Here is a 72,089-nt window from a genome sequence, read left to right on the forward strand (position 1 = left end):
GCTCCCTGCCCCTTTCCAACTCCCTCCCTCTCTCCTTCCCCCTCTCCCTCCCTCTCTCCTTCCCCCTCTCCATCCCTCTCTCTTTCTCTCTCTCCATTCCTCTCTATCGCTCCACAAAGACCTCTTTATCTCTAATGAGGGGTAAAGTGTGTTACATTGTGTCGGGCCAATCACCCTGTCTATTGAGCAGCGTGATAAATATAACATCCAAAGCTCCAATATTATGGGCTCCAGTAGAAATAAGCATAACCGAGAACAGGGGCTGTCATGACGCAGTTGCCTCATTGATATCCACAACTTGGCTGACTTACATAATAAAGGCCTTTATGCCCAATTCACCAAACTGATCATTAATTGCTCTCCCTCCCTCCCAGTCTCCTCTTCTTATTCTTTTGAATGGCTATGACACTCTGCTGCCTGCGCCACCCACCACGTCCCTCATGTCTCACACTCATTAAACTGGGCTTTTGTGTTGAAAGCTGCTCCTCTTTTGTCCCTTTTGTCCCCGCACGCCCACCGTACACGGAGAGGGCGACCTCATACGTCTCAGAACATGGTGACATGGAGCAGGATGGAGCAGCCAAGGTGAGCGGTCACATGGGTATTCTCTGAGGGCCTTATCACTGAATAATCACCCCTTTCTGCTGCTGGTCAGTAGTGACAGAGAGAACTATAGGGCTCTGACCCATAGGGCTCTGACGCATAGGGCTCTGACCCATAGGGCTCTGACCCATAGGGCTCTGGTCAAAAGCAGTGCACTATATAGGGAACAGCATGCCATTTCAGACACAGCCTGGATGTATTGGTGACCCATAGGGCTCTGGTTAAACAATAAGGTGCCATTTTGGATGTGGAACCACATATAGTAAACGAGACTGTCCATCTGCCAGGACTGTAGCAATATTATTTACACTGAACTAACAATATAATAGCACATTGTTTGAGGCCAAAAACAAGGGTCTGAGAGGTAGAAATCTCGCACCGTTTGAAGTGAGAAGCCAATGCTGCGTCAGAGTGCTGGGCCTGTAAAAGTAGTGTTTTCACGAGTCAGGTGAGTTTACAGACCTGGGGTGACTTTAAAGAGAAGATAGATAATTAGAGAGAGAGAGAAGCTCAATAGCCTGCTCCACCTCTCTACAAGCACTTGCATATGAACACACACACACACACACACACACACTAGCTACAAGCTATCATCTTCCAGCTATCAAACTCAGTTTCCTCAAAGACTTTAGTGTAGGCCCTTTCTGGTGTCCCCATTCCTTAAATATTTCAGGACTTCTCGAGTAACGGGTTGCAAAATTCCAGTAACTTTCCCTAAATTCCCTGATTTTCCAGAAATCCTAATTGAAAGACTCCAGAATGACTGTTTATTCTTTCCCAAATCTGTCAATCTTCAACCAGGATTTCAGGAAAAACAGGGAATTTGGGAAAGTTGCTGAAGTTTTGCAGCCCTAGAAGGCCTTAAGACCAGAGTTCCACTAGTTTATACCTGTGTTGTTACTAGAAGAAAACCAATCAAAATGCTGCAAAATGCATACGTCTTTATTGAACTTGGAGTGACTGAAAAACAGCATCTCCATGTCATCATGTAAAAGCCTCGTTGTTCTGACCTAACACACACAAACACACAAAGATGGCGCCGTACTGGATGGCCACCGTTTTGCGAGCCCTGAACCAACTTTGATATGTTGTGATTCTTTGTACATTTATTTTACTTATTTTCACGAAATGTATCCGCTATCCTTTCTTATAACCGACAATAACTTTTGAACATCAGATCGGCAGTTACTTATCTCAATTTTGGCTTCAACTTCGACTTTACCTGGGCTCTTTCTGTAATTCTGACCCAATGTTTGGTGTATCCAAGACGAAAGGCCGGTGTTACAGAGGCAAGAGATTGGTGAGATTAAGGCGAAGGGAGAACTGATCACCTTTTCCCTCCATTCTATTGGCTTATGACTTGATAAATAGATGGATGACCGCAATATTCTCTGCTTTTCTGAAACATGGCTTTCGGACAAGATACCCACCACGGCTATCCAACTCGATGGATTCTCCATTTACCGAGCAGACAGGACAGTGGAGTCAGGGAAATCAAGAGGGGAAGGGTTTGCCTATTTATCAACAACAAATGGTGTGCTGACTTGAGTGCAGTGGAAGTCTCGACTCATTGTTCACCAGTCTTGGAATACCCGATGGTCAAATGCTGACCCTTCTACCTCCCGAGGGAGTTTTCAGCTGTTACCGTGACTGTTGTATACATTCCACCTCAGGAAAATACTTTTTTTTTTTTTTAATGTGTTTTTTTACTTTAATTTATTCGGGGTTGTCACGCCCTGACCATAGAGAGCCCTTGTTTCTCTATGGTCTAGTAGGTCAAGGCGTGACTAGGGGGTATTCTAGTTTATAATTTCTATGTTGTGTTCTAGTTTATATTTTCTATGTTGGTGTTTTGTATGATTCCCAATTAGAAGCAGCTGGTAATCGTTTCTACTTGGAGATCATATTTAAGTAGCTATTTTTCCCACCTGTGTTGGTGGGATATTGTTTTGTGTTTGTGCATGTGCACCACGTAGTCACGTTTAGTTGTTCGTTTATTGATATATTTTGTTTTATTTAAGTTTCTCTTTGTATTAAATATGTGGAACTCAACATCCGCTGCCCCTTGGTCCCGTTCTTACGACAGCCGTGACAGCGGTAGCCAAATTGAGACCAGGGTCTCATTCCCAATGGTGCCCTGAGGACAAACATTTTCTCACATAAAACAAGAAGAATACAAAGAACCACAACACCACAACCTCAACACCACAACCACAACACCACAACCTCAAAAGCCACAACCTCAAAAGCCACAACCTCAACACAACAATTGTAACAAATATACCACTACAATCAATCGAAACAACTGCAATCCTCAATGAATTCATTCAACACCAGAGTCCTAAATTGCTCTAACGGTACAGGGGAATCAAGATGCAAGGAATTGTTCAGGTTTTTCCAACAATGGGGGGCACTAAAACTAAAGGAGGATTGCCTAAATTGGTCAAGACTAGAGGGACCTCAAGAGTTAACCAATCCTGCGAGCGGGTTTGGTTGCTCATTCTTTTACACACTAGCAACAAAGTTGTGTAAGTTGGAAGCTTGAGTAGTAGAGGTTTGTAAACAAAAAGGGGATAGTGAAGTGATATACAGGGCCTTAATGAGGACCAGCCAACCTTTTGATACAGGATGCAGTGGTGAGTATTAAAACTGTCACCTGTGATAAAGCGAAGGCCATCCGAAGGTTTAAGAGTAATGGCTGCCGCAATCTGGTGTCCAGGTCTAAAACCAGACTGGTGCACATGAAGAAAAGAGTGCGTAGTTAAATCAGTTCTTAGCTGACAGTTGGCCAGGTGTTCTAAAACGTTGGAATCTTAGTCATCTAAGTCAGAAGGATCTCCTCCTTTATGAAGGGGAGGACATGTGCCGCTTTCCAGAGCTTAGGGAGAACACCAGAAACAATTGTCAAGTTAAAAATATAGGTCAATCGTTCTGAGGTTAGTGGTGCAGAGAGCTGCAGTGAGAAGGGATCAATTGAATCAGCCCCTGTGGATTTTTCAACATCAGTCTTTAGCAAAGCAAAGACATCTGATGCCCAACATCCATTAACACGTTTCCTTGGCCACTAGGTGTGATAAAGTCCTAGACCACTGTTACTCTACCCACAAGCAAGCATACAACGCCTTCCCTCGTCCCCCATTCGGCAAATCAGATTATGGCTCCGTATTCATGCATTCTGTTTACATCGACAGAGCTGCTGTGGAGCGGGTCGAGAGCTTCAAGTTCGTTGGTGTCCAAATCACTAAGGACTTAAAATGGTCTACACACGAAAGCACAGTCATGAAGAAGACGCGACATCGCCGCTTTACCCTCAGGAGGTTGAAAAGGTTTGGAATGGGCCCTCAAATCCTCTAAAAGTTCTACAGCTGCACCATTGTACATTGGTATGACAACAGCACCGCACTCGATCGCATGGTGCTACAGAGGGTGGTGCGGACAGCCCAGTATATCACTGGGGCCGAGCTCCCTACCATCCAGGACCTTTATATCAGGCGGTGTGAAAGGAAAGCCCGGGAAGTCGTTAAAGACTACAGCCACCCAAGCCATAGACCGTTCTCTCTGCTTCCGCACAGCAAGCGGTACCGATACATCTAATCTGACACCAACAGGCTCCTGAACAGCTTCTATCCACCAGCCATAAGACTACTAAATAGCTAACAAAATGGCTACACGGACTATCTGAGTTGACTTTGTATTCTATTTCTGTACTGTCTCTAATGCACACTCACAGGATTCTACACACTCATGCACACTGACATTCCAACACACAAACACACACACACACACACACGCACACACACACACACACACACACACACACACACACACACACACACACACACACACACACACACACACACACACACACACACACACACACACACACACACACACAAACTCACTTAATTTGCTCACACACACATAACATGCACACACATTTACACTGACTCTACACACAGGCAAACACACTCACATGCAGTGCATTCGGAAAAAACTCAGAGCCCTTGACTTTTTCCACATTTTGTTATGTTACAGCCGTATTCTAAAATGGATTAATAAAATAAAAATCCCCATCAATCTACACACAATACCCCATAATGACAAAGTGAAAACAGGTTTTTATCAATTTTAGCACATTTCTAAAGAAAATAAATAAATAAATACCTTATTTATGTAAGTATTCAGACCCTTTACTATGAGACTCAAAATTGAGCTCAGGTGCATCCTGTTTCCATTGACCATCCTTTATATGTTTCTACAACGTGATTGAATTCCATTGATTGGACATGATTTGGAAAGGCACACACACACCTGTCTATTTAAGGTTCCATAGTTGACAGTGCATGTCAGAGCAAAAACTAAGGAATTGTCCGTAGAACTCAGAGACAGGATTGTGTCGAAGCACAGATCTGGGGAAGTGTACAAAAACATTTCTGCACCATTGAAGGTCCCCAAGAACACAGTGGCCTCCATCATTCTTAAATGGAAGAAGTTTGGAAACACAAAGACTCTTCCAAGAGCTGGCCGCCCGGCCAAACTGAGCAATCGGGGGAGAAGTGCCTTGGTCTGGGAGGTGACCAAGAACCCTATGGTCACTCTGAAAGAGCTACAGAGTTCCGCTGTGGAGATGGGAGAACCATCTCTGCAGCACTCCACCAATCAGGCCTTTATGGTAGAGTAACCAGACGGATGCCACTCCTCAGAAAAAGGCACATGACAACCCGCTTAGAGTTGACAAAAAGCACCTAAAGGACTCTCAGACCATGAGAAACAAGATTCTCTGGTCTGATGAAACCAAGATTGAAATCTTTGGCCTGAATGCCAAACGTCATGACTGGAGGAAACCTGGCTTGATCCCTACAGTGAAGCATGGTGGTGGCAGCATCATGCTGTGGGGATGTTTTTCAGCGGCAGGGACTGGGAGATAATTCAGGATCGAGGGAAAGATGAACGGAGCAAAGTACATTGACATCCTTGATGAAAACCTGCTCCAGAGCGCTCACAACCTAAGACTGGGGCAAAGGTTCACCTTCCAACAGGACAACGACCCTAAGCACACAGCCAAGACAACGCAGTCGTGGCTTTGGGACAAGTCTCTGAATGTACTTGAGGGGCCTAGCCAAAGTCTGGACTTGAACCCGATCTAACATCTCTAGAGAGACCTGAAAATAGCTGTGCAGAGATGCTCCCCATCCAACCTGACAGAGCTTGAGAGGATCTGCAGAGAAGAATGGGAGAAACTCCCCAAATATACGAGTACCAAGCTTGTAGCGTCATACACAAGAAGACTCGGGGCTGTAATCACTGCCAAAGGTGCTTCAACAAAGTACTGAGTAAAGGGTCTGAATACTTATGTAAATGTAATTTCAATTTCTTAACACCTTTGCATTGTCATTATGGTGTATTGTGTGTAGATTGATGAGGGGAAAAAACTATTTAATCCATTTTAGAATAAGGCTGTAACGTAACAAAATGTGGAAAACGTCAAGGGGTGTGAATACTTTTTGTTCTACCTTGTTATTTTTAGTGCTACATCGATATTGGGTTCAGAGTTCGCAAGAAAGGCATTTCTCTGTACTTGTGCATGTGACATTAAAACTTGAAACTCACACACACACACACACACACACACACACACACACACACACACACACACACACACACACACACACACACACACTGCTCCTCATGGTGTGGTTTCATGAAGGGGTTTGACCCATACTGCATGATTTTATCTGTCTCCAGACAGACAACACATTACACATTACACACCCACACAAACACACACCATCAGTCACAGCTCATCAATGTCACTGTACTCAAAGCATTCTTCCCCACTTTCTGGACTGTGTCACTGCAAAGGGGCTACGTCAAAATGAGCGACATACACACGATAAATGAGATTTGTGTGTTATTGAAATAGTACAGAGACAGACAGACCACTCTCAGTGACACGAAACCAACCGCTAAACCGTGAGAGGCTTCTGCTCTGCATGTGAGAACATTTAACGGTAATGCAAATGTGTTTGGAATTAAAGGCGACGATAACGGTCTTAAGATCTTTAAGTAGCTGTCACAGATCTGAACCTAGTGCACGATGCATCTGCTGGCTGCCGGCATGGCTAGCCACTCAACAAGATCTTACGGATAAACGTCAAATTTTGACGGTTAAGTTTGGGCATTCATTCCGAATGGTTAAAGTAAGGTTTGAGAAAGGTTAAAAAATATAAATAAATAAAAGAGTACCTGGCACTGGGATTGAACACGTAACCCTTGGAGCTACTTTTTGAGCCTATGGGAAAATGAATGGAGTTTTTGTAAGGTTTTTGGAAAAACGCTGAAAATATAGAGCTCTTATACCTTTTGTTCTATGAAATAATCTTCATCAGCTAACGTCACTTTTTGTGAATTTTGAAGCCGTTATGGAATAAAAAAGCAAATAAAGAACACAAAAGGCTTCATAATTCATCAAGGTCATGTTAACTGACTGATATTATCTCATAGAACAAAACGTATAAGATCTCCTAAGCCTGTGTTAACCTCAGACCTTATTTTCGGTGTTTATTCCAAACCCCTATTATTTCCCCATTCGTTTTCCCCATAGAAATGACTGAACGAACCAGAAATAACTCATTCCAGGTTTTAGGACTACAAGCGGGCAAGCTCTATAGCACTCACTGTTGCCCCTAGTGGCCGGTTTTGAGTGCATCTCCTGACGTCCTGGGGACCTGGATGAACGTCGAATATCGCCTTGGATCTTGAGTGACCACACTGATCCACCAGCATTGAGGTTTTCTTGACTTAAGTGTGCATCTTGACATGTTTTAGTTTAGTTAAAGCATATATCCTCTATGTGATTCAACTGTTAAATTGAGTGTTTTATTGAAATGTAGGGTACTCATAATATTTCTGACGGAAATTAAAGGCACTTTGTTCATGGCTTGTGGCAATAGCCTGCATTTCCTGTCTCTCAGGAAGTTATTTTCCTTCTTCAAGAGTTACTTTGAGAGGCATCACTGAAAGTTATTTTAATTGTAAATGGTGATGTATTGTAGTTTATCCAAAGACAATGTTAGTGATTGGATATATCATTAATTCATCATCTGTGGCTATGATGTATTTTCCTCCCTACCTTTATTATTTTTGCTATTAGTGACAACTTCAGTCACATAGTATGTTTCCTACCTCTGAGCTCATTAATTATGGACTGTTCATCCTACACTCTGGAAATGAGGAATTGCCTGGGATGGGCATTCAGAGTTGGAAGTAATTAAATGAAGATGAATTGATTGGAAAGTTTTGTTAGAAACAGACTCCTGAAAGAATCTGTCAACATAGGCATTAAAGTGTATGTATAAAACAGTCCTAACTCCACCACTATGGATTATCAGAAAAACAGAATGCTGACTGCAAGACTAGGCAAGAGAAGGCCACATAAAGTCATGGGTGAAATTCTAAACAGGGAACCAGCATGTGACCGACGTCCAATAACACGGAGCAATGAAAGAGAGATGACCTGAGAATATAATAATTATCCTATTCATACAGCGACCATTTCACAACCGCCAATCTCCTCATCTCAACAATTAACACTGACCATACAGCGACCACTTGACAACCGCCAATCTCCTCATCTCAACAATTAATGTTGAAATATAATCATTCTCCTATTGACACAGAGACCACTTGACACCTTGATGGGTCTAGAAGTGGGCTGAAGGGGGTCAAGGTCTTTGAGAAATCAGGTTGGCTTCTTTCACCACTGAGGTAGTGACTCAGTTGGATAGGCCTATGCTAACTGGCACCATGACATAATTGCTTGTTTCATTCGTCACGCTCACAACCAATGTATCCTCCAACATTATACACTGAACAAAAATATAAATATAACATGTGTAGTGATGGTCCCATGTTTCATGAGCTGAAATAAAAAGATCACAGAAATGTTCCACATGCAAAAATGAATCCCTTTTAGTGAGCATTTCTCCTTTGCACTGATAATTCATCCACCTGACAGGTGTGGCACATCATGAAGATGATTAAACAGCATGATCATTACACAGGTGCACCTTGTGCTGAGGACAATAAAAGGCCACTCTAAAATGTACAATTTTGTCACACAACACAATGCCACAGATGTCTCAAGTTTTGAGGGAGCGTACAATTGGCATGAGAGCTGTTGACAGAGAATTTAATGTTAATTTCTCTACCATAAGACGGCCTCCAACTTTGTTTTAGAGAACTTGGCAGTTCTCCGGCCTCACAACCGCAGACCAAATATATGGCGTCGTGTTGGCGAGCGTTTTGCTGATGTCAACGTTGTGAACAGAATGGCCCATGGTGGTGGTGGGTTATGGTATGGGCAGACATTAGCTATGGACAATGAACACAATTGCTTTTTATCTATGGTAATTTGAATGTACAGAGACACAGTGATGAGATCCTGAGGCCTATTGTTGTGCCATTCATCCGCCGCCATCACCTCATGTTTCAGCATAATGCACGGCCCCATGTCACAAGGATCTGTACACAATTCCTGGAAGCTGAAAAGTCCCAGTTCTTCCATGGCCTGCATACTGTCGTGGAATTTTCCTGTATTACTCAATAAAGAGAGAGAGAGAGCCAACCACACACAAGTCAGAGTTAAATTATATATGCCATCTTTAATATATATACAAGCTTCACCAAAGCCCTTTAATGACTCTCAGATCAATTCAGTGTCTATAAATGAATTCTCTGAGAGTCATTTACAAAACAATTCTTAGTTTCATTTATAGCCAAGATACACCCCTCTCAACTTACAAAGAATCCTTTACCCGAAAGAAGAGTATCCTATCGCTAGACAGCATCAGCTATAAATCATCGTTCAGTTTGATCTCCCAAGACAAGGTTTAAATCTCATGCTTGATACTTCACTGTCTACCAAAACATTACCTCATCCAATGGCATATATCAATTGTCATTTCTAGATACTCCCAAACCTGGACAAACTCAAAATCAGACAGTGAGCCCCTTAGGTCAAATACTAGGTCAAGATAAGGGCAACCTCAGAGGGGACATACAATGGTTCCAAACACGGCCAAACTCCTTCCCCCTATGAGAAAAGTAGGGAGTGACTGGCGTACAGACATTGTATGAGATAACTAACTGGTTCCCCAATTAATAACTCCATCCCGTCACATGGTTTAGGAATAGTTACAAACAACGTTCCCATAAGAAAACAACGTTCCACTCTGTCCTCCTCCCCTTCTAATATTCTACTTAGCACCACATGGTTTAACAGATACATTGACATATGAAGACAAGCCTGACCTCTCCCCTCTCTGGCCCCAAGTTACCAATCCCTAGCTCAGAAGATTCTAATGAAAAGTATCTCACAAGCATATGATGAAAATAACATCTTATCTATCTATGTTACTTAGCTAAATCTGATTCGGCCACGACAATACTCACCAGACATGTCACCCATGGAGCATGTTTGGGATGCTCTGGATCGACGTGTACGACAGCATGTTCAAGTTACCGCCAATATCCAGTAAATTCACACAGCTATTGAAGAGGAGTGGGACAATATTTCACAGGCCACAATCAACAACCTGATCAATTCCATGTGAAGATGTGTTGTGCTGCATGAGGAAAATGGTGGTCACACCACATACTAACTGGTTTTCTGATCCATGCCTATACCTTTTTTTTAAGGTATCTCTTAACAACAGATGCATATCTGTATTCTCAGTCATGTGAAATCCATAGATTAGGGCCAATTTAATTTATTTCAATTGATTGATTTCCTTATATGAACTGTAACTCAGTAAAATCTGTGAAAATGTTGAATGTTCCGTTTATATTTTTGTTCTGTATACATGTAGCTTCCTCGGCTACCCACCGGGCACATACTGGTTGAATCGTTGTTTCCACGTCATTTCAACCAACGTGGAATATACTTTGAATTGATGTCTGTGCCCAGTGGGTATATGGGTCTGAGTCATCCCCATGCATTGGGTTTCAAACTAAAAGCCTTATATCACGGTAAAAGAGAATACAGACACCGTAGGCTACCTATTTGTAGTCATTGTGAATAGCCCTAATGAATGACACAATCTGGACATACACTACCGTTCAAAAGATTGGGGTCACTTAGTAATGTTCTTGTTTTCCATGAAAACATACATGAAATTAGTTGTAAAATGAATAGGAAATATAGTCAAGATGTTGACAGGGTTATTAAAAGCCCAAAAAAAGAAGTGACCCCAAACTTTTAAACGGTAGAGTACCTGCAGTTTGTCTTTCCTGAGACATATTTTGGGATCTAAGAAGTGCTAAATACATGGTTGGTTGTAGCCTACCATCCGCGGGCAAGTCTGCCCCCGGGCCATTACCAGCCTGCGGTGTCCTGCTCTGCGCTGATTGGCCTAGATCGAGGGTGTGTTCGCAGCATGGGTAGGGTTTGGACAGACGTGGATTCAGAAGGAGATTCCAAACCGTGGTAGGTACAGCCAACCTACAGGCAGCGGGCCAGCCGAGTAGGGCAACAAACACTACATACACAACACCTACACTGCTTCCAAAAGTGATCCTTCATGCGCCCAGGGCTCCTTGAGAGGTGGATCGTTTTATGTCACTGTTATGGTGTTTAATAATGTTAGGTTATATCCTATGTAACGTTTCATAGGCTACAGTAGGCTACAGTTTGTTTTCAGAGAGAAAGAATAAGCACACTGTCGTTTAAAGCGGTGATGTAGATTCTTCCGTTCATCTATTTATCATGATAACACTCTCGGATTCCCGTTGCTCATCTCATTCCGTTCCGATTCGTGTGGCTGCCGAGTAAAACCTTACCACTGCTCTCACTGTCTGTGAGTCTCTCCGGGCTATTTTCAGCTTTAGCAGGAACTTCGCCAAAACGACTATTTCTCAGCGGCTCTGAATTCCTCGAGATGGCCAGGCTGCATCTCGTTCTGTTTTTTCCACAGATGTGGTCAATTTAGCACGATTCATCCCGCTCGCTGCACTGCAGGCCAATTTAAAACGATAAATAATCAAACCAGACGGGAATATTTCCGAGTCGTGGCATGACCATCATAACTTTGGTTAACAATTAGAAGACAATGCGGTATAATCTAAATGTGCATGTGATTGCATGGCCAGACTAAAAATAGGAGTTTATTAGGCAAATCCGAACCCGTGCCAAAACCACGCATAAAACGTTGCTTGACACATTTGGCAAAAACAACAGATAGCACGCAGTGCAATATAATTCTTAATTACATGTTTATTATATTTGGGGCTAGTCAAAGTGGTGGGCCGAGTAGCCTATAGGCTAGTGTCTATCACTGCAGCTTACATAAGATCACATCACTGCCTCTGCCAAGTGGTCTGGAGCATATTGGCATATAGCTGGTAGCAACTTTGGACCAACATTCCTCATGGTTAAATCCATTTGAATTCAATCACTTTTTTGACAACATCCCTTTTGGTTTAAACAAAACTTTCCATACATGTTTGTCCATGGAAGAAGGGGTCAGAAAGTGATGTTTTGGACCTGAATAGCAAAACATTCAGAAGATAAAGGTGCTCGAAGTTGACCCATTCTGCATACCCTACCATGAAACATCCATGTCTTCATTACTGGAAAAGATAAACGGTTGACTTTGATATAATTTAAAAGCTTGTCAAACTACTTTATTATGGTTTAAAAAATTAAAAAATAATAATCATCATTTTTAAACTATTAATGTAAATTATCTAAAAATGCATAAACTCCTATGTTGTAGTTTAGACCCTATTTCACCTAATCTGAGCTTTTTTGTGTTGTGCCCATCATTGGTTGAGACAGAACATGCTCTTGAATACAGGGTGGGTGTCATTTCAATCATAGAAATATAATTCATAGAATGAACCTATCCCTTCAGAGTGGGTGTCATTTCAATCATAGAAATATAATTCATAGAATGGACCTATCCCTTCAGGGTGGGTGCCATTTCAATCATATAAATATAATTCATAGAATGGTCCTATCCCTTCAGGGTGGGTGTCATTTCAATCATAGAAATATAATTCATAGAATGGACCTATCCCTTCAGGGTGGGTGCCATTTCAATCATAGAAATATAATTCATAGTATGGTCCTATCTCTTCAGGGTGGGTGTCATTTCAATCATAGAAATATAATTCATAGAATGGACATATCCCTTCAGGGTGGGTGCCATTTCAATCATAGAAATATAATTCATAGTATGGTCCTATCTCTTCAGGGTGGGCGTCATTTCAATCATATAAATATAATTCACAGAATGGGCATATCCCTTCAAGGTGGGTCTCAAAAAAATCATAGAAATATAATTCACAGAATGGACCTATCCATTCAGACCACTGCAATTTAGCTGGCACACCATTGAAATTGACTTTAGTTAAATGTTTAACATCTAATTACTAACGCAAAGATGACCGCCAGTCCAACCACGTCGAATGTCGTGGGTGGAATGGTCATGTCTATTCTGTTATATATATTTCAATGATTTCAATAGGTTTCCTATGGAGGATTGACAGTGTCATTTAAAACCACAGATGTTCCCATTCAAGTCAACATTCTCTGATGTGTGGACCTCCAACCATCTTTGTGATACCATTTGAAAATGAATACTTCAATTGTATTCCCATTTTAGTACATTTATCAGCTAAAACATGACACCCACCCTGTATTCAAGAGCATGTTGTGTCTCAACTGATGGTGTGCACAACACAGAAACCTTCAATGATGTAAAATAGGGTCTAAGCTACAACATATGCTAATAAGAAGAAAATTATCAGAGTTTACACATTTAATTGACGTTAAAAGTTTTTAAAAATATATATTTTTTAAATTAAAAAACAGTATTATTATTTTTTTATCCTAAAATAGTTTGAAAACCCTGTTCGTAAGCTTTTAAATTATATAATTTTTTTTCCAGTGATGAAGACACGGATGTCTCATGGTATGGTGGTGTATGCAAAATGGGTCAACTCTGAACACCTTTATCTCTTGAATGTTTTGTCATTCAGGTCCAAAAAGTCACGTTCTGAGCACTTCTACAATGGGCAAATATGTATGGAAGGTTTCGTTAAATCAAAAGGGGTGCTGTCAAAAAGTCCCTATATCTAACACAATTGATTCCCATTCAAATCATATTTTCCCTAACCCTAACTCGTAACCCTAACCATAAACTACGAACCCTAACTCTAACCCTAACACTAATTCTAACCTAGAAATAACCTTTTTCCTTGTGGGAACTAGCAAAATGCCCCCAGTTGGTCAAATTTTAGTTAGTTAACTATTCTTTTGGGGACTTCTGGTCTTAAACACATCCACACACACACCTACAAGAGGTGGTGGTTAAACACGTCCCCACACACACACACACACACACACACACACACACACACACACACACACACACACACACACACACACACACACACACACACACACACACACACACACACACACACACACACACACACACACACACACACACACACACACACCTGCCATAGGTGGAGGTTAAACACGTCCACACATCATCTCCACCACACACTGTGTTTCTGTATTTGGTTTGCCTGTAGGGGGTGGCTTCCGAATGATGCAATCCCTACCAAACATTACCAGCCTGTCACTTTCCTTCCATCCACGTTTCTCTTATCCTCTCCTCCCGTTCCTCTTATCCTCTCCTCTCGTGCCTCTTATCCTCTCCTCCCGTTCCTCTTGTCCTCTCCTCCCGTTCCTCTTATCCTCTCCTCCCGTTCTCTTATCCTCTCCTCCCGTTCCTCTTATCCTCTCCTCCCGTTCTCTTGTCCTCTCCTCCCGTTCTCTTATCCTCTCCTCCCGTTCCTCTTATCCTCTCCTCCCGTTCTCTTATCCTCTCCTCCCGTTCCTCTTATCCTCTCCTCCCGTTCTCTTATCCTCTCCTCCCGTTCCTCTTATCCTCTCCTCCCGTTCTCTTATCCTCTCCTCCCGTTCCTCTTATCCTCTCCTCCCGTTCTCTTATCCTCTCCTCCCGTTCTCTTATCCTCTCCTCCCGTTCCTCTTATCCTCTCCTCCCGTTCTCTTATCCTCTCCTCCCGTTCCTCTTATCCTCTCCTCCCGTTCTCTTATCCTCTCCTCCCGTTCCTCTTATCCTCTCCTCCCGTTCTCTTATCCTCTCCTCCTGTTCCTTTTCTTATATCCTCTTCTGTTCTCCTCTCCTTTCTTCTCCTCACCTCTCTCTTCTCCTGCTCTTTTCCCCTCTTCTTCTTCTCCACCTCATTTCCTCCTATCTCCACTTCCCTTATTGTCTTGGCCCTGGCATGATGGTGCACCCTACCAGACAGTCTCAGATATGGGTCTCTCAGTGTGTGTGTTTGATGAGAATCCCATCATACCTCTCCAGTTCATGCATGTCTCCAGGACAACACCAACACATGCATGGACCAGGAGTCCACTGATTGACTGTATATAAAAGGAGTGAATTCAGGGAAAGTGGGGCTAGAAGAGTATGCCCTGTACTGTATGCATGTACTATGACAATCTGTTCAGAATCCTTCAGCCTGACTCTTACTAAGCTACAGTTTCTCTTGGAGAGGAAGCACTGACAGCGGGCACATGCACAAGTTAATACTCTACTGATTCATTAGGAAACGTGCATCATATAGGCATAGTGGATAGTGCTACTGCAATTAACAACAAATTCATAAATAGAAACATGTAATAACACAGCAAATATATTATAACCAAAATAGAGCAAGGCTATCAATGGGAACAATATAAGACCAATCAACACACTGTTTCCTCATATGTTGTGGGAAAATATATTTGCCAATGATGTTTTACCTTGTATCCACCAATATGTTATTCAAAGTATTACATAAATCGAACCACAACAGATGTGTCCTGTTAATATCATTCTATGTTATTACATTGTAGGCTAATAGCTGTTGGCATGCCAACATGATTCTGACACGTGTGTTTACAAATGTTTTCTTTCCTCAGATGCAAGCAACAACAAGAGACAGGTTTCTTAGCCAAACACTAGTAAATAACCACCTACTCATACACACTTCTTTTACAAGAGGAGCTTTTATGGCAAGACGGGACTTTCACTGGACACTCCCCTCTCAACCTTAGACGTGGATGTCTGCGTCTCTGATTGGTCGCTGAGCTTGGCTGACAACACCTGCTTGACTCCATCTAAATTGACGACCCGCCCGGGCTCTGGGAAATATAGGCAGCATCCCTGCTGTCCCAGCGCTCACTCTCTCTTTCTGTCTCACTCTCTGCGCTGCCCGCCTGAATACAGTCTACAGCCGTGAGTGCTACTGAGTTACCACAGACAGACAGAGAGCAGACTGGCTGGTTGGACCAGCGCGTTTCCGATACAACACTGCATCATTGTCTCAGAGCAGAGGGAAGGCAGACTTTAGCACAGGTACATACTGGTCTTCACAGATAGAGGCAGAAATGTGGTTTAAATTTGCAACAGTACTGCTGGTTTTGTCAGTTTTGGAGCAAGTGGTGGGATTGGATAATATCGATGTTCATGACAACCCGTCAGAGAAACCGGCAAGCCAGAAAGGACGGATGTCTCTGCAGAACACAGGTAAGAAAGAGCACGCACGCGCAGAGAGAGAGAGAGAGTCAATGCTGACGGATTTGGTATGGGAAGTGGGTCGATGTTGAAATTATGTTATCAGAATACAGATCACTGGGATACATTTGCGCGAGCGGGACCGCAAGCTTGTGTGCACGTGCTCTCCGCGCGGTGTATTTTAGAGCGACGAAGACGTTATTTCTCTCTCTCTCCCTCTGCATTCATCTGTTTCTTGACCGAAATACTGGCTTTATCATGGATGAGATTACCCTTTTCAGATGATCCAGAAAGGGGATATATTGTAAATACAGGGTGACAGAAATGCAATATGTTAGTAAACTATTAATAGACAGGCACAAGGTAGGTCATGATAGATAATGTATATGGCAGCTCCTCTAGGTGTGTTTGTGTGTGCGCGCGTTTGAGTTGTTTTCCCCCCGCGTATGCTCGATACAATGTGCTTGGTTCAAAGTTAGCCAACATCCAGCCGATCCATTGGCAACCAGTATGCGTTTTGCATTTAAATGAAACAAACTTGGCAAAATGACTTAGCCTATGAGCAAGCCACCACAGTTGAGTGATTATCATGTGGCTACAATAGAGCCTAGGCTACAATGTAATGGAAAACTGTAATTTATAAGGTAATTTGAGGTATTATAAACAGTAAAATAAAATACAACTCTGAAATGTTTAACTGCAGAATAATGTAAATTATGGTGCATTATGTGAAAATGTGCTGTATTTCGAATGGTACTGTAATTTCCTCCCATATAATACAGTGCCTTACTGTATCTTTGGAGCATCAAACACCTTTGACCACTAGTGGGAATGGTATTGTTGTTTCTGGCGTATTAACAAAGGCTTTCAAACTGGCAACAACTACAGGGCAAAACAGACCAAAAGGACTTGGCAAAATGCTCAACCATTTCATTTAAGAGTACTGCCACTCTAATATGGCCCCTATACATGTACAATTGGTTTGCCACTATAACCACATAGGAGTTAAATTGGTACAGCATTCTCACTCACAGGTGCAACAAATATAGCATCTTACAAGGCACGACTCAAAATATGTTAATTTAAGGCTTCCAGAAGTGCAATTGATATAAAACACAAAATATTCATTAATATGGTGTAATGTGCAGACACTTTATCAAGTGACCAAACTGCTTGTACAAATCCCTTGTAATTAGAGTAAATACTGTGAAATACAAACCCCTCCCCTCAATGAATTTCATTCATTAATTAATTTAGTCATTCATTCATTCTGATTAAAGTAGCATACCCTGAATGCTGATAGGCTGACAGTCGTGGTATATCAGACTATACCAAGGGTATTACAAAACATGCACTGTTACTGCTCTAATGACGTTGGTAACCAGTTTATAATAGCAATAAGGCACTTCAGGGGTTTGTGGTATATGACCACTTTGTGTTGTGCCTAAGAACAGCCCTTAGCTGTGGTATATTGACCATATACCACATCCCCTCGGGCCTTATTGCTTAAGTATAATGCAGCCAATAGTGTTACAGTAATGTAATATGAGATACAGCATTTTACTCGCCACATAGCTGCCTGTAAGATACTGTGAAATTCATGGTAACCGCTTTAAGGCTCGCACACATCGCACCTAATGTGGTTCTAGCGTTCAACTAACGACCATTCAGCGCGCTGTGTTTTAGGGACTCCCGCTACAAACGTCTGACTGCCGAGATTTTTCACTCGAGTCTACATGTAAAATCGGTTCGCAAATTACGTTCAAAGATGTTAAGTACTCTTGTCCAGCAAACGCTTTTGGTGTCTGAGCCCTTACAGTGGACTCCAGGCGTTAACTGTTGATTGTTAGGCTCCTACAAAGCATGCTGATAGGGAATGATGCAATCGCCTCATGCAGGGCTGTTGTTCTGCATTCTTAACAGGAATCCTAGTCCCTTAGGAAAGGCCTACGGTCTATTCAAAATAACCAATGTTATGAAATAAATACATATATTCATTATTCAATATAAATATCATGAGAATGTAAGGGTTTCTAATCCTTGTAGTTGCAGGGACATCTCTGATGCAGCTCTGCACAGTAGAGTCCCTCAGTCAGTCAGAGTCCCACACCACACCACTGTGTAATTCAATGCACGTTGCCGCCAGCTCGGACGAGCCAGGCACATTCCCGTGTAAACGTCAACACAAGCACTCGCTGCCGACAGCAGCTCATTTTCCTGCAGAGCACCAAAGTTAAACCCAGTGACTACATACCCTTTTTTCTCTCGCGCGCGCGCACACATACACACACAAACCTCCCCCCAACAGAGCAGTCCTTGTTGACAAGCATCATTTCTTCCAGTGATTTGCTCTAGGTATATTTATGCATATCTCCAACTAAGACACATACTGTATGTCCAAGACTCATATATCCTATGATGTCTAAAACATGCTAACCCTTTCTCAATGGCCCATATGGAATACCATAGCAGTATAGTAATTGGTTCTATCCCATGTGAACCGAATGGCTCAGTGGCAGTGACTGGAGGAGATGGGGGTGACTGGAGGAGAGGAGATGGGGGTGACTGGAGGAGAGGAGAGGGGGGTGACTGGAGGAGAGGGGGATGACTGGAGGATAGGGGGATGACTGGAGGAGAGGGGGTGACTGGAGGAGAGGAGGGTGACTGGAGGAGAGGGGCTGACTGGAGGAGAGGAGAGGGGGGTGACTGGAGGAGAGGAGAGGGGGGTGACTGGAGGAGAGGGGGATGACTAGAGGAGAGGGAGATGAAGAACCTTTCATCTCCCAACTGACGGGGACTCACTCTCTCTGTGGGTCTTCAAGACTGATTACAGAAGTTTTGAAAATACATTTTTGTTTGAACCCATATAGTCCAAAATAAACACTTATACTAGGCCCATGTGTAGCCTAACATGCTGACCAGACCGGACACGTCGCGTGCGCAAGCGTTGCAAAATAAATTTAGAAATCCATGTTATTCAATTATTGCACCCACACTGCTCGCGCGCGCCAACGAGCGTCTGCGACGCCAGGGGCTAAAATAGAACTCATTCCTATTTCTGACGCAGATCGCGCTGCAAGTCCTGCCTCTCCCATCTCCTCGTTGGTTTATAGAAGCAGGTACCCACGTGCCATCTCCTCATTGGTTTATAGAAGCAGGTACCCACGTGCCATCTCCTCATTGGTTAAACCCACGTGGGTGATAGAAAGACGAACTGTTTTGCCGGTAGTCGTGGTAATAGAATGAAAGTTTAGATGCAATCACCATATAATTTAAACGATGAAAAGGCCTGGAAGGAGGAGAGATGACTAGAAACGATTCGGTTGGCCGTTTTATGTGTGGAATAATTGTCGGAGTAGAGATCCTTGTGCATTTCAGGTAAAATAACAACTCAATGTTTATATCCCAGGACAAATTAGCTAGCAACAGCAAACTAGCTAAATAGGACAAATTAACGTTAGCTAGCAAGTGCAAGCTAACTAGCTAAATTACCATACATGTTTAATGCTTTTTGACCTGTCCCCAAATTAATGTCATTGGTTCAGAGTTTGTTTTGATATTTTAACCTTGCGTGTCGTGATCGCGTTTGGTGTGGGGGGGCAAAATAAATGTATGCACGATGGCGCACGCGCGCAGCCGGTTTGGGCAAGGTGTAACACCGTGTGCCATGTACACTATACATTATTTAACTAGGCAAGTCAGTTAAGAACAAATTATTGTTTATAATGACGGCCTACCCCTGCCAAACCCTAACCCGGACGACGCTGGGCCAATTGTGCACCGCCCTATGGGACTCCCAATCACGGCCTGGAATCGAACCAGGGTCTGTAGTGACGCCTCTAGCACTGAGATGCAGTGCCTTAGACCGCTGCGCCTCTCGGGAGCCAAAGGGAAGGCCTCTCTAAATATCCTACCATTTAGGAAGGCCTCTAAATATCCTACCATTTAGGAAGGCCTCTAAATATCCTACCATTTAGGAAGGCCTCTAAATATCCTACCATTTGGGGTTAACAGGCAGACTTTTCCCACTCTCCTGGTCATTTCATTTCGGTCCACTATCATTTGTTTTATTCCTGTCCTCCTTGGCTGCCACTGGCCAGGCGTTGTATAAGATTGTATAACATCTACATTTTAGTCATTTAGCAGATGCTCTTATCCAGAGCCACTTACTGGAGTGAGTATATACATTTGTCATACTGATCCCCCGTGGGAATTGAGCCCACAGCCCTGGCGTTCCAAGCGTCATGCTCTACCAACTGAGTTACACGGACAGCGAGAGGCCCAAGGGTGATGCCAACTGCCAACCTACTACAGCCCTGGACTGGACTGGTACACATATCTTCTCCGCTGTATATTTGGATACTCCGGTTTCAATGGTAACATCAACCACTGGTCTTACCAGAGTCATGTCACATTGGGCTGCATTATCAAACATTGTATGTGTCCCACTCTATCTTCTATAGTGCAGTATAGGGACAGGAACACTGTCTAGTCTAGTCCAGTCCAGTCACCTGTCCAGTCACCAGTCCATTCACATCACCTGTCCGCTCCAGTCCAGTCACCTATCCAGTCTAGTCACCAGTCTAGTCCAGTCCAGTCACCTGTCCGCTCCAGTCCAGTCACCTATCCAGTCCAGTCATCTGTCAAGTCCAGTCACCAGTCCAGTCCAGTCACCTATCAAGTCCAGTCATCTGTCAAGTCCAGTCACCAGTCCAGTCCAGTCACCTATCCAGTCCAGTCATCTGTCAAGTCCAGTCACCAGTCCAGTCCATCTCTCCACAGCAGCCCGGCCAGTTAGTCACTTAGAAAGATCCTGTGAAAAGTTGAAGAGGGTCAAATATGTGTACCTGGCAGCACAGACAGGAAAGACTAATTATCTATAAACTAATACACAGTCACTCATCTACATGATTGTTTAATACCAGGAAAACTGACACCGGTTGACTAAAGGCACAACTAAAGGCACAATAGTAATGACTTCTGCGTTTGTATGTTCTCCTCTAGTACACAACGCTGTATCTGTATCTGCAGTGCAGCATCCCCTCCTATCCTCACACCAGGCAATGCAGATGTATTTTGACGCAGAATGACACAGTAATAATCTCTCTGTCACCCTGCATTCATCTGCATACCCCTCTGGTCTGTCTCTCTCTGTGGAGAGAAGAGGAGAGATGTTGTTTTCTTATCTCTGACGCTGAAGCCTGGAGGCTGGTTTAGTATGTATCTACTACACTGACAGTAGAAAGAGGGAGCATCCCAAATGACACCCTGTTTCCTATATGGTGCACTACTATGGACCAGGGTCCACATAGGAGCCAGTCTCTCTGCCATGGGAATTCAAATCTCAGCCTGGATGTCCAGACCTAATCTCCCTAACTGAATGATTAATGTTACTGATTGGCCAGAGAGTCACCTGGTGGGAAATGATGAAAACATGAACATGTTTTGTTTGTTACACATGGACAAAGGAGGGGGGGGGGGGGGGGGGTATTTGAGAAAAGGGGCCTAGAACTCTTAATCTACTAACAGAACCATAGGTTAGAACGTTAAAAAGAAGATTACAAGGAAATAACAGCTTTGAGACCACAAGGAAATAACAGCTTAGGGATAAAAAGGAAATAACAGCTCTGAGACCATGCTGTATCACTACATGTAATGGGGATAGAGGTTGATGCTTGATAGTAGACTGTAAGTGTCAGTGACAACTCTCTCTCCATCTCTCTCTCCCTCCAGCTGAGATCCAGCACTGTCTGGTGAGTGCAGGAGACGTGGGCTGCGGTGTGTTTGAGTGTTTTGAGAACAACTCTTGTGAGATCAGAGGCCTGCAGGAGATCTGTCTGACCTTCCTACACAACGCCGGAAAGTTCGACTCCCAGGTAAGGCACTCTGCGTGTATGTGTGTGTGTGTGTGTGTGTGTTTGTGTTTAAGTCTACATGTGTATGTGTGCACACGTGGATTTATTGAGTGTGTTTGCCAACATGTGCGTTCGTATGTGTTTGTGTGCCCCAGTTCCCTTCCCTCTCCCACGGAGGTCAGGTCTCTGTGTGTCAGGGCAGAGGGCTCCAGGGCCAGGGGTAGCCAGCTGGCACCATGCCGAGCCAGATCCCCTTTCAGACGGGTAGAACAGGCTCTGTCCCGGCCTCTCACTGCGCCATCAGAATGAGTTCTAACCATCCTACAACTAGAACATCTACAGTCTATTCGGGAAAGTATTCAGACCCCTTCCCTTTTACCACATTTTCTTACGTTACATCTTTATTCTAAAATATATTAAATAAATAAAAAATCCTCATCAATCTACACACCATACCCTATAGTGACAAAGTCAAGACAGGTTTTTAGAAATTTCAGCAAATGTATAAAAAATATTTTAAAAATATCTTATTTACATAAGTATTCAGACCCTTTGCTATGAGATTCGAAATTGAGCTCAGGTGAATCCTGTTACCATTGATCATCCTTGAGATGTTTCAACAACTTGATTGGAGAACACCTGTGGCAAGGTCGCAGTTGTAAATGAGAACTTGTTCTCAACTAGCCTACCTGGTTAAATAAAGGGGGGAAAAATAATAATAATATTAATAAAAATGAAATTGATCGGACATGATTTGGAAAGGCACACTCCTTTCTATATAAGTGCCCACAGTTGACAGTGCATGTCAGAGCAAAAACCAAGCGATGATGTCGAAGGAATTGTCCATAGTGCTGAGAGACAGGATTGAGTCGAGGCACAGATCTGGGGAAGGGTACCAAAAAATATCTGCAGCATTGAAGGTCCCCAAGCACAGAGTGGTCTCCATCATTCTTAAACGGAGGAAGTTTGGAACCACCAAGACTCTTCCTAGAGCTGCTAGCCCGGCCAAACTGAGCAATTGGGGGAGAAGGGCCTTGGTCAGGGTGCTGACCAAGAACCCGATGGTCACTCTGACAGAGCTCCAGAACTCCTCTGTGGAGATGAGAGAACCTTCCAGAAGGACAAACATCTCTACAGCACTCTACCAATCAGGCCTCAGACTGGGGCGAAGGTTCACCTTCCAACAGGACAACAACCCTAAGCACACATCCCAAGAGTGAGCAAAGCTGTCATCAAGGCAAAGGGTGGCTACTTTGAAGAATATCAAATATATTTAGATTTGTTTAACATTTTTTGGGTTATTACGTGATTCCATATGTGTTATTTCATAGTTTTGATGTCTTCACTATTATTCTACAATGTAGAAAATAGTAAAAAATAAAGAAAAACCCTTGAATGAGTAGATGTGTCCAAACTTTCACTGGTACTGTATGTAAATGTGATATTTCAGTTTTGTATTTTTAATACATTTGCAAAAATATTTTAAAAACTGTTTTTGCTTTGTCATTATGAGGTATTTTGTGTATATTGATGAGGATTAAAAAAAAATCTATTTTAGAATAAGGCTGTAACGTAACAAAATGTGGAAAACGTCAAGGGGTCTGAATACTTTTCGAATGCACTGTATGTTCAGGGGTTAGCAGGTTTTTGTTGGTTCAGCACAATCAACCAATCCAATAATCCCCAGCTTCCAATTAGTCCATTCAACCCCTCTCCGCTCCCTTGCATCTATTCCCAAGGTCGTTGCTGTAAAAGAGAATGTCTTCTCAGTCAATCTAACTGGTAAAATACATGTTAAATATAATCATTAATGGTTGAGTGTTCTATATGTCTGTTAGGGTTAGGGTTGAGTGTTCTATAGTTCTGTTAGGGTTAGGGTTGAGTGTTCTATATGTCTGTAAGGGTTAGGGTTGAGTGTTCTATAGTTCTGTTTGGATTAGGGTTGAGTGTTATATAGTTCTGTTAGGGTTAGGGTTGAGTGTTCTATATGTCTGTAAGGGTTAGGGTTGAGTGTTCTATATGTCTGTAAGGGTTAGGGTTGAGTGTTCTATAGTTCTGTTAGGGTTAGGGTTGAGTGTTATATAGTTCTGTTAGGGTTAGGGTTGAATGTTCTATATGTCTGTTAGGGTTAGGGTTGAGTGTTCTATATGTCTGTTAGGGTTAGGGTTGAGTGTTCTATATGTCTGTTAGGGTTGAGTGTTCTATATGTCTGTAAGGGTTAGGGTTGAGTGTTCTATATGTCTGTTAGGGTTGAGTGTTCTATATGTCTGTAAGGGTTAGGGTTGAGTGTTCTATATGTCTGTTAGGGTTGAGTGTTCTATATGTCTGTAAGGGTTAGGGTTGAGTGTTCTATATGTCTGTTAGGGTTAGGGTTGAGTGTTCTATAGTTCTGTAAGGGTTAGGGTTGAGTGTTCTATATGTCTGTAAGGGTTAGGGTTGAGTGTTCTATATGTCTGTTAGGGTTAGGGTGAGTGTTCTATCATTTTGTAAGGGTTAGGGTTGAGTGTTCTATAGTTCTGTTAGGGTTAGGGTTGAGTGTTCTATAGTTCTGTTAGTGTTAGGGTTGAGTGTTGTGTAGTTCTGTAAGGGTTAGGCTTGAGAGTTCTATAGTTCTGCAAGGGTTAAGGTTGAGTGTTCTATATGTCTGTTAGGGTTAGGGTTGAGTGTTCTATAGTTCTGTAAGGGTCAGGGTTGAGTGTTCTATATGTCTGTCAGGGTTAGGGTTGAGTGTTCTATATGTCTGTCAGGGTTAGGGTTGAGTGTTCTATATGTCTGTTAGGGTTAGAGTTGAGTGTTCTATAGTTCTGTAAGGGTTAGGGTTGAGTGTTCTATATGTCTGTAAGGGTTAGGGTTGAGTATTCTATGTGTCTGTTAAGGTTAGGGTTGAGTGTTCTATGTGTCTGTTAAGGTTAGGGTTGAGTGTTCTATAGTTCTGTTAGGGTTAGGGTTGAGTGTGCTATATTTCTGTTAGGGTTAGGGTTGAGAGTTCTATAGTTCTGTAAGGGCTAGGGTTGAGTGTTCTATATGTCTGTTAGGGTTGAGTGTTCTATAGTTCTGTAAGGGTTAAGGTTGAGTGTTCTATATGTCTGTCAGGGTTAGGGTTGAGTGTTCTATAGTTCTGTAAGGGTTAAGGTTGAGTGTTCTATAGTTCTGTAAGGGTTAGGGTTGAGTGTTCTATATGTCTGTTAGGGTTAGGGTTGAGTGTTCTATAGTTCTGTTAGGGTTAGGGTTGAGTGTTCTATATGTCTGTTAGGGTTAGGGTTGAGTGTGCTATATTTCTGTTAGGGTTAGGGTTGAGTGTTCTATATGTCTGTTAGGGTTAGGGTTGAGTGTTCTATATGTCTGTTAGGGTTAGGGTTGAGTGTTCTATATTTCTGTTAGGGTTAGGGTTGAGTGTTCTATATGTCTGTTAGGGTTAGGGTTGAGTGTTCTATATGTCTGTAAGGGTTAGGGTTGAGTGTTCTATATGTCTGTAAGGGTTAGGGTTGAGTGTTCTATAGTTCTGTTTGGGTTAGGGTTGAGTGTTATATAGTTCTGTTAGGGTTAGGGTTGAGTGTTCTATATGTCTGTAAGGGTTAGGGTTGAGTGTTCTATATGTCTGTAAGGGTTAGGGTTGAGTGTTCTATAGTTCTGTTAGGGTTAGGGTTGAGTGTTCTATAGTTATGTTAGGGTTAGGATTGAGCGTTCTATGGTTCTGTTTGGGTTGGGTGTTCTATATGTCTGTTAGGGTTAAGGTTGAGTGTTTTATATGTCTGTTAGGGTTAGGGTTGAGTGTTCTATATGTCTGTTAGGGTTGAGTGTTCTATATGTCTGTTTGGGTTAGGGTTGAGTGTTCTATATGTCTGTTAGCATTAGGGTTTAGTGTTCTATATGTCTGTAAGGGTTAGGGTTGAGTGTTCCAAATGTCTGTGTGTGATCAGGGTAAGGGTTAGGGTTGAGTGTTCTATATCTACTGTGTGTGTTTAGGGTAAGTCGTTCATCAAGGATGCTCTGAAGTGCATGGCCCACGGCTTGAGACACAAGTTCAGCTGCATCAGCAGGAAGTGCCTGGCCATTAAAGAGATGGTGTTCCAGCTGCAGAGAGAGTGTTACCTCAGACACAACCTGTGTTCTGCAGCCAAGGAGAACGTTGCTGTCATGGTGGAGATGATCCACTTCCAGGACCTCTTCCCTAAAGGGTGAGGATGTAGGCATTCATCAGTGTGTTTTTTTCTCTCCCTCTCTCCGTATCATCCCTTCTTTGTCTTCCCTAAAGGGTGAGAAGGCCTATGTCTCTCTTTCTCTCTGACCCTTTGTCTGTCTCTTCCTCCCTCTCCCTCACTCTCTCTGCCTTTCTCTTTCTACTCTTCTCTCTGCCTCTTCCCATTTTGACTTGCCTAGAAGGTAAACCACCCATACCAAGCTGTGGATGTCCAGCCCTATATTCATAAAACAGTATAATAATCCAATGATCTCGCTCTCTCTCTGTCTCTCTCCTACCCGCAGGCCGTATGTGGAGCTGGTCAACATCCTACTGAGCTGTGGGGAGGAGGTGAAGGAGGTCTTAACCAGGAGCGTCCGGCTGCAGTGTGAGCAGAACTGGGGGGCTCTCTGTGACAGCCTGAGTGTCTGCTCTTCCCTCACCCCCCCTCCCGGCCAGGCCCCCTCCTCCCCCGACCACCGCCGCCACAGGTCCCCCCACTCCGAGCCAGACCACCCCAGACCCCCCCGACAGGGGGACAAGGACAAGCCCAGTAAAGGCGGCTTCAACGCCCACCCCCGCAGCCGCAGCCAGGGTCCCCGTCGACAGAGCCCCGAGGCTGGGGTGGTGGCGGAGCAGGAAGGCCCTGAGGCCACAGACATCCGGAGGTGAAAGAGACATTGGACCCTAACTATCCAGAGCCCTCCCTGACTGTGTCACCATCATAGCCCCCTCCCCACACACACATACACACACACAGACATACACATAGGCAGATACTGTACATGCAAGAACACACACATCTACACACATACACAGACTCACTCTCTCTTTCTCTCGCTCTCTCCGTCCTCTATCCCTCTCTCCCCCTCTCCTCTCCAGTCATTCCAGAAGTCCCAAATGGTACATTTGCAGGGTAATGTGGTGTAGCTCATTCAGTTACTCCAGATTGTAGTCCACGATGTTGTTTCTGTTTATTATTGAATAATAATAAGTATTATTATCCTGATTTTTATTTGAAGTGTTAGGGCTTTTTGGGCTCTAATATAGCGTTTCTCAAATCATACTCACTGTAACATCTGATTATGTTGTATTATTTATTTTATTCTTTATGCAATGTTTAAATATCCAAATGTACATAGAAATATACGTATCTATATTTATACAGTACGAACATGTATAAATATAGTCACCATATAAGATTATAGTACATGGTGTGTTCTGTTGTATACCACACCAGACTCCATCACCACCCATCTGTAGATATATAACATACAGCATTGTTGTTTCAAAGTGGGAATGTGTTGTTAGTATTATAATTCTAGATACTTGATGATTAAATACAAACTGTACAGGTTTTGAAGTCCAGTTTTGGCACATATAGCTTGTAGTGCATGAGGTTGGGTTACCATGGCAAAGTAAACAAACTGGTACATTCTCTAATGGCCAGCTTCCATCGTTAGGATTCCTACTATTAGGGCGCCCAGGACACAGCGTCTGTCTGTAGCAGCACATCCATAGTGTGTCTCAAATAGCACCCTATTCCCTACAGAGTGCACTGCTTTTGACCAGGGCCGTATGGGCCAATTGGGATGCAGACAAAGCGTAGTTCTCTCAGAAAACCCTCCTCTGATCTCAGCTAATGTGCTAATGCATCCAGGTGCCTCAACATGCTGGTTCCATCTGTAGTGACTCCTCTCTGTGAGGCTGAGGTTTACTAGAGTGCACTCAACTGGGGTGACAATGTCGTACAGTAAGTAGCACTAGAACGATTCAAAGGTGATTTTCAATTGATTCGGTTTAAAGATTAATTATAGAAACTTTTATTGGACTCTTAGGTACAAACGTTTCTGTTGTTGTGGGAACAGACTCGCAGACATTCATACAGACAGCCCTACAGACACACTACAGACAGTCCTACAGACACTCTACAGTCAGTCCTACAGACACGCTACAGACACGCTACAGGCAGTCCTACAGACCGTCCTACAGACACGCTACAGACAGTCCTACAGAAACGCAGTAGACAGTCCTACAGACACGCTACAGACAGTCCCACAGACACGCTACAGACAGTCCTACAGACACGCTACAGGCAGTCCTACAGACACGCTACAGACAGTCCTACAGAAACGCAGTAGACAGTCCTACAGACACACTACAGACAGTCCCACAGACACGCTACAGACAGTCCTACAGACACGCTACAGACAGTCCTACAGAGACGCTACAGAATGTCTTACAGACACGCTACAGACAGTCCTACCGACACGCTACAGACAGTCCTACAGAGACGCTACAGACTGTCCTACAGACATGCTACAGACGCGCTGCAGACAGTCCTACAGACAGTCCTACAGACATGCTACAGACAGTCCTACATACACGCTACAGTCAGTCCTACAGACACGCTACAGACAGTCCTACAGACAGTCCTACAGACACGCTACAGACAGTCCTACAGACACGCTACAGACAGTCCTACATACACGCTACAGACGCGCTGCAGACAGTCCTACAGACAGTCCTACAGACACACTACAGACAGTAGCACCCCTGTAACTGCATCTCAGCAAGCATCACTAGTGTGATTGATTGATTGATTGATTGATTAGTATGATTGATTGATTGATTAGTATGATTGATTGATTGATTAGTATGATTGATTGATTGATTAGTGTGATTGATTAGTATGATTGATTGATTGATTAGTATGATTGATTAGTATGATTGATTAGTATGATTGATTGATTGATTGATTGACAGGTGTGTTTCTGATGATACCACTGAGCGCTGTACAGCTGAAGCCATCTCCAGACTCACCACTCTAACTGAAGACAGTCTGTACACTAACGTGACACCACAAGACTATGAAAGCCCACTGAGCTAAACGCTTAGGCATTAGCCCAGGGAGATAACACAAATATTGAGCTTTCTGCCGTCAATGCGTTGTATGCAATCAAGTAACCGGAAGCAGTCAATCAACAGTGTCTTCCTGTAGAATCACCAGGTCAGACCAGGGGAGGTAGAGGAGGAGGAGGAGGAGGAGGAGGTGGTAGAGGAGGAGGAGGAGGAGGAGGAGGTGGTAGAGGAGGAGGAGGAGGAGGTGGTAGAGGAGGAGGAGGAGGTGGTAGAGGAGGAGGAGGAGGAGGTGGTAGAGGAGGAGGAGGAGGAGGAGGTAGAGGAGGAGGTGGTAGAGGAGGTGGTATGAACGCGTTCTGTTCTTGCCCCCTCTCTCTCTTCCTTTCCAGAGTCCTATGCTAAAATGGCACCCTATTCCCTACATAGTGCAGTACTATGGGCCCTGGTCAAAAGTAGTGCTATGAGCCCTGGTCAAAAGTAGTGCACTATATAGGGAATAGGGTGCCATTGGGACGCATCCCCAGCAAGTCCACACTTTGCGGCTCCGGCTGCAGTCCGCTGTTATTCTAAATTGTATATTTACCAAGGCCACCAGAGAATTCCTCTGGGCTACAGCCAAGAGCTGGCCGGCCGCACGGGGAGAGAGAGAGATGGAGGAGGAAAGGAGGACGACAACTACACTCAACGGTTCCTGAGGAGACACAATTTATAGATTTCTCTCCTCCTCCTCCTCATCCTCCCTGTTCCTTCTTCCACCTCTTCTTATAGTTCTGAGGTGTCTGTTGGCCTGTCATGCTATCCTGCCCCTCTTTCTATTCAGACAACCTATTGCAGTTTATTGACTTATCTTTGGGCACCAGGTGTGTAACTCCATTAAGAATGTAAATGACTGTAACTGACCATCTGTTCCATACTGTCACTATCTTCTCCATTTTGTGTTCCAGGAGAAATAGACTGACAGTGCTTCCTACTTCCTGTTTCTCAGTGTTCCATACAGCGCATCACTTCCTCTACACCCCCAGTTGGGCATCAGAATGACCTTGCAGAATGTAGTCTGGTATGGTTTTACTTCACGTGTCTGATAATGTGTATACAAACAGTACCATGAAACTCTAAGGACTCATGGAATCAAAATCAACAGAAATGTAACCTGTTATCATTAAAAGTGACTTTTTTTGTGGATATTTTGTACACTGTTTAGTCATCAAGGTTTTGTGTGTTCAGTAGGTAGCTCTGATCATGAACTGCATGACAACAATTCAGAGGAATTATTTCCACTTAGATAATATTGACACGAATATCCAGAAAGATACATTGAAAAACATGCATACCACATAGATAAGACAAGGAATTATTTGAATGTACAAGAGACTGAGGGTGGACTTTCTCAGCTACAATTAATGTCTTCTTCAACACCAGGTCAACATTCAGTTGCCAAATGTTGTCAAACATTGCAGATAGTAACACCATGAATAGAGCAGACATGATTCCTTGTTCTACAGGTCGGAGGGGCATGTTTGTTCTACATAACATATTTCTATCTGAACGTTTTAAAACGTGTGTCGTGCTGAAAGTGCCCGATCATTATAGTGTAATATTGTGTGATACCGCCTCCTTCAGGGCAAACCACATACTGCACAATCATACTTTTCAGAATCAGTTGGACACATTGTTGTGAAAAGAGGCATATCACACAGAAATGCGACCATCTGTGATTTCTTTACACCTTTAAATACCCCCTTACACCTTTAAAATGTTATTGTGAAGTTACAATGATCACTATATAACAAGAACAGGCTGTCGTGGCAGATCTTACAGTATCAGAACTACAGAAACAAACAAACTAGCTGTCTTACAATTCAAAATATATTAATGTACACAAGAAAATGAACTTACATTTCACTTTCTAATATTTATTACAAAAACACTGAAAAATGTAAGCCTGTGAAAATATCTTTGTCATGGGCAATACAAACCACCTAACTATTAGCCTACACCTCACTTCACCCTCAAATTCTAATCTGGAACTCAAAGCCAGTTCCACTGCTTTATTTCATTGGCCCCCTCTAACCAGGGGCTGATTTAGACCTGGGACACCAGGTGAATGCAATAAATGATCAGGTAAAAGAGAAAACCAGCAGCTCCGGACATCGTAGGGTAGGGGTGTCAAACTCTCGCTGCATCTCTCCTACAGGCTCGGGAGAGGCGAAGGTCGAGTCACGTGTCCTCCGAAACATGACCCGACAAACCGTGCATCTTAACTCCCGCCCGCTTAACCAGCCGCACCAATGTGTCGGAGGAAACACCGTTCAACTGACGACCGAAGTCATCCTGCAGGCGGCCGGCCCGCCAGAAGGAGTCGCCTGCAGAGCCCCCCCCTGACCAAACCCTCCACTGACCAATTGTGCGCCACCCTATGGGACTCCCCGTCACAGCCAGTTGTGACATAGCCTGGGATCGAACCCGGGTGTGTAGTGACGCCTCAAGCACTGCGATGCATTGCCTTAGACCACTGCGCCCCTCGGGAGGCCCCTTGGTTCATCCTTTCAATTAAGACCTAGACAATCAGGTGTGGGGAGTTCCTTACTAATTAGTGACCTTAGTCCATCAATCAAGTACAAGGTTGGAGAGAAAACCTGCAGACACTTGACCCTCCGTGGAATGAGTTTGGCACGTGCCATATGGTAAGATTTGCATAGCCCTGTACTACACCATCTTGACAATGATTGATTATCTTCTACATTTTAATTGAGAAGAGATCTGAGACCTGAGAGGCCCAACGTCAGCTGGGAAAAGCTGTAGACAAAACAATAACAGCAGGTAATACAGGCCAGAACCCATATCGTCCCAGGCCCCATAGGGACCATCACACTACCTTGAACTCAGTTACACACTCACTGATCCCCGGCCAAGCCTCAGAACATGAGCTGAGAGGGTGGAGAGGTCTGAGGAGAGGAGAGGAGAGGAAGGGAAGGAGAATTGAAGTCAAATGGTGCACAGACAAAAGACACTTCACATGGCTGCTCACACATCACAATACACACTGCCTCAACTACAGTAATGACCACATGGTGGTGTACTAGGACTACTGACAAAGATGTCATGTGACAGCCACCAAAAACAAAACACATTTCTGGGTGACAAAATCCACAGATACATTAAATAAAGGGATATATATATAAATATAGCACATTCAAGTATTCTGAGAGAGAATGGGCCTGTCTGTGTCCTAACCTGATCTGTCCAGAGGGCTGCCAGTGACACAGCAAGGAACAGCCTCTGTCTTGGCCACAGCTATGTCAGGAAAACTAAAGATGATCCAATCTTATCTGGATCCAGCTGTTGCTAATATTATATGGAATTAATCAGGGTGTTAGAGAGATGGAGAGACACCTGGGTGACAGACCCGTCACCACATGTTGTCCGGCCTTGGAATGGAGAGCGAGAGCAAAAGAGAGAAAAAGAAAGAGCGAGAGAGAGGAGACAGAGAGAGAAGGCAGAGACAGCGAGAGAGGAGAGAGAGGGAGAAAGAGAGAGAGAGATTGAGAGAGAGAGAGAGAGAGAGAGAGAGAGAGAGAGAGAGAGAGAGAGAGAGAGAGAGAGAGAGAGAGAGAGAGAGAGAGGAGACAGATAGAGCGAGAGAGGGGAAACAGAGAGAAAGAGAGAGAGCGAGAGAGAGGAGAGTGAGAGAGAAGAGAGCGAGAGAGAAGAGACAGCGAAAGAGAGGAGACAGAGAGAGCGAGAGAGGAGACAGAGAGAGAGCGAGAGAGGAGCCAGAGATGGAGAGAGCGAGTGAGCGAGCGAGAGAGGAGACAGAGAGAGAGCGAGCGAGCAAGCGAGAGCGAGAGAGAGAGAGGAGACAGAGAGAGAGAGCGAGAGAGAGCGAGAGAGAGGAGACAGAGAGCGAGAGAGGAGACAGAGATGGAGAGAGCGAGCGAGAGAGAGGAGACAGAGAGAGAGGAGACAGAGAGAGAGAGCGAGAGAGAGCGAGAGAGGGAAGACAGAGAGCGAGAGAGGGAAGACAGAGAGCGAGCGAGAGGAGACAGAGAGCAAGAGAGAGGAGACAGAGAGCAAGAGAGAGCAAGAAAGAGAGAGTTGTACAGTATTGTGTCTGAGGATGAATTGATACAGGGGGGAATAGAGTTATATGAAGGGGAACAGATGAACTCTTCAACCTCAAACAGGTGTTGGGAGTGAAAAAAAATACTTTAGGGGACTTTGTTCCGACTGTGTTGGGACAATAAAGCCAGACAAGATTAAACCATTTAGGACAATGATTTTTAAATCGTGTTCATATTTGAATCAAATGTATGATTTTTTTTAATGTTACAATTACAAAATGTATATTCATGATAAGGTAATGTGTTAGTTGTTAATTTTTACGTTTTCCCACTTTATTTAGGTCTAGCCTACACATGACTTCCGTTGGCTCTCAGCCTACCAAACAATAACTTGTGTTTGTAATTGACATAACAAATCCATAAGTGTTTGTAAACAACCTAAATAGGTCAACTTCATATGGATGATTTAATACTAAGTATTAACAATTCAAATGTGATAAATGTGTATCTTAGTAGGCGATAAAGGCATATTGGCGACATTCTCAGATGACTGACGAACAAATGTATTGAATCTAGCTAAATTATTTTTTTGCATTGAGTAAATTACATTATGGAAATGTGGTAGGCCTAAATGCTAATTCATAATGATCAAATAATGATATATTAATTTTCTTTTAGAACGAACATTTAACTGCATCACACCTAACAATATTGTCTGATCAAACAGAATTCTATATTTACAAATTACAATTTCAATAATTCTGTAGGCCTAATTTGATTTATGTTAATTTATCTAAATTAAATCCCAAGACAACAAAAAAAAATCTACGTTTGTCACATAATCAGTGACAAAAAAACACTAAAAACAGTTGTTTGTCTAAGTCACGCACTAATACATGTTTTATCTCTAACTGAAACTAACATCCACAGTAGAGTAGACCTAAAGATGGGCTACAATTCAACACTGCATAACAATATCGACTTCCGTTAGGCTAAAAATCAATGATCGACGATGTTTAATCTGATTGTTTATCAGATCAACGATTAAACCTGCTTATCGAGGTAATTAGATAGCGCCATTAGAAAGGTGTCGAGATCACCAATATGATTGACAGGTCTCGAGGACGGAGGAAAGACGCCAGACCCCGGCGCTAATGCGCGTGGCGTCTGCTCGTGCCGCTTTCCCCACAGTCCACACACGGGAACGGTCGCAGACTCATTAGATAAAACACACACACAGCGCCCCAGAATATCCTCAATTATCCCGTCCAGCGGAAGTTTTTAAGCAGCCTTATCTATCGCTTTATCTGACTGGTGCTAAAGAAAGACGGGTCGGGGGAGGGAGAGAAATACATTGTACTTTAAAAAGAAGAAAAAAAAGTAATTTAACAGACGCTCTTATCCAGAGCGACTTACACTAGTGAGTGCATTCATGTTCGTACTTTTTCATCGAGAGAGAGAAAGAGAGAGGGAGAGAAAGAGGGAGAGAGAGAGAGAGAGAGAGAGAGAGAGAGAGAGAGAGGGGGGGGGGGGGGGGATCGAGAGAGAGAAAGAGAGAGAGAAATCGAGAGAACGAGAGAGAATGCATTAGGGATATGAACCATGCGCCTAATAGGCCTGTCATGTTCAATTTGGGCAGTTGACACAGAGAGTGCTTTGCAGTCGGTCTTGCAGAATTGAGGTCAATTTAACTGAAATTCCATGTTATGAAATGAATTACGCTTGAAATGGAATTAACTCAAACTCTGTCAGATAGGCCTGAAGGTCCTAGGACAGGCCTGTCTGTCATCAACTGTGAATAACCTTCAAACTTTTATTGAGATTCGTCACAACAGACTGCAGCCAACTCAATGTTAATTGTTTGCGAACGTTAAGAGGAAAGAATCTGACATGAAGAATGAAACGGTTTCCATGCTCTACACTGAGGCTCGTCTGAGTTCCGTTCGTTTACTTTATTTCACCAATTATTGCTGCGCGAGACACGGCAGTGTTGACGCTCTACTCTTCGCGACCATTCATCAGCTTTCGCGGCGCGCAAATAGTCTTAAAAACTATAAACACCGCGAGCCGGGTCGGAGACAGAGGGACCCATTTAGTTCCCGGGGTCTGTGTTAAACGCTGCTGGAGATAAAACAAACGATAATACTGTCTGTCTCCGCACCGCTGTCTCCACCAGCATTAATAATGGGTGCGATGCCAGCCCTGTGCGAGGTCCCCTCAGTGCGTCTTGGAATCTTTACGCACACCAATTCTCCCCAAAAGCCTTGTCCTACTGATATTTTATTGGATGCATTTTTAGAGAATAACGTGACTTATCGAATAACTAGGCATATGACACTACAAAAGTAGGGCCTAGTGTACATTTTTGGTGTACATAGCCTGTACATAACGGCTGCCAGTAGGTCTAGACGAATGTGTTATAATGCATGACTACAGAAATGTTATGGTATGTGTGACAGTCCTGGCCCGGCTGCGCTGCGTGGGTGGGAGGATGCTGGTTTGTTGTCTGTTATCACTTCCTGAAAGTCAGGCCAGTGTATGAAGAGACATGTTGGTCCCTATGGTCTTGCTGCCAGGGAAGTTCCCTCCACCTAGACGCTTTTCTGCCTTACTGCTCTTATTCCCACCCCTTTGTGCATTATCAGTATACCTGTCCACCCCTATGTATCCCCCAACCAACACACTTACCCTAAACCGGGTTAGTACCCCATTACCAACCTTACCCCCTAAACCTAAATATTGACCTTAAACCAGGTTCGTATCCTCTACCCAACCATCCTGTTACGTCTGGTCCTTTGATTTAAATGTTGCTTTCATTCATGTCATCGATTTTATGATCTTATGTACTGCACTTGTTTTTATGTAGGGCAGCAGGTTGCCTAGCGGTTAAGTGTGTAACCGAAAGGTCACTGGTTCGAATCTCTAAGGTGGAAAAATCTGCAGTTCTGCCCTTGAGCAAGACAGTTAACAAACAACAACTGCTCAACGGGCGCCGATGACGTAGATGTCGATTAAGGCAGCTCCCCGCACCTCTCTGATTCAGAGTTGGGTTAAATGCGGAAGACACATTTTGGGTGAAAGGCATTCAGTTGTGCAACTGACTAAGCATCTCCTTGCATACTTTTAATGTCCGCCCCAAAAAAATGTATCATCATTAAACAATTAAACAGAACCAAACACAGACAGACAGGCTCGTGCACACATAGAAAAAGGTTCCAGTATTTATTCTATTCTCTTTTGCCTTCAACCATATACATTTTACGGGGAAATATGAATAAAAATGGATAATAAATTCCAACCATCTATTATGGACAAAAGGCGTGTTTGTGACGGTGCGTAATGGGGCTTAAGGTGCATTCTGGATTCAGATGCAGCACGGATATGTAGGGTTACATTACTAGCTATTATTTCAACATCACCGGAACTGGCAACACCAATAGGATGCCCCCTAACAACGTCCAATGAGAGACTTAACCTCCCCCCTCATCCCCCTCTCTCTCTCCCGCTGCATAGCAGAAAGGGGCCAAGAAAAGTTAGGGACTCGAGTTGATAGTCAAGATCCCCCTCGGTTAAACAAACGAGTACTTGAGCTCAGTAAATATTACCAAGAAGAGGAGATTTTGGAATCATCGGTTTGTTGCCATTTATATGTCAGATCAACTGTTCCTTGGCAATGTTTTCCAGCCCCAGTACGTCCACACCCTTCTCGGTTAAGGATATATTAAACCTGGAGCAGCACACTAGAGCTGAGGACCTGGTCTCACTGGACATCTCTCCACGGATGGACTGTGCCTTACCGACCTCCTCCTGCATGCTGGGCCGCCTGAAACAGGAGCCGCTCCGGGAGATGTCGTCTGGAGGCTCGCTGTTTGGAGAGGAGCTCCATGAGGCTAAAGCCAACAGAAATACTGCCCTCAACTTCGCCGCTGCCTTCTATGGGAAATCTTTCTTAGAAATGGACATCAAGGATGGCAAGACGGACAGATTTGAGGGGAAATACAGAAAAGGTAATAGTTTGTGATATTAGTATCGAAATAGCCCTAAGTAGGCCTAAGTGAAAATCTGAATAATTATGTAAGTAACTAAACAGATTTGCGTCAGACACAATCTAAAACGTGTAGGCTAAGGATAAGACATTTCACAAGTGATGTAATAGTAATGCTACTCCTAGTGTACACCCTTATTCTGGAATAAGAACAGTCAAAGAGGCCTAATCTATTTTTCAATTAAGGAGAAAATAAAGGAAAGTTGTAATTGAAGTTTAGATTTAATTCTCTCGTCGGGATTCCAAACAGTTCCATGGAAGTTTGATTACAATGTAGAAAATATAGCATTCATAATCGACTGAACCCATTTTACTTTTTGGACTCTAGGATGTAGGGCAGACCTAGAAAGTTTGTCTAAACCAAGTCTTGCGTAAAAGTCTCCGAGCTGAATTCCTATTGTTGGGTCCTTTATACAATTTAACATACTGGAATTAAATTAAATATGTCTTAATTTATTCGTTTATTTTTATTCCACTAGACATGTCCTACATCTCTCAGAGCGAGCCAGTGGAGGACCTGAAGTCAGAGGACCCGGATCTGCCCGCCAAACCCCGGAAGCGCAGGAAGCCGCGCGTGCTGTTCTCACAGGCGCAGGTGTATGAGCTGGAGCGTCGCTTTAAGCAGCAGAAGTACCTGTCGGCTCCGGAGAGAGATCACCTGGCCGGGGTGCTCAAACTGACCCCCACACAGGTCAAGATCTGGTTCCAGAACCGCCGCTACAAGTGCAAGAGACAGCGACAGGACCAGAGCCTGGAGATGGTCGGTATCCCGCCGCCGAGACGCATCTCAGTCCCAGTACTGGTCCGAGATGGGAAGCCCTGCCTTGGAGACTCGACGACCTATAATAGTTCATATAATGTGGGCCTTAACCATTTCACGTATAATAGTTATCCAGCGTTCAGTAATTATCCCAGTCCTGGCTGTAATATGAACCATGCGTGTAACTATCCCACCACTGCGGTTCAGTCTATCCAGCCCTCACCAAACAACGGGAATTACATGAACTTCGGCGTTGGGGAGTTAAATAACGTTCAAAACACGTTTCCGTCCGGCAATGGAGTGTCTTCTTTACATGGAATCAGAGCGTGGTGAACGAAGGATCGAAATATAACATTATCGTCAGACAAATTGTTTTAAATTGCATGCGCTTTTGCAATGGATGCATAGGCTTACTTGAGTGTTATGTCGATATATTCCATGTACTGTACTTCGACTGGCAAACTCTTGATGGATGCTTAAACTACATTTATTTTATTTTCATTAGGTTACTAGTTTCTGAGATGGAATAGGGAGTTAATTGTGAAGTTGTATAGGAGATGTAGGTATCTTCTTCAGTGGGAAGGAAAAAGACGTATACAATTTGTCAGTGGACATCTTTCCCTCACGATCACCGTTTTCTTTGAGGTCACAAATGTACTGTAAGGCAATTATGTTTGTGGGTACTTAATACACGTATTATATGTAAATAAAGCTTTTCTTTTATGTAAATTCTAATTTTCCTGCATGAATTTGATAGGCTATTTCACGGGGGCGGACTACAGGACATATTCTGAGGCAGTGGTGGGAAAAGTACCCAAATGTCATACTGTAGTAAAAGTAAAGATACCCTAATAGAAAAAGTGAAAGTCACCCAGTTAAATACTACTTGAGTAAAATCCTAAAGGTTTTAAATATGCTTAAGTATCAAAAGTAAATGTAATTACTAAAATGTACTTTTTACTTTTGATACTTAAGTATAAATCATTTAAAATTCCTTATATTAAGCAAAGCAGACGGCCACATTTTCTAGTTGTTTTATTTTATTTACAGATAGCCAGGGGCACACTCCAACGCTCAGACATCATTTACAAACAAAGCATGTGTTTAGTGAGTCCACCAGATCAGAGACAGCAGGCATGACCAGGGATGTTCTCTTGATAAGTGTGTGAATTATACCATTTTCCTGTCCTGCTAAGAATTCAAAATGTAACGAGTACTTTTGGAAAAATGTATGGAGTAAAAAGTACATCATTTTCTTTAGGAATGTAGTGAAGTAAAAGTTGTTAAAAATATAAATAGTAAAGTAAAGATACCCCCTTAAGTAGTACTTTAAAGTATTTTTACTTAAGTACACTACACCATTGTCCTGAAGGACATGTTTTAAATTAATAAATATGAACAAACAACTAGAACAGGATACAATTATATCACCTGGTTATTTCTAATCATCTTCGATTGTTTATAAATGATTTCTAAATATGAAATGTAACCTATCGACCAATTATAATTTTAGGCCTAGTGCTTTCATAGAACTATAGCCTATCACTACGAATTCTATCGACCATTAGTTATTTAAAAGGCTAAAGGTAATACTTTATTTCTAATATTCATTACTATTATGCTTAATAAAACATGGATTCGCCTAATTGTATTGTATTATTAATCATATATAATAATAGCCTACATTAAAATCGTTAAAATAGGCCTAGACGACAACAATTGTCAAATCGATGAGGAAATAATGTTCAAGATCACACAATCTATGCATTTAAATAATTTTTTACTTTACAACCATTAAATCTCCAGAGTTTTTTCTTCAGTTTCAAGACTCACTAGGCTACAAATTGAACAAACACCAGGCCAATCCTAGCACATAAAGATACCATATGTCAGTGTGTTTTAATATTAGGAAAATCGTCCATCACGGTAGCCTATAGTAATTGCCATTGTCTATAGCCAGCACACATTACCAGTAATCCATGTCAAACAATCTCACTCGCTACCCGTGCAGCGGTTCACGTATGTTTAACGTCAGGTTAAACCCTTCAAGTGGCTATTAGAGACCTTCAATCTACTATAACTGGAAACTAAAGTTTTTTTTTTTTAACACAACGACTTACCGGCCTCTCCATGAAATATGTTTGGAGCATGTCACGCAATTTTGACTAAATAAGACAAATATGTGGAGGGCTTTAGACGTGTCTTGTATATAGGCTAAGTCTATAGGTCCGGCCTACAAGGTCACGCCCAGTTAGACCTTCTTCTACAGGTGCATGTCAGTCCACATTAGGCGAGGTCGTGAGATAGCATCACTGACATAATTTAAATATTTACAGAAAGGTCTGTGACCGTTCAGAAGGGTTGTGTTTAAAGTCCATCAGACGTGTCGTCAGTAGAAACAGTTCAGGGTTTGGGCAAATGCGTTCATCATCCTCATCATTAATCAGACAGTTACCGCTGATCCACAGTCAAATTCTGAAATCGCCCACAGGCCCCCAGAAATACACTGACAAATGTATTTTGAAACGGTACCGAATAACCTAAAAAAACATCATTGCACATGCAGGCCCTAAATTAAAACAGCCTTGTTTAATGTGCCTGTAGAATAGCCATAATATTTATTGATACCTGTCATTAATATGCCTATATGATAATTACATTTTAGTAATTTAGCAGACACTTGTCCAGTGTCTTACAAAAGATGCTGATGAAACGGATTTATATACAGTGCCTTTAGAAAGTATTCATACCCCTTGACATATTCCACATGTTGCCTTTCAGCCTGAATTCAAAATGGATTAAATATATTCTCACCCATCTACACACAATATCCCATAATGATAAAGTGAAAACATGGTTATTAGAAATATTAGCAAATTTATTTACAATGAAATACAGAAATATAACATTGACATAATTATTCACACGCCTGAACATGGTTTTCCTCTAGGATTTTGCCTGTGCTTAGCTCCATTCTGTAAAAACTCCCCAGTTCTTAATGATTACAATCATACCCATAACATGATGCAGCCACCACTATGCTTGAAAATATGGAGAGTGGTACTCAGTAATGTGTTGAATTGTATTTGCCTCAAATATAACACTTTGTATTGAGGACAAAAGGTGAATTGCTTTGCGACAGTTTTTGCAGTATTACTTTAGTGCCTTGTTGCAAACAGGAAGCATGTTTTGGAATACTTTTATTCTGTACAGGCTTAATTATTTTCACTCAGTCAATTAGATTAGTTTTGTGGAGTAAGTACAATGTTGTTGATCCATCCTCAGTTCTCCCATTACAGCCATTAATCTCTGGAACTGTTTTACAGTCACCATTGGCCTCATGGTGAAATCGCTAAGCGGTTTCCTTGCTCTCCAGCAACTGAGTTAGGAAGGAAGCCTGCATCTTTGTAGTGACTGGGTGTATTAATACACCATCCAAAAGGTAATTAATAACTTTACCATGCTCAAATTCAATGTCTGCATTTTTTCCCCTACTCATTTACCAATACTTTAGGTGCCCTTCTTTTGCGAGGCATTGGAAAAATGCACTGCTCGACTGAGACTTACAGATAATTGTATGTGTGGGGTACAGAGATGAGGTAGTTAATCAAAAAGACAATGCAATTTGTTATGTGACTTAAGCACTATTTCACTCCTGAACGTATTTAGGCTTGCCATAACAAAGGGGTTGAAAACTGAAATTTCAGCTTTTCATTTTTAATGAATAACATTTCTAAAGACATACTTTGATATTATGGAGTAGAGTGTGTAGATCAGTGACACATCCCAATTTAATCAATTTTAAATTCAGGCTGTAACAACAAAATGTGGAAAAAGTTACGGAGTGTGAATACTTTCTGAAGGCCCTGTAGCACATTAAAAGCCCTTTAGGCAGCATTGTGTGGGGGAGCCCACTTCCCCTCACTCTGTGGTACTCAGTGTAGAACACAGTTCAGGGCCTGCCACTAAACAGGACCTATTCACATTTCAAGATCATGCACACCTCTCCTCTTGATTGACACTATCACGGTGCTATGTAAGAATAGCTCCATTTGCTTGACATAGAGCTGCTATAAGTGTGCAGCTAAAGGGACGGGATGAGGATTTGGAGGAGCACAATGGCTGCCACTTTAAAACGAGTAAGAACCGCTTAGCCTTCTCTTAGGTCTATTGACTCTCTCCACATGTACTCACTAATGCGTCACTGTAAAAAAATGTTTTTAAAAATGTTGTAATGTCACATAAAATCTGTGGTTTTATATAGTCAACCGTAGTAGTACAGCGTACCTGGAGCAAATTATGGTTAAGTGCCTTGTTCAAGGGCACATCAGATTTTTCACCTTGTCAGTTCGGGTATTCGAACCAGCAACCTTCCGGTTACTGGCCCAACGCTGTAACCACTAGGCTATCTGCACAGTGTCCCCACTGATTCGGAGTCAGATATGATCCATAACACACGCAACTGAGACAACTCAGGTTGACAAAGTCAGAGGCCTTTATTGGTACACTGAACAGAAACGTCAACATGAAAACAGATTTATATTTCCCAAATGACATGTGAGACCGTCACCATAAAGAGGGTAGAGAGGTCATGCAGCTACCAGCCCCCCTCTACACACATCCCTTCCAAAGTGTTGAAAAGGCAACGTCAGATAACAGGTCCACGCAAACCTAAAAATACCCCCCCACCTTCCACCCCCGGTGGAAAGAAAGGGAGCAGGAGAGGGAAACGGGTCAGAATAATCTGCTTTTCTGGGTCTTATCTGAAGAAAGGCAGAGATGCATGGTTCCTTATCGGTGACTATGTGATTACTGCCACAGCTTTTCAGATTTGTTTCTGCCCTGGTGCCAGGGCTGCTCAGTTCCCCCTGCTGCTAGCTTTTCTGCCCTGGTTGGTCAGCACTGTACCCAGCACTGTTCACCCTGCTGCCAGCTACTGAGAGCAGGCCTCACCACTGCTGAGCCAAGCCAAGCCAGCTAGCTCCGTAAGGAAATACTGACGACCACATGCTAGACCAGAGTCACTGAAACTTGTGTGGGTGATATGTACATCCTACATGTCCAGGCTGCTGCTTGGAGATTCTTTTTTTATTTTTACACTATTTAATAATGTCAACGTTTTGTTCAAAAACTGATTACATTACAGAGAATGTGTTACACATTGACATGAATCCCTATACTTTAAATAATGGTCTGGCGAAAATGGAATCTGCATTAAATAAGGCAACTACTAAAACACATTTATTTCTCTTTCAGAGCAGGATATAAATAACTGGGCAACAGCTTTAACTTCCTGCAATGGAATAATACATTAACATGATAATCATAACAATTGGTTACATTAACCATCAAACTTTCCTCTAAGTATTGCAAAAAGCTGATATTCCTTCCATGACGAACAACTAATGTTTAAAATAGGCTTATCCCCAAAGCCATTACTACTGTGTGTGTGCACACGTCTTTAAAATGTTGATATGGATTTACATTAATAAGCAGTATGTTAATCTTACAATACTTATCTCACACGACTCATGTCATAAATTAGCTTATATGATCATAGTTACTCTTATCAAAGTTGCTCTAAAAGTTACTTAGTTTAAGTTAGTTGTGTCTGGTCTGGAGGAAAAATAATCTCTTCTTGCAGATGTAGAAGACCGCGGTGAGAAAGAGTACGAGAGCGAGGAAGATGAGCAGTTTGTCAGTGAGCTCCCTGCGGTTGTACTTAGTGATGAGCTTTCTCCCCAGCTGGATGGTTCCGGTCATGGCCTTAAACTCATCATTCATCTCCAGGACCGCCTGAGACGAGGTTGCTACGGAGGAGAGAGAACACACTGGGCAAAGACTTTGGGTTTGGACATACAGTTGAAGTCTGAAGTTTACATACACCTTAGCCAAATACATTTAAACTCAGTTTTTCACAATTCCTGACATTTAATCCTAGTAAAAAAATCCCTGTCTTAGGTCAGTTAGGATCACCACTTTATTTTAAGAATGTGAAATGTCAGAATAATAGTAGAGAGAAGGATTTATTTCAGCTATAATTTCTTTCATCACATTCCCAGTGGGTCAGAAGTTTACATACACTCAATTAGTATTTGGTAGCATTGCCTTTAAATTGTTTAACTTTGGTCAAACTTTTCGGGTAGCCTTCCACAAGCTTCCCACAATAATTTGGGTGAATTTTGGCCCATTCCTCCTGACAGAGCTGGTGTAACTGAGTCAGGTTTGTAGGCCTCCTTGCTCGCACATGCTTTTTAAGTTCTGCCCACAAATTTTCTAGGATTGAAGTCAGGGCTTTGTGATGGCCACTCCAATAACTTGACTTTGTTGTCCTTAAGACATTTTGCCACAACTTTGGAAGTATGCTTGGGGTCATTGTCCATTTGAAAGACCCATTTGCGACCAAGCTTTAAATTCTTGACTGATGACTAGAGATGTTGCTTCAATATATCCACATAATTTTCCTCCCTCATGATGTCATCTATTTTGTGAAGTGCACCAGTCCCTCCTGCAGCAAAGCACCCCTTCAACATGATGCTGCCACCCCCGTGCTTCATGGTTGGGATAGTGTTCTTTGGCTTGCAAGCCTCCCCCTTTTTCCTCCAAAACATAACGATGGTCATAATAGCCAAACAGTTCTATTTTTGTTTCTTCAGACCAGAGGACATTTCTCCAAAAAGTACGATATTTGTCCCCATGTGCAGTTGTAAACTGTAGTCTGGCTTTTTATGGCGGTTTTGGAGCAGTATCTTCTTTCTTGCTAAGCGGCCTTTCAGGTTATGTCGATATAGGACTCGTTTTACTGTGGATATCGATAATTTTGTACCTGTTTCCTCCAGCATCTTCACAAGGTCCTTTGCTGTTGTTCTGGGATTGATTTGCTCTTTTCGCACCAAAGTACGTTCATCTCTAGGAGACAGAACGCGTCTCCTTCCTGAGCGGTATGACGGCTACATGGTCCCATGGTGTTTATACTTGCGTACTATTGTTTGTACAGATGAACATGGTTCCTTCAGGCATTTGGAAATTGCTCCCAAGGATGAACCAGACTTGTGGAGGTCTACAACTTTTTTTCTGAGGTCTTGGCCGATTTCTTTTGATTTTCCCATGATGTCAAGCAAAGAGGCACTGGGTTTGAAGGTAGGCCTTGAAATACATCCACAGGTACACCTCCAATTGACTCAAATTATGTCAATTAGCCTATCAGAAGCTTCTAAAGCCATGATGTCATTTTCTGGAATTTTCCAAGCTGTTTAAAGGCACAGTCAACTTAGTGTATGTAAACTTCTGACCCACTGGAATTGTGATACAGTGAATTATAAATCAAATAATCTGTCTGTAAACAATTGTTGGAAAAATTACCTGTGTCATGCACAAAGTAGATGTTCTAACCGACTTGCCCAAACTATAGTTTGTTAACAAGAAATTTGTGGAGTGGTTGAAAAACTAGTTTTAATGACTCCAACCTAAGTTTGTGTAAACTTCCGACTTCAACTGTATAAAATACTGCCAGCTGTTACTGCCAGCTGTTTGCTTTTATTTAAATAAAGCAACTGAGAAAGAAACTGTCCTTGGGTCCTCCAATTTGAGGGCTTTTGGTGGAACCATCTCAATATTGTTCTCACCAGTGGTGTAATGGAAGGTAAACACAACAAATGGCACTTACACACCTTTTTTATGTTGCTCAAACGTTTACCCACCTATTGCAAACAAATGCATTGTAAATATAGGGAGTATTACTTTATTCACTGTGAAAGGCGATCAGTGTTTACCCACTTTTTACCACTACATCACTGCTTCTCATTCATCTAGTTCTTACAGATGTGTAAACACTGAAGGAAAAGGGAGCTGGGGATGGGGTTAGGGGCCGAAATTATAAACACTACTGTCCTCTCAGAGACACAGACTCCGATATGATTCACTCTCTGTACTCTAGGGGGAGCCACTCACCCAGCATGGTTATGGATTCCTCGCTCTGCGTCACCTGCTGTGACATCATCTGGTCGATGCTCATCAGGCTCTCTGTGATGTCACTGGACGTCTGGGCCAGGCCCTCTTTGGTCACCTTTCTGATTGGAGGAAAAAAATAACAAATAGATAAATTCACTATCTCCTCCATAGAGAAGAGATTCCTTCTCCAGGTTGTCTAGCGACAGTTTACTGGCCAGGTTGGCTTTCTTCCATAAGGTCTGGTTAATGTAGGGATAGAAAACACACTGTTTCATTAGGACGCTTGCGTACAGTTTATGCAGTACAGACTGGATTCAGTACTGAAGCAACAGCAGTAATCCACACTCCTACCATGCTAATCCACACTCCTACCGTGCTAATCCACACTCCTACCATGCTCTTTTACCTGAGCATCTGCCTGCGGTGTCTGTCCACCTCACTGAGTAGAGCCAGCTTGTCTGACTCCTTGTCCTGCTCCCTCCCCATCTGATCTAGGTCCAGTCAAACACTGTTCAATTCGTCAACAATAACTATGCCGAAAAATACTCGCCAAGTACCTATTTTTCCTGAATAAAACTATGATAACGTGATGCCCTGTGGAAAAAAACATTACCTTTTCATTTTAGTCGACAAAAATGTGACGAGACGAGAATTCCACAAGAGAATAATGGACATTTAATTTGACATGCAGCATATTTTCATCCATTTTGTACAATCAGAAACATGCAAGCAGAATATTTCATGCAATCCTCTCATTGGCAGAATTGACATCTTTCAGTTGCGCGGTCTGGTTGAGTTGATCTTCCCAGCTCCGCCACACAGCCACCAGGCGGTCACTTCAGTCACTCTTTGATCACATCAGAAGCTCTATTTCCCCATGTGCGCTGTTATTCATTCATCTGTGTTGCCGCTCTCACGCCGCAGTCAGGAAATGCGACATGTGGTTAATTTTTTCATATGGGAAAAACGAATGCTACTTGTTGACTATTAAAAGTACAGTTATACTTCTGGCATTTTTGTAAAGCTCAAATCCCCTTTTCAATGAAACCACTATTATTTAACCCCTTGACAGGTATGATGGGAAGAAAATTAGAGCTGTAAATTGTTTAACCTGTAGCCAAGCCTTTATAGCCTATATGGTTAATTACTATGGCTGGCATTGGTTATAATCTGCCACAATATCAAATGTTGCCAGCTAAGGTTTATGAGGCCTAGTTGGACAAGGCACATGGTGGAAGTTAGAGGTAGCCTAAATATTCATTATTTAATAGACAAAATGCACTCACTAAGTGACTAAAACTAGACTAAAATTTAAAACTAACGAAGGATGAATCGTCCCCAGCTTCCAATAGGCTCATTCATCCCTCCTCCTCTCCTCCGTAACTATTACCCATGTCATTGCTGTAAATAAGAATGTTTTCTCAGTCAATTTACATGGTAAAATAAGGGTAAAATAAAAAAAAATATGAAATGACTAACAGTTTATTTGGATAGTCTATCTGTAGATGCTCTTCAGACTATCAGTAATATTTAAGCTAACTATATACTAACCCTAAAGCATGAAACACGAGAATCTCACTGCTGATAGACTGCCAATATGTACGTAGTACAGTAGGAGACCGTTTCTTGTCTCGCTAGAACAAAAGCAGTACCTGCTGCGTGCCGAACCGGTAGCAACAAACCTACAGCAATGGTTGTCAGTGGCCAACAACTTGACTTTGAGCCAATCAGAGAGCACAAACTTCCATGAGGGGGAGCCTAAAAAAGGGCATTTTCTCTGGATGAGCCAGTCACACTTCATATGCAGTGAAGGCTGTGGGATGGTAGCTAGCAAAGTGACAGACGCAATGCCCACAACATTAAATACTTCCTCCAAGCTAGGTAACCACTGTAGCTAGTATTGACAATATATCAGCTAGTTTCTATGAAACAGCTGCTTGTGTTAGCTGCCGAATTAGTGCAGTGTCCTTAGCCATGTTGTGCTAGCTAATATGCTAACGTTATCTAGCAAGCTAAACATTTGGCTATGGGCTGGCAGTATAGGATTATGGAAAGTGAATTAAATTATTTCTTCGTGATCTTGCTATGTAGTTACAGTGCCTTCAGAAAGTATTCACAACCCTTGACTTTTTCCACATTTTGTTATGTTACAAATGTATTTAATTGTATTTTTTTGTAAACGATCTACACAAAATACTCTGTCAAAGTGGAAGATAAAAAAAAAAAAAATGTTATTAATAGAAAAACAGATATAGTGTTTTGATTAGATAAGTATTCAACCCCTTGAGTTATACATGTTAGAATCACATTTGGAAGCGTTTACAGCTGTGAGTCTTTCTGTGTAAGTCTGTCTCTAAGATCTTTGCAAACCTGGATTGTACAATATTTGCCCCTAATTTAAAAAAAATATATATATTTGGTTAGGTTATTAAAAAATAATGGTTTTCGAAAAAAAAAATAGTTGACATTAAATTCCCTATGCATTGTGGGTTGAAAGCTGTAACACTGAATAAAACAATTAAAATCCCACTCATGATGGTAGTAACTCCTCATTACTGCTTATCACTTATTAACCATAATTTATTCACATGACATTACTTTAATAAAATATAAAATTAGTTGTTCAAAAACAGAAAAATAAACAAAATGTTGGTTATTCACTCAGCACTAATATTTGGCCTTGTGTTTTAGGTTATTGTCCTGTTAAAAGGTGGATTTGTCTCCCAGTGTCTGTTGGAAAGCAAACTGAACCAGGTTTTCCTCTAGGACTTAGCCTGTGCTTAGCTCTACTCCTTTTCTTTTGATCAAAAAATAAACAAACTCTAGACAAGCATACCCATAACATGATGCAGCTATCCCCATGCTTGAAAATATTAAGAGTGGTACTCAGTGATGTGTTGGATTTGCCCCCAAACATAATGCTTTGTATTCAGGACCAACAGTTTTTTAAAAATGCCAAATTTTTTGCAGTATTAGTTTAGTGCCTTATTCTGTACAGGCTTCCTTTTCACGCTGTCATTTAGGTTAGTATTGTGGCGTAACTACAATGTTGTTGACCCATCCTCAGTTCTCCAATCACAGCCATTAAAAACCTGTTTTAAAGTCACCAGTGACCTCATGGTGAAATCCCTCAATGGTTTCCTTCCTCTCCATCAACTGAGCTTGGAAGGACGCCTGTATCTTGGAGTGACAGGGTGTATTGATAGTTTTGATACATCATCCAAAATGTAACTTCAACATACTCAAAGCGATTCTCAATGCCCGTTTTTCTTATTCTACCCCCATCTACCAATAGGTGCCCTTCTTTGCGAGGTACTGAAAACCTCCCTGGTCTTTGTCGTTGAATCTGTGCTTGAAATTCACTGCTTGACTGAGGGACCTTACAGATAATTGTATGTGTGGAGTACGAAGACGGGGTAGTGATTCAAATTCATGGAAAACACCATTATTGCACACAGAGTGAGTCCATGCAACTCATCTGACTTAAGCAAAATTTTACTCCTGAACTTTAGGCTTTCCATAACAAAGGGGTTGAATACTTAAACTCAAGACACTTCAGCTTATAATTTTTTTATCATTTGTAAACATTTCTAAAAACATAATTCCATGTTGAGACACTGTGTGCAGATCAGTGACTAAATCTAAACGTAATCCACTTTAAATTGAGGCTGTAAAACCAAAATGTGGAAAAAGTCAAGGGGTGTGAATACTTTCTGAAGGCATTACCTAGTTGTGGCCGTCTGGGATATGCTAGCATTAACTAGCTAGCTAAACATTTGTCTATGGGCTGGCACTGGCAGTAAGACATTATGAAGAGTGAATTAAAGTGTTTCTTTGTTATCTTTCTAGGTAGTTATCTAGCTGTGGCCATCTGGCTCGTAACAAGGGTTTTCTACTAAATAGCAACATCAGCACCAAATACTTGTATTATTCCATCTGTGTTAGCGCAGATAGCTTGGAATATAGACCATAACCAATATGCACGGATATGCATACAACAACGCTACTGCCACCTTGTGGTGGAGTGTTTCAACAAGGCTGAGTGGCTGACTTCCAAGGTCTTTGTTGTGTGAACTCTAAAGAGATCGAACAGTGTCGGCAGTCAAGAAGTGGTAGGTAAACCCCCTTTGTTTTTACACTGCTGCTACTCGCTGTTTATCACTTTACCCCTACCTACATGTACAAATTACCTTGACTAACCTGTACCCCCACACATTGACTCGGTACTGCCTGTATATAGCCTCGTTATTATTTTATTGTGTTACTTTTAATTTTATACTTTATTTAGTAAATATTTTCTTAACTATTTCTTGAACGGCATTGTTGGTTAAGGGCTTGTAGGTAAGCATTTCATGGTAATGTTGAATTTGGCGCATGTGACAAATAAAATTGGTTTTGATTTAAGTACTGACCGGCAGGCAAATGTTTGCCAATCCTACCGGTTTGTCTGAGCATTTAAAGTTTGATTTATTTGGATAGTCCATCTATAGATATTACTGATGCTCTACAGACTATTTCACCCAACCCTTGAAAATCTAGACTATCTGTTGATAAGCTCTACAGATGGTTCCACTATCCAAATGAAGTGACCGAAATGACTAAAATGTGACTAAGACTAAAATAGCTGCCTGCATCTGGTTTGCTTAATATAAGGACTTTGAAATGATTTATAATTTTCCTTTTGATACTTAAGTATATTTTAAACCACATACTTTTACTCAATTAGTTAATGAGAGATAAAGATCAAATCGGACAAAATGTCTTTTATGTGATATATCCAAAACTTCAAAAAGATAATCAGTCAAAATCTATTCCAACTCCCGGCCATTGTACCAAAATGGGGAGGTGGCCAAAGCTGAATGAAGAGCCCAAACAGCTGCGACAGAAAACAAGGTTATTCTCCACAATGAGAACAATAACATACCTATTATATAGTCAAGAACAAGAACTTACTGAATCGATAGTCATACCTGCACGAGAGCTTTTACTTCCAAGTCATGTTTGATGAATTCTTGCTCGCATATTCAGACGTGGACAAGAGGCCACCATGCTCAACAAGCCGCAAGGAATAACACTTGGTTAAAAAGAGGGTATTTTGGTGTTGAGCAACAAGAACCGGTTTAACAAAATGCAAAAACATGTAAATCAATAGGTGGATTTATTGATGAGTTAATATCTATCATTTCTAAGGACAATGAATGAAAGCCACCACAAACACCCAATGAGGGACACATGGAATCAAAGGAAGGCCACATTACGTGCAACATACATATTAACATATGGGGTAGCTATTGTTCAATAAAAAGGAGCCTAACGTTACTGTTTAGAGGCGAATTGGCTCCGGCAGGCGAACCAGTATGAATCGATTATTCACTGCGGTACGGTTCTAGAAACATAAAGCCCTCTACTTTCATACCACATCAAAATAATTTCACAAATGCTAAATATACACTTAATGCAGTTTTAACCGGTTATTTTACAGTGACACGTTTGTGGCGCCTATCTTCCGTGTACACGCAGGTGTTGCTAGTCGCAGAAAGCGAATTAGCAGGTAGTCGCGTCTGTCTTCCGTAAACAAACGCTGTAAAACGGAAATATGACCGTTTGGGAACCCTTACCCTATTTAAAAAAAAAAGTGTAGTAATTTAACATTTTTTCCTAGCTGATATGAAAGATACGTTCCTATGTTTCCAACACCGTACCGCAAGCGATGCTTGTTTATGTTTAGAGCAAGCATCCGGGCTCCTCTGGCTAGAAGTTAGTATAGTCAATAGGCGCTAAAGTTAGTTAGCGTCTATGAATGGAAAGGGGGATACCTAGTCAGTTGTACAACTGAATGCATTCAACTGAAATGTGTCTTCTGCATTTAACCCAACACCGAATGGGCTAGGGTAACTAGTACCATGCCAAGATCATATATAACTATTAGAGAATCAAAAAGTCACAGCACAATATACAGAACACACCATAAAATACAAATCAAAAGTTGATACTTCCATTCTTAAAGTCGTAAAGAGGATTTTTTTCAGAAAAGTTCTTTGGGGATCAGTTCATACGAAGCACCTTTGCAGGCATCTCTCCACACTCTCTAAGGTCGGGTGTCAAAGGCTGGGTAAGGCTCTAGATTTACAAGAACAGTTCCCTTTGTGAGGAGGCGATCGAGTGCTTCATTGGTGTACAGCAGTGAGTCAGGTCCTCTCCTAAAGAGAAAATGTTTACGGTCAAAGTTAATTATGTATTGCTTTTTCCATCTGGGCATTGCTTTCAGATCAGTGCAGATGATGGAGGAGACATTTTCATAAAAAGTACAGATTAAAATAGATAAGGAGCGGAAGCCACAACTACAGACTACTATTTGTTAATTGATTCATTTAATCTTGTGGCCTACACATTTGCAGCTAAAAAGGCTGAATTGCCGTAGACTTACAGACGACATAAGGAGCCGAGGCATCTGACCGAGTTTACCTGTAGCGGGAGAGGAGCCGAGGCATCTGGCCGAGTTTACCTGTAGCGGGAGAGGAGCCGAGGCATCTGGCCGAGTTTACCTGTAGCGGGAGAGGAGCCGAGGCATCTGACCGAGTTTACCTGTAGCGGGAGAGGAGCCGAGGCATCTGACCGAGTTTACCTGTAGCGGGTGAGGAGCCGAGGCATCTGACCGAGTTTACCTGTAGCGGGTGAGGAGCCGAGGCATCTGACCGAGTTTACCTGTAGCGGGAGAGGAGCCGAGGCATCTGACCGAGTTTACCTGTAGCGGGAGAGGAGCCGAGGCATCTGACCGAGTTTACCTGTAGCGGGTGAGGAGCCGAGGCATCTGACCGAGTTTACCTGTAGCGGGAGAGGAGCCGAGGCATCTGACCGAGTTTACCTGTAGCGGGTGAGGAGCCGAGGCATCTGACCGAGTTTACCTGTAGCGGGTGAGGAGCCGAGGCATCTGACCGAGTTTACCTGTAGCGGGAGAGGAGCCGAGGCATCTGACCGAGTTTACCTGTAGCGGGTGAGGAGCCGAGGCATCTGACCGAGTTTACCTGTAGCGGGAGAGGAGCCGAGGCATCTGACCGAGTTTACCTGTAGCGGGAGAGGAGCCGAGGCATCTGACCGAGTTTACCTGTAGCGGGTGAGGAGCCGAGGCATCTGACCGAGTTTACCTGTAGCGGGTGAGGAGCCGAGGCATCTGACCGAGTTTACCTGTAGCGGGAGAGGAGCCGAGGCATCTGACCGAGTTTACCTGTAGCGGGAGAGGAGCCGAGGCATCTGACCGAGTTTACCTGTAGCGGGAGAGGAGCCGAGGCATCTGACCAAGTTTACCTGTAGCGGGAGAGGAGCCGAGGCATCTGACCGAGTTTACCTGTAGCGGGAGAGGAGCCGAGGCATCTGACCGAGTTTACCTGTAGCGGGTGAGGAGCCGAGGCATCTGACCGAGTTTACCTGTAGCGGGTGAGGAGCCGAGGCATCTGACCGAGTTTACCTGTAGCGGGAGAGGAGCCGAGGCATCTGACCGAGTTTACCTGTAGCGGGAGAGGAGCCGAGGCATCTGACCGAGTTTACCTGTAGCGGGTGAGGAGCCGAGGCATCTGACCGAGTTTACCTGTAGCGGGAGAGGAGCCGAGGCATCTGACCGAGTTTACCTGTAGCGGGTGAGGAGCCGAGGCATCTGACCGAGTTTACCTGTAGCGGGTGAGGAGCCGAGGCATCTGACCGAGTTTACCTGTAGCGGGAGAGGAGCCGAGGCATCTGACCGAGTTTACCTGTAGCGGGAGAGGAGCCGAGGCATCTGACCGAGTTTACCTGTAGCGGGTGAGGAGCCGAGGCATCTGACCGAGTTTACCTGTAGCGGGTGAGGAGCCGAGGCATCTGACCGAGTTTACCTGTAGCGGGAGAGGAGCCGAGGCATCTGACCGAGTTTACCTGTAGCGGGAGAGGAGCCGAGGCATCTGACCGAGTTTACCTGTAGCGGGAGAGGAGCCGAGGCATCTGACCAAGTTTACCTGTAGCGGGAGAGGAGCCGAGGCATCTGACCAAGTTTACCTGTAGCGTGAGAGGAGCCGAGGCATCTGACCAAGTTTACCTGTAGCGGGAGAGGAGACCGAGGCATCTGACTGAGTTTACCTGTAGTGGGAGAGGAGCAAGGGCTGGTAGACTAGGGCCAGTGGGTTTAACTGTAGTAGGAGAGGGGTTGAGGACCGGTAGACTAGGGCCAGTGGGTTTACCTGTAGTAGGAGAGGGGTTGAGGACTGGTTGACTAGGGCCAGTGGGTTTACCTGTAGTAGGAGAGGGGTTGAGGACTGGTTGACTAGGGCCGGTGGGTTTACCTGTAGTAGGAGAGGGGTTGAGGACTGGTTGACTAGGGCCAGTGGGTTTACCTGTAGTAGGAGAGGGGTTGAGGACTGGTTGACTAGGGCCAGTGGGTTTACCTGTAGTAGGAGAGGGGTTGAGGACTGGTTGACTAGGGCCGGTGGGTTTACCTGTAGTAGGAGAGGGGTTGAGGACTGGTTGACTAGGGCCAGTGGGTTTACCTGTAGTAGGAAGGGCCGAGCGCTGGTAGACTGGTTAACTAGGGCCAGTGGTAGTACATGTACCAGATGGTATCGTTCTTTAGAGTTGGTCCAAACAGAGGGTTGAGCTGGGCCAGGATCGCTATCAGCCAGCTGAAAACATACAACACATACTAATGATTACACATCTACATATGTCTGTCATGGCTTCTGTTATGTCTTTCTTTGTGGACACCAGGAAGAATAGCCGTCACTAAGGCATCTGATGGGGATCTAAATGAGGAATAAAGATGCCTTGTTCTACCCTATAGTAATGGATGAACATGACAGCAGGGTCAGCTATAATAGAGGAATCCAACTAAGCGCTCAGCAGACTGAAGGAGACAACATATCACTAGATACTTCCCTCTGCTGCCGTGAACACCATCCCCATTATGTGGCCTGCACTGCACCCTGGTGGACATACGGCAAAGTAACATGACTCGGCTTTATCGGCTAGCTTCACAACTTCAGAAGCTAAATAATTAACTATGAAATTAAATGGCATCTCAGGACTACCAGGTTATATTGAATGGAATGATTACGTACAATACAAGCAATAGGCGTACTCTCGGATCATTGACCCAACGTACTCTAGGGATAGATTTATTTTCTCTATCGGAAAAAACGACCGCGATGAACTTTGAGCGTGTCAACATCTGTTAATGACTGGTAATCATTATGTACTGATGTTGGGACATTGAAATCGAGCTGCAGTTGTCCCAATCAATGTTAATGGAAAATGACCTAAGGGAGAATGGTGTTCCCCCTCTGTGTCTCTATGTGGGACAGATGCTTAACACTTCCCTAGCTCCAAATATAGGCCAATAGTCCAGTTTCACACTTTCACGAAAGCAACATTATGCATGATGCAAGATTCAAAACACTCAACACTGGGCTGTAATCATTACGCCGATTCTGTTTCAAAACGTTTTGCAACATAAAACATTTACACAAAAGAGAGTTTCTGTTGGTCAAATTCAGGTAGGTCCCTCCCAGTTTCATTTGCTCTGTTTGATTCTTAAAACGGTAAAGGGTTTCCGTAATGAATACACCCCTGATGTTGCCCGCCTGCGCTCTGTTCCAACCAACTGAGCCAAATTAATATAAGAAGGGCCCTCATAGTGATACTGTTAAATATTCCGCTACATTCCTAGGAGGACTGTACTTACAACAGGTAGCAGCAGACAGCAGTTAGCACCAACATGGTAACTATCACTCTGTGGAGGGGGGAGAGAGAGAGACATTATTACAAAGCAGTAACAAGACATAAGCCTATAGATTTGTACACCAACAAACCAAATGTTAGTTCTATATCTATGGTTTATTATGGCAAGTGCTCATCTCTCAGACGTACTACTAGGCCTACTTCATGCAGATAGGGCTTCATTATGCCAACTTCAGTCACATGCAAGTGACAGAGCAGACGGGAACTAGAAATGGACTGGGGAAGTTCCAAAATTACACCTTAATTCATCTATATTCCATCAATTTTTATCCAACAAAACCAAATTGGTCAAATCTTAAAGCTTATTAGTACTTTAAAAGTCAACTCAGCTATTGTTGGCCATGATGAGCAATATTGTTGACAAAAGAACCAGCTGCCAAAAAGTATGATAATTTAGCAGCTGACTAAAAAGCAAATAAAAAGTTATTGGACGCATACACATAAAATAGGTTTCACATTTTCCACGAATATGAATACAAGAGACATTTGAGGTCTAGCATGATGTATGTCCTTTGTTTGCAAACTTTTATAGCTAGCAAGATATTGCTTTTTTCTATCATGTTAGCTAACGTTAATTTACTCACCCTCTGTTCGGTCCCTTGGGGACAAACCACGGCACAACTCCACCAATAATCCCCCAAAACAGAGTCATCACCGACATAGGAATTACAAAACTAAGCTCCGCCATGTCTGTCTTTGGTTATAGAGTTTTAAAAGTAGAAAAAGTTAACTTATGCGCTTGACAACGCTACACGACCTCGAAGTAGCGAACTGCTACCAGACTAGGAAGTATGGATCACATGACGTCGCCACAATAAACTGGGCTGGTAGTCAAAGATTTTTTATAACTAAACCAAGATAGACCACAGCCTATCGTTTCCAATGGCAACAGATGAGTCATAGTGGGCAGAACAAGCAAGCGGGTGGGCAGAGCCAAGCACGAGCTAGCGAGATCCTATTGGCCTGTTCTAGCAAACATCTGTATATTTCCGTTAGGGAACGCCTACTCTGTGAAATGCGCGTGTGCAATAACTCGATTCGATTTTGCACTCCTAAACAACGCGATTTTTTACAACTTTAGCAAAGGCGAAGGTCTACAAAACTTTGTCCACTCTGTTCATAACATATTTTATTTTTGGGAACAGCAAACTGTATTGAGATCAAACGTTTAATCGATGAGAAAATGTGCTAAATGTATCCCAAAATCCATCTCGTTCCAGCTTCTCCCACTGCCATATTTGGTAGTGAGTGGAAACGCCAAACGGATGCTTCATACATCCAGTGATATATCTGTCTCATTGTTCTGTGGGGTAGTGGTGCCAAAAGTTGTTCATAAACTGATCCTTGGAAACTTGATCCAATGGGAAAATCAATGGAGTTTTTGGATAAATGGCCAAAATATCTTATACCTTTTTTCTATGAAATAATCTTCATCAACTAATGGCACTTTTTGTGAATTTTGAAGCATTTATGTAATAACAAAAAGCCCTCCAGGACACATACAGCACCCGATGTTACAGGAAGGCCAAAAAAAGATCAAGGACAACAACCACCTGAGCCACTGCCTGTTCACCCTGCTACCATCCAGAAGGTGAGGTCAGTATAGGTGCATCAAAGCTGGTACCGAGAGGCTGAAAAACAGTTTCTATCTCAAGGCCATCACCCTGTTAAACAGCTATCACTAACACAGAGGCTGCTGCCTAGATACAGACTTGAAATCATTTGCCACTTTAATAAATGGATCACTAGTCACTTTAATAATGGCACTTTAATGTTTACATATCTTGCATCACTCATCTCATATGTATATACTGTATTGTATATCATCTATTGCATCTTGCCTACGCCGCTGTCATTGCTCATCCATATGTATATATTCTTATTCCATTCCTTTACTTAGATGTGTGTATTTTTTATTTTTATATATACCTTTATTTCGACAAGGAACACAGACTGAGACCAAGGTCTCTTTTACAGCTGGGCCCTGCGTATACATGTTTACACATACAGTTTAGGTACAATGATTAAGAAACTACACAAGACAAACAAAACGATCACAGATAACACAAAAAAATACAGCAGCAGATTATTACATTTACACATAAGTTATTCCCCTAACAGCACAAGAACTTGCATTACCCAAAACAGTTACAAGCAATACAAAAATAAAAATCCTCCAATAAATATTTTAAATGGGCAAGGAGGACAAGAGTCTCAAGTCTCAAGAGTCTCAAGAAGCCAACATCAGCGTGAGCTGACGTATGACGTAAAGGTAACGTAAGGGTAATGGCGGACTGAAGGGATTTATGTAGAGCACCTCAAGATAAAACATAATATTCGAAATATCTGCTAAATTAGACTAAAATATTAGCACTACTTAATCTGGTGAGTGATAACCTTCAATCTGGACAATAACACAAAACAAATCCTAAAACTAGAGACATTTATCGACAAATATTACGAAAACAGGCAACAACCAAACATGACGGAGAGTAAGACAGGGGAACCGATTACAAAACGAAAACGTGACTCTTCTACAGACACTGATGATTTAATATTCTCACCACCGGGAATGGTAAAGGTCGAAACCGATCTGTTAAAATCAATAAATGACAAACTGGGTATACTTGAATTAGTTAGTAAGGATATAAAAGAGTTGAAGGCAAGCCTAGAGATGAGTGATGAAAAAGCTGCGACATTGGAGAAGCAAACACACGCGCTAAAAGGGACAGTCAATAAGATTGAAACCGAAATGAATGGAATTAAAAAGGAGAACACCGTTCTGAAAGAAACCTTACTGGACATACAAACTAGATCCATGAGAGAGAATTTGGTACTTACAGGTATCCAAGAAAAAGAAGGAGAAGTTCCTGAATCTATAGTTAGAGAGTTCCTCCTTACAGCGCTTCAGATTCCACGCGAAGTTATCGACAAAATCCAACTTGAACGCGTTCACCGCTTCGGACAGAGAGGGCAGAGGTACGAACGCCCAATCGTTGCCAAATTTGCTTCATTTAAAGATAAAATAATGGTTAAAAGCCTGGGTAAAAGACTTGCTGGGACCAAAATTGGCATGAATGATCAGTTTCCGAAGGAAATTGCAGAACGGCGCAAAGTTCTGTATCCAATTTTCAAAGAAAATAGATTAAAAGCGAAACGAGTAGCTCTCGTCGTTGATAAACTATATATTGATAACCAGTTGTTCAGAGACACAAAGACTACTCCATGGTTATTTTAAAAATTACAAAGTTCTCATAGACGAGGGAAATAAACACAATTCAAGCCCGGTTACTGATTGTAACAATACAATAAAAAATATAGCTTTTCTATAAATCTTCACATATAACTAATTGAACACACAAGCACTAATTCAACATAGTGAAGATAAAAACTAAGTAAACAGAAGGCACAGTATGTGTGGATGGTATGGTTTGTGTTTATTTTTTATTTTATTTGTTATGTTTGGAAAGTTGAGTGAGTGAGTAATGAAATGGTTGCATATCCCAGAGCCAATGTATTGCTGTGAGCCGGGTATGAGAGGGCTTTCAATGTTGTTAAGATGATGGATATACTTTTATAATGAATTATACGTCTTATTTATTTATTGTCCTATCATGGAGAACTACATTTTTTATTTATTTTTTTATAAATTATATCTAATTATTTATTATCCTATTTTAATGGTACGGTCCATGGCACTATACCCTAGACACCCACCTGAATGACCCAGATACTAAGGAGAAGTCCCTAACTGTTATATGTGCCCGCTGTAAGCGGTCTGTATGCAGCTAAAATGAGGTCAGAGACCAAGAGCAGCACTGCCCCCTCAAGATTCTGAGCCTGCTTGGCAGGGTTGGTCCTGCAAAGCCAAAGCCCCATAAAGGGAGAGCATAATATACAAGGAAATTCTCAAAGCTGCTAATGAGAACCATGACGACCTTGTACCTAGCCGGTGGGGATTCCGGTGGGGTGCCCCCACCCAGGCAGTGGCAGTGCTGGCAACACTAGCTGCAGTAACCCATGGGGAGGGGGTCACACTCGGACATTCAGAGAGGGGGTATATTATTGTGGCCCTGGCGGCACAAAATCAAAGTCGGACTGCATGGAGATGCGTGGGGACATGGTCATGACGGGTGGCCGTATTGTGGGTGTTTCAGGAATAAGGTGTACATTTGACCTCCATTATCTAGGATATGACAATGGTAAATAAATCTCTCAATTTTTGCTAATTTTTTGTGCGGTCTTGCAGGCCTTCTCATGCAGCTGCAACTGCAAGTGCATTTGTAAATCATGACCCATCTTGAGTTGGGCTCTGGGATGGTGCAATTGTTGAGAAAGTGAGCTTATGGTTGTGTGGGGGTAAGGGCTGAGTGTGTGTGGGTGTATGTGTGTATCCCACAACTGTTGCGAAGGAAGAAGTAAAAGATGTTAGGGACAATAGAGGATGATCCACAGATATATATAATACAAATCGAGGTGAGGGCAATGGAAATGCATATGGTAATTGATCTTCTTCAATTCGGTAAATGGCACTGTATGCTCTTTTCAAAGAATGGATCCCAGTCGGTTCAGGGCTATGGGATACAGGGGGTCGAGGGTGGTCTACCGGGCATTGGGATGACAAGCCATCTCGAGATGAGGCCTTTTAGCGGGTGGAATAGTAGGGACCAATTGGAGGTTTACTTAGTAGAAATGCAAATATCATGGTACAACTATATAGACACTCAATCATTATGTTACTTTTTAATAGTACGTTTACAAAAATATATTCTGATTAAAAGAATGAAAGGTGTGTCTCATTATGGTAAGTGGTGAAATAAGTATAGCCAGTTACAATTGTAATGGCTTAGCAGATAATAAGAAAAGACGATCAGTATTTACCTGGCTAAAAGAGAAGGATTATAATATCTATTGTTTACAGGAAACCCATTCAACAGTTTTAGATGAAGTTTTGTGGAAAAAGAACTGGGGGGGCAAAATATATTTCTCCCATGGGCAAAGAAATTCAAAAGGGGTGATGGTTTTAATTAACAATAATTTTGATCCAAATGTGCAAATTGTCCAAACAGATCCTCAAGGTAGATGGATTATTTTAAATATGTTATTGGACAATAAACAAATATGGCTTGTTAACCTATACGGTCCGAATAATGATGATCCAAGCTTCTTTGAAAATATATATAAGAATTTATCAACTCTACAAGCAACACTAGACTCTATTATTATAGTGGGAGATTTTAATACGGTCTTAAATACCTCTATAGACCGGAAAGGAAATCACACTACAAACTATCACCCTCAGGCACTTAAGGAAATCATGAATGTCATGGATATATTGGAATTAGTGGATATATGGAGACTTAAATACCCTGATTTAGTGAGATATACATGGCGGAGGCTGAATCAAGCTAGTCGTATTGACTACTTTCTTATACCATTCTCTCTGGCACCAAAAGTTAAAAAAGTGTTGATAGGGGACAGAATGCGGTCGGATCATCACATAATTGGCATATATATTTCTCTTACAGAATTTCCACGTGGGCGAGGATATTGGAAATTTAATCAAAGTCTACTAGATGATAAATTGTTTAGAACTAGGACAGAAGATTTTATAACTGACTTTTTCAGACATAACATAGGTACAGCAGATCCCCTTATTGTATGGGACACTTTTAAGTGTGCCTTTAGAGGCCATGCAATTCAGTACTCATCTATAAAACAAAGGGAATTTAGATCAAAAGAGTCCATATTAACAAAGGAAATTGAAGGACTAACAGTACAGTTAGATAGCAATAAAAACAGTACCATAGAGGCACAGAATAAGTTAGAGGAAAAACAAAAAGAAATGGAGGAACTTATTCAAGAAAGATCCAGTGTAATATATTATAAAAATAAAGCGAACTGGATGGAATATGGGGAAAAATGCACCAAATTCTTTTTCAATCTTCAATATAGAAATGCTACCAAAAAAAATGTATTAAAACTTGTTACAAATGATGGAGTCACGCATGATTCACCAAATGATATTTTGAAAGAGGAAGTAAAGTACTTTAGGAATATGTTTTCGTTTCAGGCTCCTCCATCTCCACTAACTGAAACTAATTGTATGGATTTTTTTCCTATTAATAATGTAAAATTAACATCTGTACAGAAAGACTCATGTGAAGGCCAAATTACAGAGGAGGAACTGCTTGATGCAATTGGGGCCTTTAAGGATGGGAAAACTCCAGGGCTGGATGGCATACCAGTGGAAGTATACAAAACTTTTTTTGATATACTCAAAGGACCATTATTAGCTTGTTTTAACCACTCCTATATAAATGGTAGATTATCAGACACGCAACAAGAAGGTCTGATATCGTTATTACTGAAACAGGACCCAAGTGGTATATATAAAGATCCAGTCCAATTAAAAAATTGGAGACCTCTTACACTTCAGTGTTGTGATGCAAAAATCCTAGCAAAATGCTTGGCGCATAGAATAAAAAAAGTTTTGTCAGATATTATTCATCCTAATCAGACAGGTTTTTTACATGGACGATACATTGGAGATAATATAAGGCAAGTACTGGAAACAATAGAACACTATGAAATATCGGGGACACCAGGTCTGGTTTTCATAGCTGATTTTGAAAAGGCTTTTGATAAAGTACGACTGGAGTTTATATATAAATGCCTAGAATATTTCAATTTTGGGGAATCTCTTATAAAATGGGTTAAAATTATGTATAGTAACCCTAGGTGTAAAATAGTAAATAATGGCTACATCTCAGAAAGTTTTAAACTATCTAGAGGAGTAAAACAAGGTTGTCCACTATCGGCATATCTATTTATTATTGCCATCGAAATGTTAGCTGTTAAAATTAGATCAAACATTAATATTAATGGATTAGAAATCCGTGGCTTAAAAACTAAGGTGTCATTGTACGCTGATGATTCATGTTTTCTTTTAAAACCACAACTAGAGTCTCTCCACGGCCTCATAGAGGATCTAGATACCTTTGCTATCCTCTCTGGATTAAAACCAAATTATGATAAATGTACCATATTACGTATTGGATCACTAAAAAATACACATTTTATATTGCCATGTAGTTTACCAATTAAATGGTCTGACGGAGATGTGGACATACTCGGTATAAAAATCCCAAAAGAAAGAAATGATCTCACTCCAATAAATTTTTATAGAAAGCTAGCAAAAATAGATAAGATCTTGCTACCATGGAAAGGAAAATACTTGTCTATTTGTGGAAAAATCACCCTGATTAACTCTTTAGTCATATCACAGTTTACCTATTTGCTTATGGTTTTGCCTACACCTAGTGACCTGCTTTTTAAATTATATGAACAAAAAATATTCCATTTTATTTGGAACGGCAAGCCAGATAAAATTAAAAGGGCCTATTTATATAACGAATATGAATTCGGAGGGCAGAAATTATTAAATATTAAAGCATTAGACCTCTCACTAAAGGCATCAGTCATACAAAAGTTATACTTAAATCCAAACTGGTTCTCTAGTAAATTGGTACGAATGTCTCATCCTATGTTCAAGAAGGGCCTTTTTCCCTTTATTCAGATTACACCTGCTCACTTTCGGTTGTTTGAAAAGGAAATAATCTCCAAAATATCCTTATTTTTTAAACAAGCCTTAGAAAGTTGGTTGCAATTTCAGTTTAATCCACCTGAAAGGACGGAACAAATAGTACAACAAATATTGTGGTTAAATTCAAATATAGTAATTGATAAAAAAACTGTATTTATCGAAGAAATGTTTAAAAAAGGTATAATTTTTGTGAATGATATCATAAATAGGACTGGTGGAGTTATGTCACACATGTAGCTAACACAGACATATGGAAATGTCTGCTCTACCCAAAATTACAACCAATTAATTGCAGCATTACCACAAAAATGGAAGAGGCAAGTAGAAGGGGAAAAAAGTAAGGAACTTGTATGTCGGCCCTGTATTAAAGAACATAAATGGTTAAAGAAAAGTGTGATAAATAAAAACATATACCAATTTCATTTAAGGACCAAAAAACTGACAGCTGTGCCATATAAATTACAAAATAGTTGGGAAGAGATTTTCGATGTACCCATTCCATGGCACATGGTTTATGAATTGATACGCAAAACAACGCCGGATTCAAAACTTCGAATTTTTCAATTTAAATTACTGTACAAAATTCTTGCAACTAATAGAATGTTATATATATGGGGTATACAATCTTCCCAGCTCTGCAGATTCTGTTGTGAGGAGGCAGAGTCATTAGATCATTTATTTTGGTATTGTCCATATGTAGCTCGTTTTTGGTCACAGGTCCAGGAATGGCTGAAGAATTGCAACATTTGCCTAGAACTAACGCTACAGATAGCAATACTGGGGGATTTGAAAAGCCATAGTCAATCAATCAATAATATAATAATTATTTTAGCAAAAATGTTTATTTTTAATTTACAATCTGTAGAAGCTATGAGAATAGGAAGGTTCAAATCTTTTGTGAAGCATCACAGCACAGTTGAAAAATATATGGCAAATAAAAATCCGAAATGGATGATGTTGGAAGATAGATGGGAAGGGTTGAGTGGAACTGAAGGGTGGGACTAATAACAAGATAAACAATGTAGGGCATACGGGATCTGTGAAATGTGTATAGGTGCGGAGCTTTTGTGAAATAGCACAGTTACAAGTGGAAATAAAATTGGATGGACAACAGAAATAGAGGAAGGACTAAGAACAAACAAGAGAGAACTATTATAAAGTAGTCTGTGTCTGTAAAATAGGTATAAGATGTATAAATTGAAGGTAAAAGCAGAAGTGTTTATTAGTTTACTCCAATTGGGGGAGCGGTGGTAGGGTTGCGGGGAATAATAATAAAGGTATATTCTTTAAAAAAGTATGTATGTCTATATAGGTATGTGTATGTATATATGTATATATGTATGCATGCGTGTATGGATATATATATTTACCCAAAAAAATATGGGGGATTGGAAATGATGCAGACAATTACATTGGAAGCAACATTCTTTCCGCAATATTAAGCTGATCCACCCCCTAAAAAAAAAAAAAAAAAAAAAAAAGAGTCTCAAGTTTAAGTTTAGTCTGCAGGCTATTCCATAGGCAAGGAGCGTAACAGGAAAAGGCAGCCATACCCAACTCTGTGGAAATCACATGGGCCTCAAGTGTAATCCATGCTTGAGACCTGGTGTTAGGAATTATAATTATAATATTGATGAGTGATGATAAGTAAGAAGGGAGTTTATTCAGAAGTGCTTTATAGACAAACACGAGAGCCTGTTGCTCTCGTCTCATGGACATCGAAGTCCAACCCACATTTTGATATAAAACACAGTGGTGAGTTCTGTAGCTAGCACCCGTAATAAACCTAAGTGCACAATGATAAGTAGCATCCAGCGATTTAAGTGTTGATGCCGTAACATGCATGTAGATAATATCCCCATAATCTATAACAGACATAAAAGTAGCTTGCACAATTTGTCTTCTATTTGTAGAGGACAAACATGTCCTGTTTCTATAGAGGAAGCCTAGCTTGATTTTTAGCCATTTCCAAAGTTCGTCAATATGCATTTTAAAAGACAGTTTATCATCCAACCATATCCCTAAGTATTTATATGCAGAGACCTGATTAATTCGAGAACCATCTAAACTCGTAAGTGCAAGTGTATTTTCAACCAACTTTTTTAACCTATTAAAAATCCTAAAATGTGTTTTCTTTGCATTTTAAACAAGTTTTAGCTGTATAAAAGACCCTTGTAATATCTTAAAATCTGTCTCCAATAGTGATAATGCTTGGTCAGCCGTTGAAGCGATAGAGTACATGAATGTCATCAGCTGTTATAGGATTTTTATGAATAATGACTAAATTATGTATACATTTAACTTAGAACTATAACTAAACAGAATACTACTATGTTACGGTATGGATGTATGAATATTATTATAATCATAATACTGAATATAATGTGTGTAGTTTTAGTCAAGAATTAGAACAAGGACTTTCTGTTCCTTGTTAGAAACGAATGGAGCTATCGTCAGACCGGCTGGAATACTGTGTTCCTTACAGGACATTCTGTCTCTACCCAGGGAGGGGAGAGACCTTGGGTTTGTAGTAGATTGTTTAACAGGTGGCAGACAATGAGGGAAGGCTTGTGAACTATACTGCCATTGTATCTGAGAGGAGGAGAGACATTTATGACGAAATATGAGGTATATAAACTAATGAACATGATATTTTGGGTAGAGCTCTCCGAAAATAAACGCTACTGATTAATTTTGAGACTGGTCTCTGTCCATTTTATGCAAATAAGTATCTTACAAATTCTTAGAAACGGACAGAGTGTTTTAATTGAATTGGTTAATGAACATATAGGAAATAAATTCCTCTAACATCAGCATATAAATTAATTTGACACTTTCTTATCTCAACACCGATATTGTTTATGTAGAGAGTGAACAGTAATGGACCAAGTATAGAACCTTGTGGGACCCCTTTAACCAACTCCAATGGCTCCGACTGGATGCCGTCGACTCTAACAGCCTGATTTCTATCCTTTAGATAGTCATGAAACCAACGACAGGCATCCAATCCCAGTCCTATTGACGACAGCTTACCCAAAAGTATCGTATGGTCTACAGTGTCAAAAACTTTAGACAAATCTATGAACAAGGCGGCACAGTGCTCTCTAATATCTAGGGCATTAGTAATATAATTTACAACACGAACAGTGGCCTTAATAGTACTGTGTTTAGGTCTGAAGCCAGATTGATTACTAGAAAGAGTATTGTTAACAGTTAAAAAATTCACTACCATCACCTCCCTTGAGGAGTGGTAAAACAAAAGCTGTTTTCCAAGATTTTGGGATCTTTCCTATGACAAATATTTGATTAAAGATATGCGTCACTGCACTAGAAATAATAGGTGCCGCACACTTGAGTAAATATGGATCCAGATTGTCAGCGCCTAATGATTTCCTTGAATCTATAGCAGATAGTGCAGATAAGACCTCATCTTCTGTGACTTTTTGAAAATTAAAAACAGGCTTACTGTTTTCCACATCAGCTGAAGGCCGAGGAACTGAAACAATAGACCGGTCAGGATCACGTTGGCTATTTTTTTATTCAAAAAGAAAACCAGCAGAAATAAAATGCTTATTAAAAACATCACAAATTTCAGTTCAGTCACTGATGATCCCAGATCCCGATGTCAAGGAGTTTCCTCGTTTAAGTGAGTTAACAGTTTTCCAGAATTTAGCGGGATCACCAGCAGACTGTTATAGCATCAAGAAAATACCTAGATTTTGCCTTTTTTATTCCCCCGGTCCATTTATTTCTTAATAGCCCAAAAAGCAGCCAATCCGCTGTTTTCCTGATTGATTCTTTTGCAGAAAAATTATTTTCAAATCACAGGAGAACGAAGGATTAGTTTGATTTTTTACCCTAAGTCGCATTAAAAATAAAAATAAATAAAAAAGAACGCTAAAATTGGGTCCATTATGCAGTTTACGGATAAAAGCTCTGAATAATAAAGATCATGAATAAAGGCTTGCTCTGAGAAGTGTTTATAGTTTCTCTTTAGAATTGTACGGGGGTCAGTTTTTTTTAGACTAGTATCTCTGATACATGCAATAGAGCACTGGTCACTGATGTCATTAGCAAATTACAAATGTCTTTTAATTTAAACGATGCTGGCATCAGCCAGTCCAGATTGAGATCTCCGATAATCAATCATTCATAATTTGCATAATTAGACATTAACTCAAACAATTTGCATAAAGCAGATACCGGAGCAGAGGGTGAGCGATAAACTCCCGCTAGCGTTAATAGTGCATTATGACCAAGGACCACATTTAGAACTAAGCATTCATACTGTTTCGGAACAGAAGTTTAAATGGACAGTGACATCTAGGTTGCATTTAACATATATGGCAATACCTCCACCTCTACTCACTCTGTCTGCTCTGTAGACATTACACCCAGCTAACAGAACATCTGAGTCTGGAACAGAGACACAGAGCCAAGATTCAGATTTAATCATTATGTCAGCATGTGATTGTGTGACAAGTATTTCAATAAAATCTGACTTTTGGATCAAGCTTCTAGCATTCAAATGAATAATTCCCAGGACACCATTTTGAGAGCTCATATCAGATGGAGCATTCAAGGTAATATTAGATGAGCAATGCTTCCTCGTGTAACTACTGACAGGCCTGAGTTGGATGGAGACGAGATTACTTCTAACAATACCCCTCTGCCTGTGCGAGGAAGTGGCAACACGGTTCCTTGACAATAGTGTAACAATAACATAAAGCCCATCAACAGTTGAATCCATGTTAGCAGCACCTGTAGAGCTGTTTAAAGCTATGGGGGGGCAGTGAGTATAGTCTGATGAGGAATTGTTCCAAGTATCAACCCCCATGGCTATAGTTCGTCAATTCTCACATGCCCTGTATGAGGCTATAGTGAGAGCCAGGTTTGAGAGAATGCTTGTACCATACCTATTCAGATGTAATCCATCCCGGAGAAATACAGTTGGTCGATGTACAGTCGTGGCCAAAAGTTTTGAGAATGACACAAATATTAATTTTCACAAAGTCTGCTGCCTCAGTTTGTATGATGGCAATTTGCATATACTCCAGAATGTTATGAAGAGTCATCAGATCAATTGCAATTAATTGCAAAGTCCCTCTTTGCCATGCAAATTAACTGAATCCCCCAAAAACATTTCCACTGCATTTCAGCCCTGCCACAAAAGGACCAGCTGACATCATGTCAGTGATTCTCTCGTTAAAACAGGTATGAGTGTTGACGAGGACAAGGCTGGAGATCATTCTGTCATGCTGATTGAGTTCGAATAACAGACTGGAAGCTTCAAAAGAGGGTGGTGCTTGGAACTATTGTTCTTCCTCTGTCAACTGTGGTTACCTGCAAGGAAACACGTGCCGTCATCATTGCTTTGCACAAAAAGGACTTCACAGGCAAGGATATTGCTGCCAGTAAGATTGCACCTAAATCAACCATTTATCGGATCATCAAGAACTTCAAGGAGAGCGGTTCAATTCTTGTGACGAAGGCTTCAGGGCGCCCAAGAAAGTCCAGCAAGCGCCAGGACCGTCTCCTAAAGTTGATTCAGCTGCGGGATCGGGGCACCATCAGTACAGAGCTTGCTCAGGAATGGCAGCAGGCAGGTGTGAGTGCATCTGCACACACAGTGAGGCGAAGACTTTTAGAGGATGACCTGGTCTCAAGAAGGGCAGCAAAGAAGCCACTTCTCTCCAGGAAAATCATCAGGGACAGACTGATATTCTGCAAAAGGTACAGGGATTGGACTGCTGAGGACTGGGGTAAAGTATTTTTCTCTGATGAATCCCCTTTCCGATTGTTTGGGGCATCCGGAAAAAAGCTTGTCCGGAGAAAACAAGGTGAGCGCTACCATCCGTCCTGTGTCATGCCAACAGTAAAGCATCCTGAGACCATTCATGTGTGGGGTTGCTTCTCAGCCAAGGGAGTGGGCTCACTCACAATTTTGCCTAAGAACACAGCCATGAATACAGAATGGTACCAACACATCCCCCGAGAGCAACTTCTACCAACCATCCAGGAACAGTTTGGTGATGAACAATGCCTTTTCCAGCATGATGGAGCACCTTGCCATAAGGCAAAAGTGATAACTAAGTGGCTCGGGGAACAAAACATCGATATTTTGGGTCCATGGCCAGGAAACTCCATAGACCTTAATCCCATTGAGAACTTGTGGTCAATCCTCAAGAGGCAGGTGGACAAACAAAACCCCACAAATTCTGACAAACTCCAAGCATTGATTATGCAAGAATGGGCTGCCATCAATCAGGATGTGGCCCAGAAGTTAATTGACAGCATGCCAGGGTGGATTGCAGGTCTTGAAAAAGAAGGGTCAACACTGCAAATATTGACTCTTTGCATCAACTTCATGTAATTGTCAATAAAAGCCTTTGACACTTATGACATGCTTGTAAAATATACTTCAGTATTCCATAGTAACACCTGACAAAAATATCTAAAGACACTGAAGCAGCAAACTTTGTGGAAATTAATATTTGTGTCATTCTCAAAACTTTTGGCCACGACTGTAGAATGTGTATTAGGTAGTTGTGGAATTGTTAGATTACTTGTTAGATACTGCTGCACTGTCAGAACTAGAAGCACAAGCATTTCACTACACTCGCAATAACATCTGCTAACCATGTGTATGTGACCAATAAGATTCGTTTTGAACGTGAACCATCATGCGATTAGGCTGGTTCCACCAGGCGAAACCAGAGTATTAGGCAAAACAAAAACATCCCCATACGTGTAGCTTGCCCACTGTGCGGCACTTTACTGTGATAAAACCATTTACGACAGACAATGAAATAGATTTTTTACAACAGTTTATTGTAAACAATACATTTTCACTCTGCCATCTTCTCAATGGTTTCCTCCTTGTATTTGCCCTTCTCCTTTCCGTCAGCGCGGGACTTGGCCTTACGCTCCAGGATCTTCTTGCGATCCTTGTCCAGCTTTAGCCTGGTGATCACAACCTGGGAGGGAAGAGGGAAAAGAGAGATATGATTGGCACAATCATTTAGAGCAGGAGGAGGATTGGTTCTAGGTCAACTTCAATATAAACAGTGTGGTGAAAAAACAGATTCCTGAAACCCAAACTGAATTCCTCTTCACGAAGAAACACTTCTCTGCCACAATACTAGTCTAGCTACGCCATGGAGAAACATCTCAGCCACAATACTAGTCTAGCTACGCCATGGAGAAACATCTCAGCCACAATACTAGTCTAGCTACGCCATGGAGAAACATCTCAGCCACAATACTAGTCTAGCTACACCAGAAATAGGCTAGACTTGACGAGCTAAATTGCAAGTTTCTGCAAAACAGTGGACATTATCTGCAATCCCAATCAGAAATTACAAATCCATGCCTAGACATAACACGGAGAGCCATTCTATTAGACAAATGAAAAGAGCCCTCAAATTCTACACAAGACTGGGGGGGAACTATGTCAAATGTATTACTACTAGAGGTCGACCGATTAATCGGAATGGCCGATTAATTAGGGCCGATTTCAAGTTTTCATAACAATCGTAAATCGGTATTTTTGGGCGCCGATTTGCCGTTTTTTTACACCTTTATTTAACTAGGCAAGTCAGTTAAGAACACATTCTTATTTTCAATGACGGCCTAGGAACGTTCTGCCAGATTTTTAACCGCGTCAGCTCAGGGGATCCAATCTTGCAACCTTACAGTTAACTAGTCCAATGCTCTAACACCTGATTACATTGCACTCCACGAGGAGCATGCCTGTTACGCGAATGCAGTAAGCTAAGGTAAGTTGCTAGCTAGCATTAAACTTATAAAAAACAATCAATCAATGACTGTCATTGCTCCAATGTGTACTTAACCATAAACATCAATGCCTTTCTTAAAATCAATACACAAGTAATATTTTTAAACCTGCATATTTGGCTAAAAGAAATCCAGGTTATCAGGCAATATTAACCAGGTGAAATTGTGTCATTTCTCTTGCGTTCATTGCACGCAGAGTCAGGGTATATGCAACAGTTTGGGCCACCTGGCTCTTTGCAAAGTAATTTGCCAGAATTTTACGTAGTTATGACATAACATTGAAGGTTGTGCAATGTAACAGGAATATTTAGACTCACGGATGCCACCCGTTAGATAAAATACGGAACGGAATAAACGTTTTGTTTTCGAGGTGATAGTTTCCGGATTAGTCAAAGGTATATGGTTTAGAGAGAAATAGTCGACGCGTTATAATTCCTGTAATAACTTGCGGCTGAACTTGAAAGGGGTTCCTTAGTTATTTTACTGTTCATGTCTTCCATAGAGAATGTCTTGATCTACTTCAAATAAGGTCTGTGTTTCGTGGAGGAGCAGACTGACAGGGGACTTTCTGCACTACAACCTAAAACGTATTAACTGGGAATATTGAAGACCCATGAAAGCTGGTGGTTCGTTTTAACATATGTTCTCATGTTATTTGAGACTAAATAGATTTTATTTATGTATTATATTAAGTTAAAATAAGTGTTCATTGTTCATTCAGTATTGTTGCAATTGTCATTATTACAAAAATGTGTATGTGTGTATGATATATATATATAAATACTTTTTTATTTAAAATCGGCATCGGCTTTTTTTGTCCTCCTAATAATCGGTATCGGCGTTGAAAAATCATAATCGGTCGACCTCTAATTACTACTAGTAATATTACTGATGTCCAAGACCGACTGGAGCCAAGTAGGAATGCATTGACCACCAAAAATCAGTAACCTAGGCTAGTCTCACAATTTAACATTGATCCTAGGAAATGGCTACATGTCAGGTAACTGCACTA

The 72,089-nt window shown here is 41.7% G+C and overlaps 5 protein-coding genes across 5 annotated transcripts in view; 2 read left to right on the forward strand and 3 right to left on the reverse strand.

Moving 5' to 3' along the window:
* The first annotated feature begins 15,855 nt into the window (after positions 1 to 15,855).
* LOC120040357 (stanniocalcin-2-like) lies at positions 15,856 to 28,900 on the forward strand. Its single transcript, XM_038985546.1, has 4 exons — positions 15,856 to 16,214; positions 21,936 to 22,078; positions 26,024 to 26,235; positions 26,543 to 28,900. The coding sequence occupies exons 1-4, from the start codon at positions 16,076 to 16,078 to the stop codon at positions 26,907 to 26,909; spliced, it is 861 nt and encodes a 286-aa protein (XP_038841474.1). The 5' UTR covers positions 15,856 to 16,075; the 3' UTR covers positions 26,910 to 28,900.
* A 7,933-nt stretch (positions 28,901 to 36,833) lies between these two features.
* LOC120040353 (homeobox protein Nkx-2.5-like) lies at positions 36,834 to 38,298 on the forward strand. The gene is made up of 2 exons (XM_038985541.1): positions 36,834 to 37,167; positions 37,685 to 38,298. Exons 1-2 carry the CDS (start codon positions 36,834 to 36,836, stop codon positions 38,296 to 38,298), a joined length of 948 nt encoding a protein of 315 aa, XP_038841469.1.
* A 4,739-nt stretch (positions 38,299 to 43,037) lies between these two features.
* LOC120040355 (vesicle transport protein SEC20-like) lies at positions 43,038 to 46,401 on the reverse strand. Its single transcript, XM_038985543.1, has 4 exons — positions 46,322 to 46,401; positions 46,070 to 46,161; positions 45,916 to 46,038; positions 43,038 to 43,775 (listed from the first exon to the last, which is right to left on the reverse strand). Exons 1-4 carry the CDS (start codon positions 46,399 to 46,401, stop codon positions 43,567 to 43,569), a joined length of 504 nt encoding a protein of 167 aa, XP_038841471.1. The 3' UTR covers positions 43,038 to 43,566.
* A 4,655-nt stretch (positions 46,402 to 51,056) lies between these two features.
* On the reverse strand, positions 51,057 to 56,470 carry LOC120040354 (V-type proton ATPase subunit e 1-like). The gene is made up of 4 exons (XM_038985542.1): positions 56,259 to 56,470; positions 55,619 to 55,666; positions 54,429 to 54,560; positions 51,057 to 52,115 (listed from the first exon to the last, which is right to left on the reverse strand). Exons 1-3 carry the CDS (start codon positions 56,360 to 56,362, stop codon positions 54,467 to 54,469), a joined length of 246 nt encoding a protein of 81 aa, XP_038841470.1. The 5' UTR covers positions 56,363 to 56,470; the 3' UTR covers positions 51,057 to 52,115; positions 54,429 to 54,466.
* A 13,620-nt stretch (positions 56,471 to 70,090) lies between these two features.
* The window catches only part of LOC120040356 (60S ribosomal protein L26), a 4,179-nt gene continuing 2,180 nt past the window's right edge, over positions 70,091 to 72,089 (reverse strand). The window contains exon 4 of the mRNA XM_038985545.1: positions 70,091 to 70,257. Coding sequence (XP_038841473.1) covers positions 70,129 to 70,257 — 129 coding nt within the window. The 3' untranslated portion in view covers positions 70,091 to 70,128. The remainder of the gene's footprint in view (positions 70,258 to 72,089) is intronic.

Source organism: Salvelinus namaycush, unplaced genomic scaffold, assembly GCF_016432855.1.
Source record: "Salvelinus namaycush isolate Seneca unplaced genomic scaffold, SaNama_1.0 Scaffold344, whole genome shotgun sequence".
In the NCBI taxonomy this organism is placed as follows: Eukaryota; Metazoa; Chordata; class Actinopteri; order Salmoniformes; family Salmonidae; genus Salvelinus; species Salvelinus namaycush.

What these genes read in the sequence shown, in the direction of transcription:
- LOC120040353 (XM_038985541.1), top strand. Translation starts at nt 36,834, where the DNA reads ATGTTTTCCAGCCCCAGTACGTCCACACCCTTCTCGGTTAAGGATATA. An exon ending in TGAGGGGAAATACAGAAAAG is followed by an intron (nt 37,168 to 37,684) that starts GTAATAGTTTGT and finishes TTATTCCACTAG; the next exon opens with ACATGTCCTACATCTCTCAG.
- LOC120040354 (XM_038985542.1), bottom strand. Translation starts at nt 56,362, where the DNA reads ATGGCGGAGCTTAGTTTTGTAATTCCTATGTCGGTGATGACTCTGTTT. An exon ending in CCCAAGGGACCGAACAGAGG is followed by an intron (nt 55,667 to 56,258) that starts GTGAGTAAATTA and finishes CCCCCTCCACAG; the next exon opens with AGTGATAGTTACCATGTTGG. An exon ending in GCTGTCTGCTGCTACCTGTT is followed by an intron (nt 54,561 to 55,618) that starts GTAAGTACAGTC and finishes GTATGTTTTCAG; the next exon opens with CTGGCTGATAGCGATCCTGG.
- LOC120040355 (XM_038985543.1), bottom strand. Translation starts at nt 46,401, where the DNA reads ATGGGGAGGGAGCAGGACAAGGAGTCAGACAAGCTGGCTCTACTCAGT. An exon ending in TCTCTATGGAGGAGATAGTG is followed by an intron (nt 46,039 to 46,069) that starts AATTTATCTATT and finishes TTTTTCCTCCAA; the next exon opens with TCAGAAAGGTGACCAAAGAG. An exon ending in GGAATCCATAACCATGCTGG is followed by an intron (nt 43,776 to 45,915) that starts GTGAGTGGCTCC and finishes TCTCCTCCGTAG; the next exon opens with CAACCTCGTCTCAGGCGGTC.
- LOC120040357 (XM_038985546.1), top strand. Translation starts at nt 16,076, where the DNA reads ATGTGGTTTAAATTTGCAACAGTACTGCTGGTTTTGTCAGTTTTGGAG. An exon ending in GATGTCTCTGCAGAACACAG is followed by an intron (nt 16,215 to 21,935) that starts GTAAGAAAGAGC and finishes CTCTCCCTCCAG; the next exon opens with CTGAGATCCAGCACTGTCTG. An exon ending in CAGGACCTCTTCCCTAAAGG is followed by an intron (nt 26,236 to 26,542) that starts GTGAGGATGTAG and finishes TCCTACCCGCAG; the next exon opens with GCCGTATGTGGAGCTGGTCA.